This window comes from Impatiens glandulifera, chromosome 1 (genome assembly GCF_907164915.1).
Source record: "Impatiens glandulifera chromosome 1, dImpGla2.1, whole genome shotgun sequence".
NCBI lineage: Eukaryota > Viridiplantae > Streptophyta > Magnoliopsida > Ericales > Balsaminaceae > Impatiens > Impatiens glandulifera.
Window position 1 is genome coordinate 86,953,706 of NC_061862.1, and position 72,089 is coordinate 87,025,794.

Genomic DNA, 72,089 nt, shown 5'->3' on the forward strand with positions numbered 1-72,089 from the left:
ATTGTATCGGATACAAATAAATGTATTTTTTTAGAAACACATGAGTAATGTACACTAAATAAAGTTTATTTATATAAATTAATTTTGTGTAGGTTAAAGAAAAATAATAATAAAAAGCATCCGAATTATTTCTCAACCAAATGAGATAGGGAAATGACCCTCATGGAGGGATCATTTTCCGTAGGCCGAAAAGCAGGCTTCTGCACCAAGCTCGGGATTCCTATAAAAGGATAGAAGACCATTGTGAAGAAAAGATGAGAATAACTTCAAAATCAAAATCAAAATCCAACATTGTAAGGCATGGTCAAAACTTCAGATTTTCCTTAAATTTCAAAATAAGTTGTGAAGCTTGATTTCAATCCAACTAAAAGCTTCATAAACTTCTTAAAAATGATTTATAATCTTAGGTATGTTTTCAATTGTTTTGTAATACGAATTATATATATAGTTTGAAATTTACTTATTGAGTTATTGTGTTCTCTTCAATTTGATGATTGAATTTTAATCTTCTTAGAATCGTTTGGAAGCTTTCTTTAATGACAAATTCATTTCATTCATGGTAATAAAGAAACGCCCAAATTTAATTTTGAAAAATAAAAAAATTGAAGTCGTTGCTCTTGAGCTCTTATCTTGTTAATATGTTTTGAAATGCGTTGGTGTTGAATTGAATCAACTATCAATCCGATTAACACATGTATGTAATATCTATTGGGTTTTTGGTTGAAGATTGATATTGGTTAGGTTATGGTGGCTTTTGTCGTTTGTACTAAGCTCCCTAAGGGATCAATTTGGCAAGAAACCAAATTGAATTTAGCCCGTTATACACTATTCATATTTTTTTCGGTGATAATTTTGTCTTCTCCGATTAGTCTCCGATGACCCCGCTACACGATGAATGGTGACTTTGGGGAAGGTTAGAAAAACTCTACGTGACAAGGAGAAGCTTCCTACATATTCATAACCGTGATTGGAAACTCAAAACAGAAAAAAAAACTATATTTTTTTGTCTGCTGGACTGTTGGAAGCGTCGAGCATTGGCATGGTTTTCGACCGAGAAAACTAGGCATGCGTTCGAGAAGAAAACCAGCCAAATGACCGTGGCCTATAAAATGACCATGGCTCCTTTTTTTTTTTACCCAAGGCTAGGTTCACCGCACCCGTTTTTTTCTTGATCAAGCCCGCGCCCTTTGACTTCCCTGATCCAAGCCTAGATCTAGCAACCCGCGAGCAAATTGGCCCAGCCTAATTACCCTAGGCTCAGTTTGCTTGCAACCTTTTAAATTATTTGGTTTTTTTTGTTTGTTTATATTTGAGTGTTCTAAATATTTTTAAAAAATTCAAAAAATATAGAACACTTTAAAAATAATTTTTAAAATAAAATCATAAAAGATATTTGATTAAAGACTAGTTTAAATTTTCTAAATTTAAAATATTTAATTTATATTTATTTACGATATTCTACATCTACTACTGTAGATATTAACTACTGTAGATATTAACTCACTTTTATCATTTGAAATATCAATTATATAACCTACATGCATGTTTTATGAACAAATTGATATTAATACGTAGCATAGATACATGTTTATGATTTTAATTTTTTTTATAAAACAAAACACAAAACTAAAATTTTTAAAGTATTTAAAATTTTAAAATAGAAACAGTCTATTTCCGAATGAATACAAATGTCTTAATATTAAAGCCATTTTCTAAATGTCATCCAAATCAAACCAAATAAAAAATTTCTTGTGTTCCAAAACTTTTTTTTTCTTGGGTGACTATAAAAAGAAAAAATAGCATTTTAAAATGTCAGATTTTTTTTTCTTGAAACATATTTATCTACTATAATCTATCATTTTGGTTCTTATTTTTTTTAGATTAAAGTAATAATGAAGATATTTTGAATATGAAGATTTAAAATTTAAAACTTCTAAAAATGATTTTTAAAAAATACATAAATAAAAAGGAAAGTTTGATTACACGGACAATACAATTATAATATTTTTTATTAAAAAAAATTATTATTATTATATATTAATATATATATATTTTTTTTCAAAATTAGTATCAATTAATTTCTATATATAATTTAAAATTTACTCAAATAACAAATAAATATGATATTAGCACACAAGACTACTGTCAATTTATTTATTTATTAATTTGTTTTGCACAACATTTTCCACAGAAATAAAATATAATTTATTACCATTCTTATTTAAATTAATTTCAAATTAACTTCTTATTATTTTACCAATAATTTAATTAAAATATAACTTGAATATATGTAAAAAAATATTTTTTTAAATTAATTTCAAATTAACTTCTTATTATTTTATCAATAATTTAATTAAAATATAACTTAAATATATATAAAAATATATTTTTTTAATTATCTATATTTTAAAAGTAAACTGAACACTTAATTTAATTAATGAATAGAATGAGCGCGCGTCTCTTGATATTATAATGAAATGATAGAAAGTTATTTAAATAATTATTAATATAAAAATAAATTTTGTAATTTTATATACGAAAAAACATATTTTTAATAGGTATAAATTTGAAAAAAAAATTATGTTTTTTTATACCAAATTTAAAATTAGTAATATATAATATATTACTCATTATATATTATAATATTATATTATTATATTATTATCCTTATATATTATTTTTAAAGAAAATGAAATAATTTTAAATTAATTATGTAATTACTTAAATAATATAAGTAATTTATATAAAATAAAATTAATATAATTTTTTTTTATTCTATAATATTTTTAAATAATTGAAAATTATCTTAAATTTATTATTTTTATTAAATAATTATTTAATTTTTATTTATAATAATTATTTATTTGATGAAGATATATTTATGATAATGATAATTATTATTTTTATAACTTATTTAAATTTTTTATTATTTTTTTTATCGTATATTAGAAATATTTGATATATCATATATTATATATTATTAATATTTTATTGTTATAAAATTTAATTATTTGTAATTAACTTTTAATTTACATAATTTATAAATAATATATATATATATATATATATATATATATATATATATATATATATATATATATATTAGGAAAGATAATAAAAGTTATTTTAGTTTAATATTTAAATTAATTATATAATTATTTATATACAATTATTTATAAAAATTAGTAATATCAATATTTTATATTTAAATAAAAAGATAAATAAAATTAAATATTAAAATTTTTATATTTATTTTTATATATAAAAGTTATGTATTGAAAATTTATATTAAATAATATTATATTATATTATATTATATTAATTATAATTATTAATTAATATATAAATAATAATTATAAAAATATATTATTATTTATTAATAATAATTTTGTTAATAATAATTTATTTTTATTTTTTAATTTATATATATTTATTTTATAAACCGTTAATAAATTTATTAAAAAATAAATTATATTTAAAATAATAAAAAATAAAGGAAAAAATTAAATTTAATAATATAACTAATTTAATTATAAAATATTTTTTTGATATTTTTCTAAATCATTAATTAATTTATTAAGTTTATAAATTTTTTTATATTAATTATTAAGATTTTTTTATTAATTTATATTAATTATTAAGATTATAATGTCTTAATTTCAAATAATTTAATTTTAATAATATTCGTTTTATTATATTTTGGAATTTAATAAATAAAAACAAGTTTTTAATAATATTTGATGATTAAATATTGTACAAAATAATATTAAAATAATTGAATTATTTAGTTTAATATTTATAATTTAAATTAATTAAAAAATATAATTCTTTTATTTTTTTAATTTATAATGATGTTGTTTAATAAAAAAATATTATGTAATTTAAAAAATATTAAATTAAAAATTAAATAAAAACAAATTAAAATTGAAAGCTTAAAATAAAAAATAAAAGAGTGAAAATATTAATTAACCCAAAAAAATATTTGTTTATCTTTGTCTTATTTTTTTTATATTAGGTTATAGTACTAAACCTAATTTTATTTCTTAATTTTAATAATTATTATTTATTATATTTTGGAATTTAATGAAAATAAAAATAAAATTTAAATCATTTTAAATATTAAGTATTTTTTTTAGATTAATATCAAAATAATCAAATTATTTAGTTTAATATATATAATATAAAATAATTTTAAAAAAGAATTCTTTATAATGTTATTGTTTAATACAAAAGTTTATGTATATATTTAAAAAAATTATATTTATTTAGTTGTGTTAATATCCCACCACAATATCAATTAATCTAAAATATATTGTAGATCTTTTTTTCTAAAAAAAAATTAATAATATATATATATATAACAAATTGAAACATATTTATATCTAAATTATGAAATAAAAATAAAATATATCTAAATTATGAAATAAAAATAAAATGTACCTCTAAAATATAATAAAATATATAAATTTTGAGTAAAAGTTGTATAAAACCAAAATCAAACCACTTAGGGTTATGTGAAATTATAGTATAAATTAATGATTTAAATAAAAGACTTTAAAAATATTTTAAAAAATTCAAAATTCAAATTTCAACTTAAAACCTTAAACTTTTAAAGTTGAGAAAAGTAGATTATATAAATAATAATTAAATTTTATTATTTTTAATTATAAATTATTTATTTGAATAATAATTTATTTTTATTTTTTATTAAATATTTATTTTATAAAAAAATAAGTTAATAAATTTATATATTTAAAATGATAAAAAAGAAAAGAAAATTAAATATTTATTTCTTAATAATATATAACTAATTTAATTATAAAATTTTGATTTTATATTTTTTTAAATCATTAATTAATTTAATAAATTTAAAATATTCGTTATAATTTCTTAATTTCAAATAAATTAATTTTAATAATTATTATTTATTATATTTTGGAATTTAATAAATGAAAATAAAAATAAATATTAAGTATTATTTTAAATTAATATTAAAATAATATAATTATTTAGTTTAATATGTATAAAATAAAAATAAAAAAGAATTTATGATATATTTATATTTTTTATATAGTTGATATTGATTTTTTTAATTTCAATTTTTTTGGGTTATTTTTGATATACATGAGAGTGAATGAATATTTGAGTCGGGTAGTAAGTTGATTCCATCCATAAATCACCCATAAACTTGAAACGATTATATTTAAAAAATAAATTAAAAAGATTGGAAGGGTTACTAGAGCCATATGCATAGGAAGTCACCCAATTCCAATTGAGCCGCAAATCTTACATGTGAGTTCTCTAATCTAGTTATTATAATTATTAAATTATTATTTACATTTTCAATCTTCTGTTTGCATCTGTTTGTGCAGTATCTGTTTTTGCAATATCTGTTTTTGCAAGTTTATTGCATTTGTATCAACAAAAGTGACACTAAAACTAACAACCTAAAATTGAATTAAGCCAAATTAACTCAAAATGAGCATTTTTTCTCTCATATCTTCCCAAGGTTAATAATGTAGATACGTATAATAGAACAAATGTTATTAACTGATAATAGAATAAATGTTTCTATATTCAACTTTTGAAACATTCCAATAACATAGTTACGAATAAAGGAATCTACATTAACAAAAAAGAAAAATATAAGTTATTGTGTAAAGAGATGATTCAAGGGAGTTATTGTCATTATGGATTGTGCATTTACCATTTTATTTAATCATATAGTTAATCCATACTTAAATTTCTTAAAAAAAAGTACAAATATTGGTATTAAGGTGATTATTACTGAAATAAGTTCAAAATTGTTAGAATATTTTGTTTACTATAAGATAATGAAATTCAGTTTATGGTATTGCAATTCAACAAGTTATATTAATATTTAAATAATAATAATATTTAGATGTAAATTAAAAAAAATGCCATAAATTAATATTACAATGTTATACTTAACAATATTAAAGAAAGATGTTGAATATTTTTTTAAATCATAAACTCACTGTATAAATAGTTCAGTTAATTTATTAAAGTAAGAATAAATTGAATAATTTTTATTTATTTTTTGAGAAAAAATAAATTAATTTGTATCATAAGAAATTTTTTTATTTCATTTCTCATTATTTGAGGTAAAGTAACAATATAAGTATAATTTATAATTGAGGGGTAAAAAAACAACTTAATAATAAAAGATTAATTCATAAATATAAAATTTATAATTAATTAATAATACCAAAATTAGTAAAACTTCTATCCTTATAATAACTTTATTTGAAATAAGAATGAAAAATAGTAAAACACTTAGAGGTGTTCATCAATTCGATTTCAGGTTATTTAAGTTACTCAATTCGGGTTCTTTGACGTTTTATTTTTTAAAATAAATTTTAAAACCAACCGAATATTAAAATTAAAATTCGGTGAATTCGAATTTAATCGGATATTCGATTAAGACAAAATATTGAACACACCTACACAATTGTACTATTTATTATAATAATAGCAATGACATTTTTTTTACCTTCACTATCAACAAATTTTAGATATTAGAGTCTTAAAGATAGGAAAAGGTATTTGAATATATAATAAAAATAAATAATTAAAAATAAATTCGATTTTCGGTTTAATTTTCGAGTTAAAACCTCAACTCGAAAATTCAAAGTATTTGAATTGATTTAAAATTCGATTCAAAAATGAAATTTAAATTAGGTCGGATATTCAGTTAAGACAAAATATTGAACACCAAACTTTATAAAAAAAAAAAAAAAAAAAAAAAAAAAAAAAAAAAAAAAAAAAAAAAACTCCTAAATTTTAATCAAAATATAGGTTATATTTGAGTAAATTTTGGTTTTACATTGTATTAAATATTTTAATAATATTATATTAATTACTTCTAATTTTACTTATACAATTTACTAATAATTTTATCCTTAATAATTACAAAAGTTTGAATATGCTTAATTAAGATTAAGTTTTGTTTTTATATTTAAAAATATATTATTTTATTCTAATTATATATATTTAAGGAAACTAAGTATGATAGATTAAAATGTTAAGAGACGAGTGATAAGATCAAATGTTTTCGATTTGATTTCTATTTAAAATGTTTTAAACTGAAGTTTATTTTGATTATAAAGATTGAGTTAATTTTTTAATTTAAAATAAAGTAGGTGAAAGATAAACTAAAAGATTTTGTGTGTTTTTAGTTGTTTTATTTTACAAATATTTATGATCGAAATAATTTTATAAAATTTATTTTTTATTTATGTCTTCTTTTCTTTATTTTACAATTACATACATGTTATCTTATTTAATTTTTCATTTATAAAATTGGTCTGCCCATGAACCTTGCTTCAACTAAAATTAGTCAAAATTAGTTTATTAGTTATATTGACCTTTATAAAAATGTAATAAAAAAATTATTCATATCGGATAACTATTTTTGTTTAAACAATATATATAGAGAGAGAGTTACAGTAAAAGAGAGGACATGTATTTTATTAGTAACATATAAATAAAAGTAATACAAAATTAAATTAAAAAATGTAATAATATATATATATATATATATATATATTAGTAACATATAATTAAAAGTAATACAAAATAAAAGTAAAAAATGTAATAATAATAATTATAATATATATATATATATATATTTAAAAAAATTCAAACATATTTATATCTATATTCTAAAATGAAAAATAAAATTTCCATCCTTATGCCATCCAAAATACATATAAATGGTTTATGATTTCATCCAAATTTAAATCCAATCTTATACCTATATTTTCAATGAAACCTATAAAAATATTTTAAGTAAAATTTATTTATTTGAGTTTTTAATTTTTTAAATTAGTATATTATTTTTTAATAATAATATTTTTATTAAATAAAGTAAAAAATAATTTAATAATTGGGATGATAAATTGATTGATTGAAAAAATATAATAGAATATATAAATTTTGAGTTAAAGTTTTATAAAACTAAAATTAAACAAATATTATCAATGTTTCTTGATGTGGGTTTTTGTGAAATTGTAAATATAGTTTAATTGGATTATTTGTAATAACTTATTTTAAAATTATAATTAAGGTAATTTTTTAATTAATGATGGAAAAAAGTTGTAAAAATGATTTCAAATAATTCTATGCTAATATATTATTAACACTTTTTATTGTTGGTTTAAATAATAATTATTTTTTAATTTTTATTATAATTATTTTTTAAAATATTTTATTATAATTATTTTTTTAAAATAAAATAATTATATTTAATCTATATTATTTATTTAATAAAAATGATTTAATTAAGGTGATACGTTATTAATAATTATTAATGGTTTTGATGTATTAATTTTTTACAATAAAATTAATTTATATTATTTAGTAAACTATAATATCCTATATTTAAGATTTTATAATTAATTATTTATAGTTTTAATATTTCTTATTAATACTTTATTTATCTAAAACATTACATGTGACATTTTACTATTAATATTTTTAAAAGTACATAATAATTTTAATTTAATACATAATTTTAATTTAAAATAATTACTATTTTATATTTTATATCACATAATTTTATTTTATTAAAACAAATTATACATTTTTCATTACTTTTGATTATTGCACTATTGTCCATGCATAAATCATGATAAATAATAAAAATAATTTAGATGAAGTATCAATGCAAAAAAATGCATGAATAATTAATAATAAAAAAAATCCATAAATATCAATACTTTATAAAATATAAAATAGAATATCTATACTAACATAAAACACTAACTAATTAAAGTGAATGGCATATATATTGTGTTATGTACAATGTCATCTCACCTTAAAACACACACTCACACACACACACACACACACATATATATATATATATATATATATATATATATATATATATATATATATAACAAAAAGACATAAGAAGTTTACTAGTCTAGATAAAATATGTAAAATATTGTATAAATTTTAAATAAAAATTTAAAAAATTATGAGAGTGTTGTCTACTCCTAACATACTTTTTAAGATTAAAAATGTTATATGCTATGTACTTATATAAAAATTAAAAATAGAAAAACAATTAAAGATATTTATATAAATAGTAGAATAGTTTTGTTTAGAGAAAATGTTTATATTTATAATTTTCTCAATTTGAAAATTACAGTAATATAGAAGGCACTAACAATATATGTATTTTAGTAATAAACATATAATTAAAAGTAATACAAAATAAAAGTAATTTTTTTTAATAATATATATATATATATATATATTTAACTAAATTCAAACATATTTAATCTAAATTCTGAAATAAAAAATAAAATGTACCTCTATCTATATTCCATCCAAATACATACATAAATTATATCTAATTTCACCCGAATTTTAATCCAACGTAAAGGGTTCCATTGAGACTCACAAATTAATTAAGCAAAAATATTTATTTGAATTTGTTAAATTATTTTTTATTATTTAAAATTTCATAAATTAAATATATTTAGGTATTTTAATTGATAAATTAAAGATTGGATAATTGATAAATTGATTGAATGCTGACAAAAAAATATATAGTAGAATATATAAATTTTGAGTAAAAGTTTTATAATTTTTATTTAGGAATGGGTTTTGAATATATATATATTTTTTAATTTACTTAAATATTATATATTTTTTAAAGATTTTATATGAATATTAATTTAGATAAATTAATTTTATACAATTTTTTAGTTATATATATAATAAAAAATTAATAACATTTTCTTATTAAACTCTAAGTTTCAATAAATAATTTTAATAATTACTTTTTCAAAATATTATAAATTATAATTAATGTAATTTATTTAAATTAATGATTGAAATATAAGTCTGTAAAACTATTTCAAATAATTCTAATTAGACAAGCCAGTTAAATTCAAGGAGTCCTCATTAGATGTATAATTCCAAAAAAGGCTCACGTGGATAAAGGTTGCAAAAATGGCCTTTTTACCCTGTAAAATGTCTGTAATACCCTCGCACGTTTGTTTTATCGCTTAATTACGAGAAATGTATTTCTCGTATTTGGTATTTCTTGCATTTGGTATTTATCGCATTTGCTATTTCTCACATTTGGTATATCTGAGTATATATTGAGATTCAAACATTTGTAAAATATATGAAAACGGCTAGGGTTTCAAATCGATCTACAATAAACTACGAAAGAACAATCTCCAATGGAGGACGCGATCGCGATGCATTCATCTATGGATATCAGATTAACACACATACATGACGACGACTCAAGACAAGAACGCCTTATCATCGGAGGTTCCACTTGCCCCGTTACCGTCGAACGCAATGTTCGCTCCGACCTCGACACCACACTTCCAAAGCCTTGTATGTATTCTCTAGCTAGATCTTGTTCTTTCAAATTATTAGATCTTTGAGATTGAGTCTTTTTTCATCAAATATGTAGACTTGGTTAGAGGGTCGACTGCTCCTGATATGGACCATCCACAAGGAACAATAGGGCACCGTCAATATGGCATGAGTGTCCTCCAGCAACATGCTTCCTTCTTTGATCAAGATGACAATGGAATAGTCATCTTTCGACGCCAGGGCTTGCGTTGTCTAACAATGACAATAGGCTCAATTACGAGAAATGTATTTTATTTATTTGAAAATCGGAGTCGCCAAGAGATTTTATGAAAATCAATAAAATGATACGTGTACACATGTATTTATACTAGAGTTTCTGGAAAATGGTGGTTCGTTGTCTGTTAATGCTCAGGAAAGGGCTTTCGAGTTATGTCCTCTACACCCGCCTAAAGACGGTTTTCAATTTCTTTTAAAATAAACAAAGTTTGATTTTCATAAATCTAATTATAACATTCCTTATCTTTAATTAGTAGTCCAAAGGTCCTAAATGAGGATAGGCTTTAAATAATTGTACAAAATTATTTAAAAGGGTGTCATGTTGCATTGATGTTTAGATTTGACAAAACATGGAAATATTAGAGGAGAATGCTAGAATTTTTAAAAATAAATTTCAAACGGGTCCTTATCCAAAACATTGGTTTAAGAAATATCACGAAAATATGAAAAATATCATTTTTTGACCTTTCGGGATTATTTGAAAATGGGTTCGGAACCAAATAGGCCTTAGGACCGGAGTTCTAGGGTCTGGGTTCGGTTTGGCCGATCTAGGCTCGGTCAAGACTAGTGTGGTTTGAACCATGGCTCGGTCGCATGGGTCAAGGGACCAGAAAGCTCGATCTTGGGCTTGGGAGACTTGGTCACAAACTCGGGTGGCTTAGTTGAAGACTGGGGAGGCTCGATCTCATGTCAAGTCTATAGTCTAGGTACTCGGTCCTAAGGCTAGGTAGTTCGGTCATAGGTCTAGGGTAAGGGTTAAGTTTTTCGGTCTTAGGCTAAGTGAAGCTCGATCCTAATCATCGGTCCTAGGTCTAGGGTTAGGGTTAGGTTTGTCGGTCCTAGGCTAGGTGAGGCTCGTCCTAATCATCGGTCCTATGTTTAGGGTTGATGTTAGGTTTGTCGGTACAAGGCTAGGTGAGGCTTGGTCCTAATCATCGGTCATAGACTAAAAACTCTCAGTTCTAGGTTAAAGTAAGGATCGGTCCTAGGTTAGAAATATCGGTCATCGGCTAAGGGGAGGACTCGGTCCTAAGTAAAAAACTCGGATGGGCTCCACGGTCATAGACTAAAAGCATTGGTTGTGGGGCTCGATCCTTTCTCAAGAACACCAGTCGCGGTCCTCGGTCCTAGTTGAAGGTCACCGGTCCTACTCCACGGTCTTGGCGAAAAATCGTCGGTCCTACTCCACGGTCCTGGTAGAATGTCACCGGTCTTGACCCACGGTCCTGACAGAAAATCGTCGGTCATGCTCCACGGTCCTGGCAGAATGTCACTGGTCCTGACCCCGGTCCTGAAAGAAAATCGTCGGTCCTGCTCGACGATCCTGGTAGAATATCTTTGGTCCTGGCCCATGGTCCTAGGTCCGTTTTCTCGATTCAAGGCTAAAACCTTAGGATCGAATGTTCTTATTTTGGTCTAAAATTTTAGAAGTCCATAACTTTTGATTGAGATCTTGAAATCATGACCCGTAAGTTATAGTAAATTCATATGATCATGAAGAACAAAAGCTCTAACATAAATCACGATCTTGAAGCCCTTACAATGATCAATTTTAAAACACTATTTCTAGTTTAAATTTTGGTATCTTTTTAATTAGGCCGTTTTAAGGTCTGATTTTTATTCCTTTTGCTTTGAAATGATGAATTTAGTTGATTTAAAACAAAATAAGAACATCATAACATCATTAAAACAGTTGTTGAAGATTGAATCAAAATCTAATTTTTTTCATAAACTAAATTTGATCAAACATTATTAAAGTGATGAAACATTTGCTTGGAATTCATCTCAACATGTTAAAAATGTATATAACAACTAATTGGATCAAAAATACGAATTAAAAGCAAGAACACATAATTTCAAAAAATCTAATTTTCAAGCTTTATTTTTAAAATTTCAGTTTGATCAAACATGATCAAAACGTGATTACATTTGCTTAGAAATTATTCAAACATGTTAACAAATATGTATAACAACTATCTTGATCAAAAAATCCAGATTTAACCAATAACATAAAGATTGTAAAAAAATTGTTTTCAAGCTTTAATTTTTAAATTTTTTATTCGGTTGATTTGATCGATTCTCTTTCATAAGAAAGTTCATACGTGATATATATAATGATTCTCAACAAATAAATCACACAATCAAGCATAAGAACACGATCAAACAATAAAATTTAAAATAAAAATTCAAAATTTTCAATCGCAAATCGTGATACAAATGATATGGATGCATACCAACAGTGTGAGAACACTCCTAGGTGTATTAGCATCTATTCAAGAACCTGGATTTTGAATCCTGGATTGTCGGAACAGATTTTGACAAAAACTAGTTCGCTGAAATCTTCAAAGCTTGGATTTAGGGATGGAATTCGGTGATTGATAATTTATTGTTTGATGATTTGGTCTACAGACCATGGGAGAGTATTTATAGGATAGATAGGTTAGTTAAGAAGGGTTAATTTAAGAAAATTTTACCCTCCAGCGAACTTATCCTTAATCTTATCTCCGGCAGCTAACAGCCTTATATAGAGCAGGATAATGCTTCTAGAAGGAGGAGTATCGTAGGCGCTGACGAGAGGAGCATGTGGCCAAAAAATTAAGGGATTTGATCGCTTGTGGAGGAAGCTAGAACTTCTAGAATATCAGACGCCGGTGAGGTCGCGATTCTGGCGAGCGCAATGTTCTAGCGAAGAAGACGAAACGACGTCATTTCGGTTAACAGCGTCTTGCGTTCCATTGGCGATTAGCGATTTGACTAACGAGGTTAGTCAATTCCGTTAGTTGATCCGATGTGGGCGCGCTGCGTGGGAGCGTCTAAACTATTTGATGAGATATGAGCGTTCGTCTGATGTTCTAGAATCTTGTTGCAAAGATTAAAAATAATTTCTGCTACATAAGATTATTATATTTTACTTTTATTTTTATTTAAAAGGTTATTAAAATTAATTTTTAATTCCTTTTAAATCCATTTCATCACTAAAAATTTCACAAAAAAAATATTTTTGTAATTATAATAACAATTATGATTATAAGTTTTTTATGGTATTTTTGAAAATTTTAAGGTATTTTGTTTAATTTCTTTAAGTCATAAATTAAACATAATTCATGATTAAATCACAATTAAATATTTTTAACCTCTTCCTTGGTCTAATTTTGGTAAAATAAATACATTATTTTATTCTCAAATTATTTTTATAATTTTGAATAATTTCCTTAATTAGGGTTTAATTATTATTATAATTAACCCTTAATTAGGTTTTAATTCTTTTTTAAGTTGTTTTGAATATAAAAATTGAAAATATTATTAAAAATAATAATATTATTTAAAAATAGGTAAGTCAAATTTTTATTATTATTTATAATGTGGCATTTTATTATTATTTTTTTAAAAGTGAATAATAGTTTTTTATATTTGTTTTTTTGTTTTGTTAAAAATTAATTAATTAGTTTTTAATTTAATCTATAATTTTTATTTAAAATAATTAGTATTTAATATTTTGTATATTATAAAATTTTATTTTATTACAACAAATTATAAGTTTTTCATTACGTTTATTATTTTTAGTTGCGACAATTAGACATATATTTTAAGTAGGGGTGACAATTTAGGTAAGTTTTAGGTTTGCGGGTTCGGATTGACAGGTTAACGGGTTGAGCGATTCTAACATAAACTTGACCTATTTAATAATTCAGGTCAAAAATCTCTAACATGAACCTGACCTATTTATTTGTGTTTGACTTGAACTTAACATGTTTGACCTATTTGACCTGATTTACCTAACTCAACTCGAACCAAACCCAATGTAATTAATTCAAATCTTTTTATTTCAAATTAAAATGAGATCAATACAAAATAAAAATAAAGTTAAATCACAAATTCACTTATAAAAAAATTTACAAAAGAAAATGAGTGAATGAATAAGAAAAGAATAGCACAAAACTCAACAAAAAAAACTTGTAAACGAATTATCGGGTTTACTTTGGGTCATGTCAGGTCAACCCAATTTGACATGTTTTTTTAACCAAATTAAATAGGTCGACCTGATTTTAACCCTAACAAAAAATTACATAACCCTAAGCTGATTTTTTCATGACCAAATTAAATGTTGCATATTGTATACTTATATAAATATTCTTGTTTAGTTTATAATTTTCTCAATGTAAACATTACATCAATACAAAATAGGGGTGTTGAATAATTATCTGAATTTGAATTTTATTTTCTCTATTTTCAATTTGTTTTTTTTTTTTTTTTGTGCGATTTTCAACTCTAAAACCAAATCCAAACTTAATTCATTTGTTATCCTATATTAAATTAAATCAGTTGTTCTTGATAACTTATTGAAAAGAGATACATTTTGAATTCCACTTTTGGTTTAATTAGAATTTGTTTAAAAACAAAATTCAAAACTGTTAGAGGGCACTAATAATATATGTATTTGAATAGTAAATATATAATTAGAAGTAATACAAAATAAAAGTAAGTTATTTAAAAATTTAATTAGTTAAAAATATTATAATTTATAATTTTTATAATTATAAAAATATTTTTTGTTAATAAATTAAATAATTTAATTATCATAATATTTTATTTTATTTTTGAAAAGTGTAATTTTTATTAAAAAAACAAAAAAATGCATTCAAAAATTTAGTGTTGAATTTGAAATATAAAGCTTTATTAGTCGTTGGTTAAAATATAGTACTTATTTTTGTTCGAAACATATTTATATCATTTTTAATTTTATTTTTAACCGTTTGAAGTTTATGAGCAGATCAACCCACAATCCGACCCAAATATCTATTTATTCTCACACATATATCAAAATTATTCATAGCTTTCAATCCGACAACCCATACATTTTGAAATTAAGCATCAATTTATATATATATATATTTAGTTAAAAGTTGAACTTATATTTTTAAAATGTTTTACGTTAATCAAATTTTGTGTTGAATTTAAAATATAAAGTCTTATTAGCATAGTTTGTTAAAGGGTAATATTTGTTTTTTTGTTAGATTGCAAGTTCGAAGCATACGTATAGCATTTTTAATTTTATTTTTAAGTTCGAAGCATACGTATAGCATTTTTAATTTTATTTTTAACTGTTTTAAGTTTATGGACGGGTCAACCCATAATTTGACTCATGTATCTATTTACTCTCACATATATATCAAAATTAACCACAACTCTCGACCCGACAATCCGGACACTTAGAAATTAAGCATCATTATATATATATAAGATCAAAAAATTATTATCCCGTACAAACCCTTTTTTTCGGATTGAGGCGAACATGTGTAAAATAAATCTTTTGAGACGCTCGTATCCATAATTTTTACCTTCGAAAACTCTTCTATTTCTTTTTTTCAGATTGTTCACCACATGATGATGAATTTGTTCCAGTCGTCCGCGATTTTGTTGATAGAAGTCAACAACTTTGATGGTGTGTCGCATTAAAATTGAATGAGGTATTGCAAAAGAGCCCACATGCTCTTGACAATGTCACAATGAAGAAGAATGTGATCAATTAATTCTTCAAACATATGTTGCATTTGCTAGCGAGATGAAATCATTTCTTTTTCAATTTGTTAGATGTTAAGACTTCTCCATTAATAACTTTCCAAATAAAAACAAGATTTTTGATTGAAAATTTTATTTCCACATCTCTTTCCAAAGAAACCGTGATCGAAGTTTTTTTTTGGAAAAACGCATGATAAATGTAGTTAAACTGGACAAAGAAAACTTGTCGACAATCTCTAAGTCAATCGAAATGTTGGTAAGAGCATCTACGAGGAGATCTCGTATCCCTCATCTTCGATGAAAAGTCGTCTATTTAAATAAATTCTCCAAACAATTTAATTAGATTTGAGATGAAACAGTTAATCACTTTAACTTACATTTTACTAGATATCTAAAAATGATTCCGATAAAAATCTAACAATTTTCCACTGAGGTGAATTTTTTTTCTTTAAGGAGAACTAGCATAATACCCACAACAATGACCCACGTTTCAATACAAAACTATTTCAGATGGAATCAAACACGTAACTTTTTTATCTCTTAAGTTAACTCTTACACTATACTATTAGTCTTGATGAGTTAAATTATTATAAAAATTAAAAAAAAAATATGATAACTGAAATTTTAATAAATAAAATCCAACACCAATCAAGTTTTAGTTTTTTTTAATTACTCTTCATTTTGGTTGATCCAATTATAGTTTATATGCAATGTTTACGAAAAAATATTAATTTGCAACCTATTTTTTAACTAAATTATTCAGCCTGTGTAAGTCAATAAAACTTTTACCTTAAAAGAAGAAATCTTATATAAATGTATAACTTAAAATAAATAAAAAATGAAATTAAATTAAAAGTCTCAACTTGATAGTATTCATTCATATATAATACATTAATTTGGTTCAGTTTTAATTCCAGATTTTAAAAGTAATCAAAATCTTCTTCTTGCTTTGAAGAAGAAGAAGAGTCATTAATTTTCTCACCACCACCTCCACCACTTTCCGGCAAGTTCTTCTCTCCATGAGTAGCGTCCCGATTAGCATAAACCGTAAAATCAACCGGCTCCGGCACGATCGGCGGCACAGCGCTCCTCACAAGCGCCCAAGTCACCCCTTCAAAAAAAGGATGTTGCTTAATCTCCGTCGCTCCTCTTCTATACGCGATTCTTTTCTGCGGTTCCTTAACCAACAGACCTTTAATCAAATCTCTCGCATTCGCACTCACCTGCGGCGAATCAGGAAACTTCAACGGCTGTCCGACAACATTCACAAGCGTCGCCCGGTTACCCGCACCTTTAAAAGGAGTCGTCCCAAGCAAAAGCTCGTAAAGGAAAATTCCAAACGTCCACCAATCAACTGCGCTGCCATGACCTTCTCCTCGAACTATTTCCGGCGCTAGATACTCGTGGGTACCGACGAATGACATTGATCTTACGTTTGTAGGCTCGGCCATTAGTTCGGGAAGAGAACCGCCTACGAAGAGACCAAAATCGGATTTTGATTTGCGATTCTTCTTGGAAGTTAGGATTCGTGGGAAAAACGTTGAGGTTGGTTGGATACAACCTTGTACGGCGGTTTCTTCTTCTAGAATCCCGGCTCCGGAGCCGTTGTTGGATTTGACTAAGGTTGGGCTGACAGAGCATTGGAGGGAGAGATCGAAATCGGAGAGCATGATGTGACCTTCGTCTCTAACGAGTACGTTTTCTGGTTTTAGATCTCTGTAGACAACGCCTAACATGTGTAGATATTCGAGTGCCAATAGTATCTCTGATGCGTAAAACCTGGCAGCTTCTTCTGAAAAGTATTTATTGGGTTGTTTTTGACGAAGGGTATGAAGATTACCGCCACTGCAAAACTCCATGACCAAGCAATAGAATTTTTCAGTTTCGAAGTAAGTGTATAAAGTAGGAAGAAATGGATGATCAAGAAGACCTAGAATCTCCCTTTCGGTTTGAGCTCTAAGAAGTTTATTTCTACTAACAAGAGATGCTCTATCCATCACTTTCATAGCAAAAAAGGTGTTGGTCCCTCTCAATTCGACAAGATAAACACTACCAATATCTCCATATCCTAGACGTTTCAGAAGCCTGAAATGGCTAAGACCAATCGCCGCAACAGATTCTCTACAAACCATGTTAATGGCATCCCATCTAATATCCCCACCCGTGTGAGGTTTCAAGTGTCCTCCTCCTCCTCCTCCGCCGCCGCTTGTGCTTGTGCTTTCCATGCTGTCACTTCGGCTTCCATTACTTGCTCTGTTTCTCTTATGATCTTCTTCTTTCCAATTTGATCTTGGGCTACAATTATTCTTCATTCTCCTTCCTTCCTGGTGGTCATACATACACCACGATACACAAATAAACATGGGATGTGATTTTCAGAATCGGGAATGATTGAAATCACATAGACATTTGTGAATGGCAAGAAGGGTATTATTTGAGGGGAGAAATTCACGGGAAAGAGGAGAGAGAATATCAGCAGAAGAAGAAGAAGAAGGATTAGAAAACTCCATGGCCATATAATATGTGTGCTTAAAAGAATCATATACATTATCAATGGCAGAATCATTGGAGAGAGAAAGAGAGAGAACGACGTGCAAGTTGGAAAGAGAAGGTAAGAAAGAAAGAAAGAAAGAAACGGTCAGCGTCGTTTCATGCCCGTTCTCCCATTTCCGAGAGACGTGAGGATCACCGTTTTCCTCTGTTTGTTACACGAACGGTACGACCGACCGACCAATAATACTGGCTCCTTTTTCTATTTTCTAGCGACCAAGAAACATAAATTGGTCCCTCTAATTAAGATATGGTTCATTTTGGAATTATACTTTACAAATATCAATTTAAGACCCTGAGGTTTGTAAACTCTTACATTTATTTAGTTAGTTGGGAAGAGTGAGTTATGAAATGATTTAGTTGAAAACTCCGGTTAGATTCTTTCTATAATTCCATTGTATTCACCTTAATATTTAGGGTTCTATTTCCTTCCTTTAATTCTTCGTTACTCATCTCAATATAATTCTTTTAATGTTCAAGATTTATACCTAATTCTAGTATTTGAACTCGTTCTTGGCAAAATGGTGTGCAGTATGAGGTATATAGTTGAAGAAGACTTGGATGTGATTCAATTTCCTTGACCGCTACATAGAAACAGTTTACAAATGATATCGACAAGAGTTAAAGGAGATTATTGTGTATTGAAACTGGAGAATTGGATCATTCTTGTCGATGGATCGTACTTGCTTGAGAAATTGAACTCGAGTGAAGAAAGATCGAAGTTCATTAAAAGGCAGAAAAGTTAGTCGCACTATGTGTGGAGTTGTTGGCATAGTCGGAGAAAAAAAAGAAATGAAGACGACTTTCGCAGAAGGAATTGTCTGATTTAAAATATCCGATATTAACATTGTTCTGTTCTAGTGTTCTAAATGGCGGTAGGCGGTGCGGTAAGTGACTGTCTACTGCCTCGGGTGCCTAGACGGTGCCTAACCAGTTGAATATAAATATAATAAAAATGTTCTATAAATATCATTATACCAAAAAACCAAATTAATATTCTCTATCATAGTAACATTTAACAAAAATAAGTATGTAAGCATAATTAATCTTCTAAATCATCTATGTATGCACCATCAGCTACCTTCATAATTCTCTCATTGTCAGACTCAAAATCAACATTTTCTTCATGTTCCTCATTTGATGTATCTAAACAAGTATACTGCACATAAATTCAAATAATGTAATAGGCTAATATACTGAAGAAGAGGTAGACGAGCTGAAGAAGATGTAGATGATCAAGCAAGGTGAGGTGAATGAGCTGAGAAACGGAAAAGAAGAAAGAGAAATGAATTGGAACGTAAAGAGTGTCTAAAAATTTAAATAAATAGTGGGAAATAAAGAGTCTTTTTATTAAATTTATATATATATTAATATTTGTAATTAATTAATTAAAAATAATAATAATTAAATAATCTGACCGCCTCATGTATAGACGAAGCGGTGTTGGACCACCTAGGCGGCCACCATTTAGTTATGGGGCGACTTTGAACTTCCGATCGTGGAATTGTGGCAACAAAATTAAAATTGTAGAGATAAGCCGACCAGAAGTGATACAAACCGAATAAGCTCCATTACAACGGTGATAGTATATGAAAACAATTTGGATAATTTATATGGTTCGAATAGCCACCAGATGCTTAAGAGTTTTAGATGAACCTTCGTCTATTGTCGTCACGAACGAACGAATTGAATGAGAGGGTAATGATACAAGGTAAAAGGGTATTAGGGGTAAATATAGTGACGAGAATAAAGTGACACTTGTAATGCAGTAGTATATAAATATAAAAGTCTGTTGTGAAGAGTGGGTTATGAAATGATTTTAGTTAAATTCTCTTGTTATAATTTTTCTCTTTTCTTTATTGAATTCTCCCTATCAATTAGGGTTCTATTTCCCTTCATCAATTCTTCACCCATCATCACAACATAATTCTTTATCATTTTATGTTCAAAATTTATACTTAATTCTAGTTATAAGTACCCTCTTCATTTGGCTTACAATTTTTTTCTCATTTAACATTCTTACATTTATTACCCTCTATCTCAAATAAATCTTATGACATTTTTTTTAAAGCAAACATGTTAGACACCAATAGTTTTAAAGTTTTTAAAATGTGATATACCTAGTTGAACCCAAACTATATAAGAGATAAATTTATAGCTACTTCTAATACTAACCCGGTCTTACTAATAACACTATTAATATTATTATTTTAGTTAAAATTGTGTAGATCTCCAAACATATACAATTGAGGAATAAATTCGACACCTCTTTCATAACATATGTATCAATGAATTCTTTGTCTAATGTTAATTTCTGGACCAGATATTTTATGGAATAAATTAATTTTTCCCTAACTTAAATAATTATCTAATAAATCTTGTAAAGGTTCATTAGAGGGAAGAAGGATCTGAAAGTCTAATAATATCCTGGATAAATCTAGTTAGCTAATAAATTAAAGATTTAAACAATTAAATAAACTAGGATAAATTAAACAAAAGCATAATCTTTGACTTACAATACTGCATATGATGGATTGGATGATGAACATGTTTGCATGTCTTCTTCCTCCATTGATGATCTTCTTCTTCTATTAATTAATAATTTCTCCAAACCAGAGCTAAGTACTGCTCTTCACGTATTTTTCTTCTCTTCCATCATCAAAAAACACTTGATATAAAAACCTGCAACAATAGACACAAACAATTAACAAAAGTTTACACCATGAAGTCAACCTCTTTGCCTAAGCTATGGAACAATATCTCTCCAGCATTATCACTACCAGTTATCGTCTTCATGTTTACTAGTCAAGTCTTATTCATCGACATTGCCACTGCTGCTAAGCTTTTGCCTCTGCCTTCCTCCCCACCTCCTCGGTTTCAGTCCCCTCCTCCGCCTCCTCGTCCTCAGTCCCCTCCTCCGCCTCCTCGGCCTCAGCCACCTGTGGTCCTGTCTCCGACATACTATCAAAAGTCTTGTCCGGGAGTTGAAGGAATTGTGCAGAGAACAGTAAGATCGTGGGTTAAAAGAGACCCCACCATAGCTGCAAGCATAATCAGATTGCATTTTCATGACTGTGTTGTTCGAGTAAGTACATTCATTATTATTATTATTATAAGAAATATAAAGTTCTTCACTTCTTCAATGAAATAGTTCTAAACAAAAAAAACCTGCTTCAGGGTTGTGATGCTTCAATTTTGCTAGACCACGACGGTAGCGAGAAGAGAGCACGAGCAAGCAGAACACTAAGAGGATTCTCTCTAATCGAAGAAATCAAATCAAACATAGAAAAGGTTTGCCCTAAAAAAGTATCATGCGCCGACATACTAACAATAGCCGCCAGGGACGCAACTGTCTTAGCCGGAGGTCCATTCTGGGAAATTCCCTTCGGAAGAAAAGACGGACGCATCTCATACGCCGAAGAAGCCGATTCAATAGTTCCCGAAGGCCGTGAGAATATAACATCACTAATAAACCTATTCGAAAAATCTCTAGGTCTTACCGTACTGGATTTAGTCGTCCTCTCCGGAGCTCACACAATCGGAAGAAGCACTTGTCCGTCGATTCTGCCTAGGGTTACGGCAACGAAGGCGCCTTATACTCAATTTGTGAATTCATTAAAGTATAAATGCTCACCTAAGAACAATAGCGAGATCTTCGTGAACTTTGACGCTACTACTCCGAAGATTTTCGATGAGGTTTACTATAAGAATCTGGGGAAGAATATGGGATTGCTGTTGACGGATCAATTGCTGTATTCGGACTCAAGAACTTCGCCTATAGTGAAAGCGTTTGCGACTCAACCGTTTCTGTTTACGGGTCAATTTGCTGGGTCCATGGTTAGACTTGGAAATGTTGTTGGTAAAGCGCCATATGAGATAAGGAATCAATGCACTTCAATTAACAAATGATTTATGATTCAAATATTTATTATTACTACTACTGTTGTTGAATTCAATGTTTTCTTGTTTTTGTATAATTGAGCTGTTTTGGAATATATTTGTTTATTAAAAAATATTATATGTTATGTTTGTAAAAAAAATAATCCCTATTTATTTGTTACTCAAAAAATAATTCCTCGTAGTCGAATTACATTTTGTAGCCCTAATTCAATCCTACGGAGATAATTGTAACCAATCAAGTGACCCAACAACTTCTAATCAAAGCCTGCTTCCATGGCTTTTGTAACGACGTCTTCTCTTCCTTGATACAATCGTGAGACAAAGATCGTGCTCCTCCTTTAGTATAAAAAGTCCTTGAAAGAGTGTATCAGTCTAGTCTAGTCTGATCATGGCCGAAAGAACGAAAAAATACTGAACTCGGACTGGCTCATATAATTAATTACTGGCACTATTTAGTCTTAAGTTTCAACTTTCGCCAACAAAGAAGTCGTCATTCACGATTCACAATTTCCTATGCATGTAAAATAAAAATCAAATTACTCAAAATCATTGTCTTGAAAAACTTAAAAAATAAAAAATAAAAAAAAGATTTAGACAAATATTTTAATAAAATAGTGATACAAATCCTTGGTAATAAAAGTATAATCTTCACATTTTTTTTAAACATAATTGACTTTATTTAACTTAGGAAAGTATGTAGAATAAATATTTCTAAGTAAATTTATATTTTTGTCTGACTTGTTAGGTGATGATTTTTTTAAATAAACTTTAATTTATTTCAAAAATGTTAATGGGTGTTCATTTTGAGGAGATGAATACTCAAATATATAATATAATTAATGAAAAAATTGATGAAATGTTTTAGATTGTGATTGAATTTTTATAATAAACCTAACTGTACGAGCTTTCAATTTAATTTTAAAAACATTATCTTTCACACTTTCTTAGACTCTTTAAATAACAATTTTTAATAAATAATTGTAGCCTATTTTGAACAGGCCCATACACCTTAATGTATTTGAAAATTAAAAATACTTTTGTATTTAATCCTACTAAAAAACCATAAATAACTTTTTTAAATACACATCCATATACATTTAGCATGAAATGTGTATAGATAAGATACACCATAAACAACCTCACATTCAAATACCTCTTGTAGGAATATAGATGATCCAATTAACATTTATCATAATTTTTTTGACAGTTTGTATTCAAATACCTCATGAATACAACTCCTCCCCCCCACCCGAAACCAAACACCTTCGAGTTAAAGATCAATTCAATAGACACGACATTCTTAGGCATAGTTAAGAGATCTCAAGACAACCTATAGGCTATATATATAATATATATGTGTGTCAAATGTGATGATGATTTGCTTCTAATTAATTGTTACAAAGAAAGACACAAAAACTGAAAACCAATATGCCTAAGCTGCTAAAAAAGCAGGTAGAAATAAATATTTTGTTACACAACAATGGCCAATATTATAATAAAGCCCAGACAAGCCAGTATTTTCACATATAGGTTAATTTGGTGGATAAAAAATTGTCATTGTCTCTAAGAAGGACATCGTCTCTTCTCAATCATCAAGGTCTTGAACCCAAGCTAAATCTGCAAGAAACAGGTGCTCATGGCAATAAGTTTTTCCTACATTACATGATATAATCCACAATTAAATCTTTTGAATATAACCCCCCCTTTATCCCATCATCAATCACTACTTCATTCAAAGCATCCCATAAATTACTAAAATACCCATTAAAAATTAAATAAAAAGAGTCATTAACCCAAATAATCCACTTTCTCATCAATTAAGTCTTTCAAATAACCCTACATCAAACAAGTTCCTAATCTTTTTGGGTGAAAATATGATTCAGAAGTTTCCAATAATCAATGCACACGCAATGAGAGTGACAGAGAGAGAGAAAGAGAGAGACCTTGAAGAACTGATTCAACTGCAGAGTTTGGTATTAGCAGCCCCACAATCCGCTGACTGTTAGTCGTAGTCTCCAAGCGCACAACACGGATTCGTTTGTGGCTTTGTCGAGCCTAAAAACAATATTTGGTTGCAAATGATGAATAATAATGTTAAAACTATGTAATCAAAAATTCTGAGAAACAGAAAGAAAAAAACAATAATATGAACTTACAGAACAAGCAAAATTCATTTAGTTCTGGAGTTGAAAATTTACATAAAGTATTTGTAAATTGTAAGAACACAATTGACAAAAAGGTCAAAGGTCATATTAGGCAAGTGTTGACTATCAAGAAAAGGAAAACACTGGTTAAGTCTGAGAAATTGGCCATCATTTTTTAAGACTTAATTCAGAGTTTGTTCAAATAGAAAGGCTAAATTGCATTAGTCTTAAGGTTGAAGGGTGTGACAATCGCATTTGCTTAAATATTAAGGGATCAAATTGGACTACTTTCCCCATTTTTCCTTTTTGGTTCAAATGAAAATTTGCAGTAGACAAGAAAATCAACAGAGAAAAATGACTTTACCTGCTTTGCAATGGCCTTCTCTATAGTTCCCCAAACAGGAAGAATAAGACCACCCAAAACATTTACTTCCTGGAGCCTTTTTCCAACTGTGCAAAAATTCCCAACCTTACAGTTGGGTCCATGCATGCACTGCAGCCAAGGGAATACATACAACAAGCTTAATGTGACAGACTTGAAACAAACAGAAGAGAAGAAAAGCAACTTACAGAAAAGGCACAAGATAATAGTCTAACCAAAATGCTATAATATGATAATTTGATTTATTTTAGACCGCTGTTTTCTTCTTCTTATATTTTTAGACCAGAGTTTTTCTAGTTGGAGAAGGAGGCCAGCAACTACATCACTTTAAAAAAAATATTATTATACAATACAAGCAACATATTTAGTTTTTACTTACTATTTTTTTTCTTTTGATAGAAATATTCTCATTCTATTCTCAATGACAATTTTAATTAAGACTAATCATTTTATTTAGTGACATTATTCCAACTTAATACTATCTGTGATTTTGAGAGGGAACATGTTTAACTTTATTATCTACAAAATGTTTAAAACACATTGAGAATGTGCATAAAATTGATTCTGAGAAATCTTCAACACATCATCAAATAAGAACTCTATTATGAAAAGGGTACAAATTGCATTTATAAGAAATAAAGAATAAAATGAAATTATTTGAAAAGATGGATCAGTAATCAGGATATTTAAGAAATAAATAATGGAGACATCAAAATACAATAATGTATATGAGTGATCCGCAGGGAATAAATTCGAACTTGAGATAATACCAAAACTATTGCAAGGATATTCTAGGGCAACTACAACTAACCTGGTATCGATTACAACTCATTGAAAACTTTATATATGGTGCATATATAAAGACGTAATAGATGGATAGATAGGGATATAATTTAGTATTAGTATAAAATATCAAGAGATTTTCATATATGATTAAGCTATTATATATAAAGTAAGACAAGTAATAAACAATGCAAAGAAATTATTTAATTCTATTACTTTCACAGTAATTTATTCCATGCATCAAAATGCTTATGAACATTCTATATTTATTATCTTATTGGCATCTAACGTCTCTGTTTTTCTGTAATTTTGTTTTTCCTTCCCCAACCACCAAATCCCTCTTCTTTTTGTAATGTTTGAACGCTCATTGCGTTCCTTCTTTTGATGAAAAGTTTACATTTTTCAAAAACAATATATTTTAGTCTAGAAAATGATATAATAGGTTGAAATTGCAGATTAATTGAGATTAAAGAAACATGAGAAGTTGAATATACTTTTTGGCATTGCTATAGGGTTAACCATACTACAATTTGGAGCTTATCAAAAATAAAAGTAAAAAAAATATGAAAACCATGAAAGTGAGGTTTACAGTAATTAAAATAGTTTTATTTTTAAAGGTCAACTTTTATTGAAAAAAACACAAGAAGCAGTTTGAACATTACTCCAGTAAATTAAAATAGTTCTAACTTCTAAGCAAAATAAAAAACAAGTTTGAGTCACATCACCGAATTAAAGTCAAATTTGAGCAATTCCCACGATTACCTGCTTAGATGAGATCTCATACTCATCTTCCCACCCATTACAAGCTTTCTCCAATGATGAAATTTTCCTGTACTTGTTTTTAAGCTCAGCCAGAGGCATTTCCCTGTAGATCCAAAAATTTAAACAATTGTCTAGGTAGATTGGTAAAATCAGTAAACTAGAAAAATAATTTCAACAATACCTTACTGCCTCCCCAACAGTTGGACGTAATATCTTATAAAAACCAACATTGGACCTGTGATAAAATAAGAATAATATGATAAACTACAAATAGGAACAATCAACAGCAATAATAGTACATTTATTGTGTTTAATGAAGTTATATCTGATAATATGCTGACATTATGCTCATCAAGGGTTAAGTATGAATAGTTTTTGTGGTTCAATGAAAATAGGAAATTTGTACAACTAAACACAAACAACATCCACAGCTGAACAATGTATCATGAAGTCTTTGCAGCAAAAGTCACCCATCAGTGTTTACTACTTGAGTGAACCTATTAAATATGTCACATTTTTGTATTAAATCAAGCAGATTCACACAGTTGAACACAACTTCCAAATGTGCCTATTACGACTTCAGCAAACCTCTGCCTACAATTTCAATAACTATTATGTAATGTTATTTTCCAAAACAAATATTATTAATTTAAAGGTTCATACTTTCAAAAACAATTTTGCACAAGGAAAACATCCACAGCTGAACAATGTATCATGAAGTCTTTGCAGCAAAAGTCACCCATCAGTGTTTACTACTTGAGTGAACCTATTAAATATGTCACATTTTTGTATTAAATCAAGCAGATTCACACAGTTGAACACAACTTCCAAATGTGCCTATTACGACTTCAGCAAACCTCTGCCTACAATTTCAATAACTATTATGTAATGTTATTTTCCAAAACAAATATTATTAATTTAAAGGTTCATACTTTCAAAAACAATTTTGCACAAGGAAATGGTTACTTCCTTATTTATATGTAAGATAAATGAAAACAATTAAAGATGGCATTCATGCATATATATATATATCAAAGAAACAACCAATATCCAAAGAAATCCCTGCACTCAGAAAAAAGAAATAAAATGTAGTCCCTAACATAAGATTAAAATCTAAAGCTGCACAAATTCCCAATTGTTCCTTTTCCAATTCTTTTTAAGCGGCATCAGTAAAAGCACATGTCAATCAATCATTTTTTGTAGTCAACTCCAAAAGGATAACAACCCCCAAAAGAACACAGCACACAAAAATAAGATAGAATGCATTCACAGTCGCAAGAAACTCTTCTTAGATTTGATTATTAATTTCCTATCTAACAGTAACCAACAAAACACTGAAGGCTATAATGCAAAATGAAAATCAATGAAATTCCGTTGTATTGGCAAGATACCATAGCATTGAGCATTGATCATTCACTGACATGATTAGCACTGACCAACAAAAACACATAAGATATGGAAAAAAAAATCACCTTGAGGGTGAAAACCAATAGTAAAGAAATTTAATTCTAGAAACAGTTCATACCCTTCAAATGCTAAGAGAAAGTGTCGCCTTCCAAGCCATTCCCTCCTAGACTCGTAAAAACCATCATCGACAGAGCCAAGTCCATCTTTTTGCTTCTCCTCAAGCATGGAGGACGCGAACTACATATAAACTATAATTTAGCATGCTTGACACTTGACAGGTGTAGTAAGGAAGTGAAAAATGAGTCATTTCTTTGGAGAAACAAATACTGAATAAAGAAGAAACTAGGACTTGAATAGTACATAGTTCATAGAAAAAACATCATGAGACAATGTACCTCCCATGTGATCCCGCGGTCTAATGTGAAAGTGAACAGTATAGTCGACGCGCCAGACATATCATCAACATGAACAGTCTGCAAATAGATCCCAGGTTAAGCATATTGCATGTAAGGGTGTAAAAGGCCCTAAATGACGCCTGACCTTTGGATTTCCTCGCAATTCAATGAGACTAGCTTTCAAATCTACAATGCCAGAGTCAAATTGTCCTTCTTTGCGTGCATTCTGAATAAGAAGATCAAGAATGCTGACAAATAACTCGAACAGCCTGTAGTCGGGAATGAATTTCATTAGAATGCTGCATAAGAATAAGCATATCAAATTAGTAACATCTCTGACCTGTTTTGGATATCTGGTGGCAATCCCAGTATCCTATTTAGGAAACGTCCAACATCATGCATATCTGAATCAACTATACGACCAGAAATCTTTCCAGAATCCTTGCCATTACCTTACAGAAGTAACAATATGAACCAAAGTTAAGACTAAGTAGCATTTGATATTCATAATCAATGGAATAGAAATTACTGATAAAAAGTTCCAAAAAATGTGCAGAATTATGTGACGTAAATCTTAGTACTAAAAGATGGCATATTGTCTATGTTTTGGCAAATATAATTGGAGAGACTATCTAGAATCTGTTCATGTACTACAAAAAAATATATAATGTAGGCTGAATTAAGTTTCATAATAATATTAAGAAACTAAAGCTGAACATAACATAAATTATGACCTAATCGATTAAGGTATGAGCCTTGGATCCCACATAGAAAGGTGAGATTTTGCGGGTTTAGTAACACTTAGGCTCTCCAACTTCAACAACTAGCTTTTCAGGTATGAGAATCAATAGATCTAAATTGATTGTAAATCGATTATGGATTGATCAACATCATAATTAATTACATTAATTGTAAGATATTAGAGATACACAACTCATAAATAGAAGTTCTACCATATGCATATGTTCTCAATGATGAAGCAATTGAGATACATAAAACTTTAAATTCATGTACTCCTAAAAATAGAAACATAATGTTAATAGAGTTAAAGCATACAACTAAATTGCATTTTGAGAAAAATGATTGAATCTGCTGTGTGTAATAGGGGTAGTAATGTGATGTGCATATTAGGATATTGGTAGCTCTGTTTTATTTTCCTTGAAATTCCTTCTTGTAAATTGTGACCGCATTTTGTGTTCACGCCTTTTTTGCACTAAGAGTGGAGACTTTTTTTTTAAAGGTCAACATTTCACTAAGGGACCTTTTGGAAAGAAAAAAATAAGTTAGTAGTTATGTGTTAGTCTTTTTTTTTGGGAAAATATTTATGTGTTGTCTTATTTAGAGCATTGGAAGTTATATTTCAGATATGTTGAAGAAATGAAATGCAAAGAAATAAATAAATGACATAGTGGTATAGGATAAATCATATTAACATAATGAATCAATTTAAAGATTAAAAAAGATTTTATAAAACACCTTGCTAACCGAAACGAGTCATTTACTTACCAACTACTGTATCTCTAACTATTCCAACTGAAACAAGAGCTGCCTTGCCCTTGGTGATAAAATCTTCAATTGTCTCTGGCTTTTCGGATGAACATCCAGGAGGTAGAACAGGCAATGAATCCTGAAAATACATCTAGCTTCAGTAAAGTGAACACTTCCCATCATTAAAATACGCTCCAATACTAGATCACTGATCAAGTAAGTAATATCATTATATAATCGCAACAAACAATGAAAATACAAGTATATTTACCTGCTCCATAATTCCTCTGTACATCACCATAAGAGCCCTCTTACCATAAGTGCTGTCATAATTGAAAGCACTTAATGTTGGTCCAGCCCTACATTGCACATCACAGGATTAAAGCCATTAAGGTAATAAACCGGGCTACGCCAATTTATCTAGAAAATATTCGCAAAATAAACAAGCTGACAGGTATACCTACGATCTCCCTGAGTTAAAGCACCAAGGGTCTCCAATCTCTTAGCTACAATTGACGCAAATCGACGTTCACCTCCAAGATTAGTAAAGAGAAGTCTGCAAAATATAGAACTAGTTGAGAAACTACAAAATTTATCTGTCACTTGCTTGTGAAAAAGGTCTTACAAAAGAAGTGGTCAGCATAAGAAATCTGCAAAGTTAACATCTAGTCAACAAGGAATAAATTAGCCAATTTTTTTCTCAATTGTTCACAGATAATTGGAGAAAACTTGGAAGTATTCCAACAATCAGCAACCATTTTTAAAAAAATATATTATTTCCACAATCACATTAGTTTCCCAAAATCAAAGGATCACACACGGCAGTTCCAAAAGTAATAGCACTAGTAAGAATTGGGAAGAACAAGCACCAAATAATGCTAGCTCAAGAGAAAATTGGTATTTTTTCCCTTGAACTCTTGTTGAATTTTCCCCTCAAACTTTCCTCCCTCCAACTTATAAAAAGTTTTGATTCCCACTATCAGATGGAAAGGGTAACCCTGTTAGAATGTTGCCAGCACTACTTGAAAAAGTGTCTCTAATGACAGTACATAACACACTCTCTATTGTACGTGCATCTGTGACCAAAACTATTTTTTCTGCTATAGCATTAAGGGTGGAGTTTTAACTCGACATTGATGATGCAACACAAAATGTTATAATATTACCACATGATTACCTCCCGTTACCATGAACATCCACTCAAGCAGCCCAAAATTTAAAATGGGTTTAATATCTTTTCCGTTAGATAGGGGAATCTAAAATCTTCACTAGTTCGAGGAGGAAAAGAAAAAATCATGGAAAATAGTGAATTTTCCTTCTTTTTTAAAAAAATATCAACTTTTCATTGAAATGAGAAAGAGGGGAACACGATAAATTTTTCCTATCTTTATTATATAGCACAGGGTCAAGAGGTCAGCTATACTTAGGGTTTAATTTTACCAACCAAAGAAAATGTCCAGAAACCAAAACTAGGATGCCAATTAAGAGAATTAAGATTAACCTATACTCAGGTGCAGAAGCCTGATTTGACCGATGAGTTCTGCCAAATTGTTGTATTGCTCGATCAGCACTCCAAGGGAGTTCAAGGGTTATATGAACTCTTCTTCTCTGCCATAATTTGCAAGTAAAGAGTTAAGTACATCGGTAATAAAAGAGTCACTATAAAAAGGATTAGTTACTTTGAAGACATTTCAAAGAAATCTCTATATGACGCATTAAATCTTACAAGGTCCATATAAAGCACATCTAAACTCTTCTCTTTTATTTCTTGAGAAAATGAGCATTTTAAACCCTGAATTTCTATATTATTCTGAACTCTAATAGGATATTTGGTCCCTTGCAAACTGTAAATTCCTGGAACATCGCCATCTTAACTTAACTCAATGCAATCTTCATCTACCTTTAGTAACAACATCTATCTTAATTGTAAATATTATGATTATTTCTCTGACATGGACCTAGGAAAACACACAAACCAATCCTTAATTTCCAATGCGATGCTTCTCCCCTTATCGCTGACTTTTGGGTCAAATGGATTGATTGGAGTTTTGGCAACAACATCGTGGATGACTGAAAACCAATCCCTCTCCTTATGTGGTGAACTATCTAGAAATAAATAAATAAAAGTGTTGGACGAGAAAAGATATGGATTTGAACGACTCAAAGGATTCATGTTACCGGCGTTCGCTTCAATCCGGAGGAGGATGAAAATTCTTCGATCTTATTGGCATTTAAACTTGTTTCTTTACTACGTTTATTGTTTTAGCCTTTCTCCCCCTTTTTGTAGGGTTTGAACGCAACTTGTGTTCTTTATAATGAAAAGTCGAACTTTTTCAGAGAAAAAAGAAAAAAACATTCTCTTCCTTTTGTCTTACTTTACCTCAATACAAGTTTTGTCTTATTTTCGTAGATAGATCGAAAAGTTCAAAGCTAATTTGTATTTATATTTTTATATTACAACTAAAATATCAAAAATCTAATTTGATAGACTAAAATTTTATCACTCGACATATTTTTTAAGATAAAAGGGGTTCGTCATATATACATGAACTTTTCTAAAAGGTGCAAATATATACATGAACTCTTAAAAGAGCATATATACTCCATCCGTTTAAGTTCCATTATTTTGAAAAACAGAAAATGAGCTAGAACCCTTCCTCTCTCTCACTAAAGAGACTAAAACCAAAGGCAGAAAGAACAGGCTGGGGCTGAAAAGAGGAAGAACACAAGAGGAACAAGTAGACGGAAGACCTGGGCTCATCTGGAAAAAAGAAAAAGAAAAAAAGGAGGCTAACAATATTTGATTAGATTTCATCATAATGTTTTTTATCTTATGTTAGAGGTATGTTCTCGTATAGATTGTCTCTATTATGTAAGTTGACACATTCTTGATAATATAGATACTTTTTACAATGTTGAACAGATTATCACCTTATTCAATGCTCTCCTGTCTGCCTGCAAAGATACACCAGCAGAACCGGCTTCAGAAATGATAGCAACAAGCTTCTTATCATCCATGAAAAGCTGCTTCTCATGCATATTTACCATTTCCATTGTAACATCCTTTCTAAACCATTGAAAACAAACTGATTCAGACATGTTAGCACACAATCTAGTGTCATCATCTTAGGTAAAGATAAGAAAAACTTACGTATTACGTGCCTGATATGTGACACCTTTTCCACCAGAAACCCTAACAAGCATGCCTCTCCTTCCAGTCACTTCTGCAACCTTATTAGGGCCTCCAAGCTGCATATATGTCAAAAAGTTTAAAGCAAAGGATAGAAATAAGTAACATGATCCATTCAGGACAAGTTCTTACAGGATTAAAGAAAAGAAGGAAATAAAATCATGCACTATCAGATCCTTTGCAGGTACCTGATCAATTATGTCATCCAAAGGATTATTTGGAAGATCCAAAGACCGGACAATCTCAAGAATTTTTGACTTGCGCTGTACAGCTCCATCATACCTGTTGGAATTCTTAAGGCATAAAGTTTTCCAAACTTTCAAGTTTCAAACTGTATTGATGTGACTAATGTAAAAGCATGCAAATAACAAGTATATCCACAAAAATTGGCAATCCATCTATGGGGAATATGATGCTAAAATGAATTTAGTAAAACCTAAAATGATAATCAATATGTTTACACACTTATACCCACAACCATATATGTTATATATTAGAACAGTACAATGCCATCAACCACAATACTTTCCCTTTCTTTAAGAACCAGATAGTATGGATAGAAGTGAAGGAGAAAACGAAACTGGAAATGGAGCAACAACATTTTTTTGGATTAACTATGACGCAAAGGGAGAAGCACTATGGGAACGCCCTAGCTACTATGGGATGGATGAAGCATTGTGTTGATTTCACGATCAAGCAATACATTTTGCTTTTGGTGACAATCTTCTCAAACCTACGATCTCTCATAACATCCAAAGATTCCCTTAACATCTCGATGAAAGATTTCGGCATTACCGCTTCTCCATTTACCCGGTGCTTGGAGTGTCTGTGGCATTGATATGTTCCTCAGAAGGTTGGGGAAGAACCACCTCCACAGAAGGGGCAACTTCCAAATCAGACAACAAACCAACGGGTCTAGCATAAGAAAAGGGGGCGGCTGGACCTCCAGCTGTGTCACAACCTCCAGTTGAGCAGAGGTATTCGCAGAAGGTATGACTCTAGGAATCCATCTTCATTCTGAGGCATGGGACCGTTGAATATGTGCATCGTTGTCCAGATCTACCTCAACCGTCCCCACCCCATCAAGAGGATCATTGTGGTCCAAACCCAAAGAATGTTCCACATGAACAAAACCGAAAGGGGTTCCAAAGGAGCTGGAGCAAAGATGGGTTCCAAATTTGACTGATTGGGGTGCACAAAAGACATCATGGGTCTATCACCAGGCATTCCCTGTTTCCTCTCTCATCTCACCGGAAAATATTTTACATACATATTTTCCTTTTCATCCTAAATGAAATTAAGGAAAGAGAGAAAATCTAACAACTGGCAATGTTGCAGAAAGAAGTTTGCAGGTATATTTTTCCTTTAGGTGTTTATGGGTATATTTGTCTCTTTTCAGAAAGTTCCATGTATAATTAGAGATATAATCAAAGGCATTGATATTTCCTAAAAAATCATTTTGAGCCGTGAGAAAGAGAGATTCAGGAAAGAACAAATTAAAGAAGGGTCATATATGTAACCTCTTCTGTAGTTCAGCTACATATGCCTCTCTTGCTTGGAGATAATCATCTGTTTTTTCCTTGCATGAAGAGCAGCACCAGTCCCCAGGTACTTCATCAACAACAGGTGGATCTAAACATGAAGGATGCATAACATGTCTGCAATACGAACACTGAAGCAACTTCTTTCTTTCCTACATTAGAATACACAAGGATATGATAGATGTACAGAAGTCCAAAAGTAGTCAAAACTAGTCAGGTTTAAACAAATAAAAAGCACAAGAATTACCCCTTCTGATTTGCAAAGATGACAAATCTGAAACTCATCATCAGATTCAGTGGATTCATTTCCAGAATCAGCTGCACAATCAAAAATTAGTTTTCCCAAATACGTTGAGATATCCAGTGAATTCAATCACAGTAAGACACATAGAAGATGCACCGCAAAATGATAAATAAAAAATATGGACAGATAAACAAGATCTGACATTGAATGTTTCGACAGAATAAACCATAAAAAACTTGACACCAGCATAATGATTATATAGAAAAAAGATGGCATCATTCAAATCAATAATACTTACCATAAGAGTCTTCTTCACTTTCACCGTCACTAGCAGCCTTCCATTTGGCAGCTTTCCTCACTCTGCCTTTGAATGAAACATCTGGTGTGGCTAAGTGCCTCTTTCGTTGGAGCTCCTCCGCACTTTCCTCTCCTGTGATAGAAAGTAATCTCAAGTTATCAGATGGAAAAGTCTTAAGATAAAAATGAATGTGTACCTGGAAGTGTTTCAGGCTTTTCAGGCTTCTCAGGAAGAGGGTAGTTTTCCTCCACAAACTTCAGCAATAGCTCCCTAGGCCCAGAAACAAAATCATCAAGTTCAGAACCCTGTTGAAGAATGCACGTTGTAGGCCCATTAGCAAGAACACACAAAATAGTTCAAGCTTGAAGTGCACCAAGAAAAATATAATTGAAGTTTTTTAGATAAAAGATTTGTAGTTCTTGTGAAATCTGTAGGAGCTATCTTATCCCTCTCAAATGTTCTTTTCCACATTTTACTTTATTTTTATCCCTCTCAAATGTTCTTTTCCACATTTTACTTTATTTTATCCCTCTCAAATGTTCTTTTCCACATTTTACTTTATTGGTCTTTTATAGCTACAAATGTTTGGTTTCAAAGAAGCTTTACATGTTTAGAATAACAAAGAGAGCAAATGACAGATAAATTTTGAAGCATACTCAGGAGTCATTTATCATGAAGGTTACAAGAAACCACACCCAGAAAATTACTTACATATTTTGTCACAACTTCCTCTGTCCGTGCCTCTCCTGTACTCTGAAGGCCAATAACCACACATTTGTTCTCCATCAACGCTTGTTTGGAAAGTCTTACAACAGCAGGCACCTTAGCAGACATGCACATATGTCCGAAGAATCGCTACATGACCATAAACAATAAAGTAGCCAAATAAAAACTCAATAAGCATAGAATTAAGAATGAGACACTCATATGCATTTTATAGCATCAATTGCTTTGAAACTCCAAAACCTGATGGTTTGCCCAGTATAATCTCCACAGCTGACTGGAGTTAGGCTTGTCATTTGCAAGCAAAGTGTTAGCAGCAAGCAATTCTACTCGTAACTCCGCCCAAAATTCAGCAGCTTTTTTATACATTTCCTGAGAATAATACTCATTATTTCTTGATACTGGAGATGGTAAAATGAATAATCTATGGGTCAACACAACAAAAAGGAGAAAAAGAAAGCACATCATAAATATGTTATGGTCCATGCAATGATTTAAGCATTACATGCTAATTAAATAAGCACTTACATCTAAATGTAAGTACTAGTCTTTAATAAACATTCTAGATGATACAATCTACTAATAGCTTCCTCTCGGATTTAGACCGAAATAGTAAATAGTTGGTGGGGACCCACTATTGCAGGGGAGGGTAGAAACTTGCCCCTAAAGCCGGGACCAGTAGTCAATGATGACAAAGGACTCATTTACCGACTGACTGGGAATCTGTCAAGTGTTAATCGAGGGTGTACGGGAAGAACACAGACTAGCATGCAGAAGATTATATCCTTAAGTCATTAGACACTATAAATAAATAGTAACCTAGGGTGGCAGGACACATCCCCTTTTCTGAGTCTCATCCGCTTCTTTATTGTAAACTCTAATTTCTATTACCAATATCATTAAATGTGGGAAGAGAAGGATGGGATAAAGAAAGAGAGAGTGAGCGAGAGACGCAATTGTAATGTAGTGCAGTTAGAAGTGCATTGTTTTTTTTATTTTGTTGCTGAGGGGGGAGGACGCGGGTTGGATTATTGTGATCCAAGTGTGGCAAACTCAAAAAAATTAAAACGGCATGTGAGACAATTTAATTGGGCATATAATGACCAACTAGTCCAAGTTATATATAACACAGTTTTTTTAAAGAAATTATAAGGTAAAAAACGAGCATCCGTGCAAAGTTCATGTGCAAGAATAGCTACATCAGAGAAATGATGCTTCTCCATAATGTACAACACCACAACTCAATTTATTGGAAATAGCTACATGAATTATATATTCCCATTAGACTAGCCATAAAACACGATTTATTGTTGATGTTTTTCTAAGGTGAAATGTTAATACAAATTAAGAGGAAAGGACACATTCTAGAGGTCTCGTCCAAATAAAAAGTTACTAAGTGTGTAATTTATAGATTCCATCAAGGAAGAAGAATCCCAGCAAAGTTGAGATGCCATACAGATTTTTTTTCTAGTAAATGATAAAGAACATAAAGTTATTTGCTTAGCTAAATCAATTAATAACTTTCCCAGGTCCAGGAGAGCTTCTTACCATCATTCTAGCCTCTAATGGAACTTCCACAACTTCAAACTCTGCTCCTTTGTAACTAAGCATTCGACAAACATACATTCCCCTGAGGCAGAACTAATCTTTAAAACAAGTATGATCAATCATAATATAACTCTCATCATGTGGAATGTCTAATTTCACCTAGCTTTCATGTCCATAGCAACAAGTTCTAGAGCTCCAACCCCACCTTTTTCCATAGCACCTGCAAACAGAATCCTAACAAAATTCATTAAATCTACAAGGTTTAGATGAAGAATGCATAGAACAAAGGTTCACACACTGCAAGATGCTCAATTAAACATAAGAAGCAAAGTAATATTTGCCCACTTTATGGAAGAGGAAAATTATTCTGCCTCCTAACAAAAAATGTCTACACAAAGAGGCAAAAGACACTTTCATATGCAACTTGGTGGATTCATAAATAGTAAAAAAAGAGAAGCAAAGTGCATGGTACAGATAGATAATCTTAAGGAGAGGATTTATACAAGAAATCAGGAAACAATATGCACCAACTTAAAATATGTAATCAATATTTCATGCCGGTCTATTCCAAATTGGCTTTAATTTGAGATCATGGATTAATTTATACACATAAACTTTGACCTAAGTGAGTTCTCTAGTTTGAAGGTGTAAGTGTTGATTTAAGTGATTATAGAACAATAAGTGTGACCATAAATTTGTCTCTATTATAAATCAATAATATCTATACAAACCAGCTCCAGGGAATAATGATCGCACCTAAAAACTCCCGGAAATTGGGGAAGGATGTTCCAGTTCCCCAAAGACCAAGCCGAATCATGTAAGCCATGTTGCGAGGTTCAGAAGCACCCGTTGCAGAACAATAAACTACACGAGCCTCAGAAAGTTTAGCCTGTCGTACCAAATTTTGGAAATCATGAGATGTATGCATCTGCTAGGTAATATGTTGCCAAAAAAAGATGCTAGCCCATATAAAGGGTTTAGGAGAGAAAGGATAAAGCGTTTTTACTGCACACTTTTGGTGCTCTAAAGAAATGAGGAATTTGTACATTATAGGATTTAAAGATGATAAGATTTAATATTTTGGAAGTTCTTGTTTTTGTTTTTCCTTGCAACGAGTGAAGGCACATCGTGCTCACGTTTCTTTTTATGAAATAAAAGACCTTTTATAAAAAAAAAAATTAAGTAATCCATAAGAAACTAGATTTTCGTGTACTAAAACAACAACAAAAAATGCAGACAACCACGACTAGACAAAACGTGTCACTCCTATCATGCCTATTACAAAATAAGGAACAACCCGAGCACTCCAATACTTACAATATGGTAGGGTTCATGATAGGGCCACAATGTCTATGCTAATTCAATAATAGATGGAAGCAAGAATTATTATTAAACTTTGGGATCCACTAATGAATGCAGAAACTAACCTGAATCTCAAGCACAGCTTCACCTGTTCTTGTTGGTTGCGACCCTGTTTCAGGAACCAAATTTTTGGCTTTGTGACACTGCATTTGAAAATTTACCCTCTTAATATGAAAGGCAGGATGAACAAACAGGTCAATCCAATCCATAATGCTTTACAGAATGGATTAAAACCCGAAATTTAAACAATGGTAATTGTTGAATTCTATTTACAAATCATGGGGCCAGTAGTTAAATACAAATGGCAATGTTAATCATATTATTGTCACATTTACTTGAACTAGCATTCTCTAACTAACTCTAATATCAAAGATAAGTTTTACAGCAAGCAATTGAAGTATAAAACTGATGTGTACCTACAATTCTTTTAATTTATCAAACTGTTGTAATAATTCATTTTATTATAAATGTAATTTTTAAGAAAATAAAACTGAGATTAAACTGGCAAGGGAAATCTAAAGAGAATGTGGATAACTTCTCTATGAACCATATTATAACGTGCCCAAAAAATTGAAGGACCAGGGTAGTTAAACATGTCACTAGGTGTTATTGAAGATAAATCTATTCCTTTACAAAGATTGTCCCGGTATATTTAATCCTTCTTAGCTCCTTAACCCATATTCTTTCTAGTAGCCATGATTTATTTAATTATCTTCTATCCAATCAAATGTTCAATCTGGTTCATTTCTTCTATAATCCAAACAATTAGTCCATAATGGAACAATACCATTATCATACATGGATCAACCTATTTTTTGCTCCCCCCCTAAAATCATAAGCTACCAAGAAACCATTTGTCAATTCCGCCAACAGCAATATAGTTGAGAAAGATAAATTATCAAATATTTGATCATGTCTGTTTCTTGAAAGGAAACCTCAAATACCTCGTCAAAAATGATAAGACCGTCGTATTCTGGTCCATACCACTGCACAAGCTGTTGCAAGCGAGATCGACCTTTTTCTGAAGAGGCTATAAGGCTGCTATACGTCAAGAAAACAACTCCCTCTTTAATTCCAACAGACTTTGAATCAAGCTTAGAATAGGGGAGCTTGTTTAAAGCATGCACTGCAAAGAAGAAGAGCAGAGACATATGCAAAGCAACATTAAGAACCAATATGCAAATGGTAAACAATGAAAATATGTTATTTGGATCTTTTTTATTGATATGACCACTCATATTTCATACTATAATATTTACTTGAGAGATTTTGGTAGTCCTTAGTGACTGAAATGATTGATGTTTACAGCATTTTATTGGGTAACTATTGGACACACATGTACATTCTAAAACAAAATTAAGCATGCTCTCAATGCTAGTAAGTATTACCATATTTTTGTCACTATACATAAAAGAATGAGGCACCAAGTCCATATTTGATGGTGCAACTTCAACAATGTGGATGTCAAATAACCGAGTGAGACATGCTAGGAATTGGTCTATTTAAGACTGGACAATTTGGAATGTTAAGAATAGAGATTCTGTAAGTGGAGCAGGTATATAGGCCTAGACAATTAGTGAAATGTGTAACATATAATGCAGTGAGACTATCTATGAAACTAAAATGTCACTAGGCAAGTAGTACTCTACAATGGTTGGAACAGAAATGCACCCAACATACCTCATAAGAAAGTAATGCAAGCTAACATAAGCTATATGATCAAGATGAGTTAGACAGCATCGGGATAATTCTAGTCTCATTAAATTGAACTCTAGGTTACCCAAGTACGGGGCTGTGGTGTACAATTTTCAAGGTTGCAATAGTTGTTGGATGATTTGGTGATTAGGACTGTGCTAAGTTATCACCTATTAGAAACAATTCAAATAATTAGAGATTTAGAGGTGAAGTTGGATTCAAATAATTCAAACACAATTCCACTGCCCAAATTGTTAAATGATTGTGATCACTGAGGTATGGTAGCTGCCCAAATTGTTAAATGATTGTGATCACCGAGGTATGGTAGCCCTAGACTTAGTGTGATTTTTATCATGAAGCTAAGTTCATGAACAACTAATATCGTCCGGAGAGGGTGTCACATGTTTCTTCTACGATGAGATGGCATGCTTGGTGGGTCATTAATCGATTATCATTAAAATTGATAGATGGTTGAAAGACTGAAGGTATTGGCGCTAAAGGAGGGTATTACTGTATTAGACTGGTTCTAGGATAGTCGTTATCAGGCCAAATATCTTGATAGCTATATATATTCAAATATTTAGGTACTCGAATTTCAGCTCATTTCAATTCAAGCTCATTCATTATGTTAAAGATAGAGTTGTTTATAAATTACTTAAGCACGAGCTCAAACTTGATTAGGTTTAATTAACAACTTTCTTATAACAACATAGCATACTTCATAATAATACTTAATTTGAAAAATATCAAATTTTTTGTCAGGAAAAGGAAGGCAAGTTGCATTCAATCATCATGAATGAGAATAATATTTAAGAAAGGAAGATTACTCTTGATAAGAATTGGTTCAAAATTATCATCTAGACGACAATAGACCGTTGTCATGTTTGGCCAATTAATTAACCTAGATAAGTGAGATAAATAACCATACTCGACAAAGAGATAACTACTCCATGTTTTTAGGGTGTAAGTGTTGTCTTAATGGGACTCATGTAAATTATATTTAAAGGGAACTAACCTTGGAAAAAATATAATACATTATCATTCCAAATTCTGCAAAAATTCAATGTAGCTAGATGGTTGAATTGTTTAGGCTCTAGGATAGTCGTATCAGGCCAAATATCTTGATAGCTATATATTCAAATATTTAGGTACTCGAATTTCAGCTCAATTCAATTCAAGCTCATTCATTATGTTAAAGATAGAGTTGTTTATAACTTACTTAAGCACGAGCTCAAACTTGATTAGATTTAATTAACAACTTTCCTATAACAACATAGCATACTTCATAATAATACTTAATTTGAAAAATATCAAATTTTTTGTTAGGAAAAGGAAGGCAAGTTGCATTCAATCATCATGAATGAGAATAATATTTAAGAAAGGAAGATTACTCTTGATAAGAATTGGTTCAAAATTATCATCTAGACGACAATAGACCGTTGTCATGTTTGGCCAATTAATTAACCTAGATAAGTGAGATAAATAACCATACTCGACAAAGAGATAACTACTCCATGTTTTTAGGGTGTAAGTGTTGTCTTAATGGGACTCATGTAAATTATATTTAAAGGGAACTAACCTTGGAAAAAAGATAATACATTATCATTCCAAATTCTGCAAAAATTCAATGTAGCTAGATGGTTGAATTGTTTAGGCTCTAGGATAGTCGTATCAGGCCAAATATCTTGATAGCTATATATATTCAAATATTTAGGTACTCGAATTTCAGCTCAATTCAATTCAAGCTCATTCATTATGTTAAAGATAGAGTTGTTTATAACTTACTTAAGCACGAGCTCAAACTTGATTAGGTTTAATTAACAACTTTCTTATAACAACATAGCATACTTCATAATAATACTTAATTTGAAAAATATCAAATTTTTTGTTAGGAAAAGGAAGGCAAGTTGCATTCAATCATCATGAATGAGAATAATATTTAAGAAAGGAAGATTACTCTTGATTAGAATTGGTTCAAAATTATCATCTAGACGACAATAGACCGTTGTCATGTTTGGCCAATTATTTAACCTAGATAAGTGAGATAAATAACCATACTCGACAAAGAGATAACTACTCCATGTTTTTAGGGTGTAAGTGTTGTCTTAATGGGACTCATGTAATTTATATTTAAAGGGAACTAACCTTGGAAAAAAGATAATACATTATCATTCCAAATTCTGCAAAAATTCAATGTAGCTAGATGGTTGAATTGTTTAGGCTCTAGGATAGTCGTATCAGGCCAAATATCTTGATAGCTATATATTCAAATATTTAGGTACTCAAATTTCAGCTCAATTCAATTCAAGCTCATTCATTATGTTAAAGATAGAGTTGTTTATAACTTACTTAAGCACGAGCTCAAACTTGATTAGGTTTAATTAACAACTTTCTTATAACAACATAGCATACTTCATAATAATACTTAATTTGAAAAATATCAAACTTTTTGTTAGGAAAAGGAAGGCAAGTTGCATTCAATCATCATGAATGAGAATAATATTTAAGAAAGGAATATTACTCTTGATAAGAATTGGTTCAAAATTATCATCTAGTGGATCTATGGAACAAAAGGAACATGAGATTCATTTGACGACAATAGACCGTTGTCATGTTTGGCCAATTAATTAACCTAGATAAGTGAGATAAATAACCATACTCGACAAAGAGATAACTACTCCATGTTTTTAGGGTGTAAGTGTTGTCTAAATGGGATTCATGTAAATTATATTTAAAGGGAACTAACCTTGGAAAAAAGATAATACATTATGATTCCAAATTCTGCAAAAGTTCAATGTAGCTAGATGGTTGAATTGTTTAATGAAGGTTTAAGTCACGTAGTCAAAACTTTGTATAGAAACTATTTGTATTATTAGAAGTCGCATTAGCAATAGTTTTGTTAATGCAAACTATATCATTTAAAAGTATATATAACTATTAGTAGGTTGGTAGATAGATTCTGTGTAATTCTTATAATAGTTTTATCATTTTCTTGTTAGCACTTTAGATTAGCATATAAATATTTTTTTACTCTATCTTCGAATATGACGATATGTAACCATATTAGTTATATTATCTCACCCTTCCCGATTTTCTCACAACATTCTTCAGAATTCTCTCTTCGCATATTTCCTCTATAAAAGGGTTGCTATCACTATCAGATTAGGATGTCATAAAAAGGCGCGAAAGCAAGAAAACATAAACTGAAAGAAACCAAAAAAAGTCAAACTTCAATGTTATCCAAATTTATGATATAACTAAACAACTATCTCAATCACATCAAAAAAGGACATAACTCTACCTTCAATGCATGTTGCACCAATGTCGTCCAAATCTCTTCTAGCGTCAAACTTCAAATCAGAGCCAACAGAAATCCACCTGCGTAGACCATTAGAAGACCAGAAAAGGATTATCAATTCTGTTTACATCCTCGAATTATTCCAGGAGAAGAATTTAGTGCAGCTAAATTACGCACATAACAAGTTTTTAAACTTAGAAAGAACTTCAAGTTCTAGCATATGAGCCTGGGGTGAATTAAAATAACCAGAAAAGGAAACTAAAGAATGAAAGAAGTGTGTACAATGCTTTTCTCCTTCCATGATGCCAATTTTCCCATATTAATCCTGCAACAGTGCGCCCTTTTCCAACACCAGCACCATCGCCAATAAAAAATCCAGCCCTAGAACCACTTTGAAGATGTTGAAGATGTCTCTGTCATAATAAAAAAATATTTAAGTTGTTTACAAGCATATCAATAAACCAGGAAGTTAGTTTCAAGGGAAACCTGAGAAGCATAAACCAATGTCTCTATCTGCAAGCAAGATAATACTTTGGATTTCAGTATATCATCAGTGATTTTGAGAACATATGTGGGTTCAGGGGGCTGCACTGCAGATAATGAAGCTGTTTCCACAATAGGATCTGGATGAGGAGGGCCAATTGATAATTTGGGAGGACGCTGTATTGCTAGTTTTCATTAGTGCAAAGAGAAAACTCAAGGAATAATTACATGTAGATCCTACTTGGCAACACATTTTCGGAAAGGAATAAAAAGGAATAAAAAGTCTCACATAATCTGTAAATGTTTCCCCAGCCATACCACCTTCATCTTCTTCTCTTTCCACCTCAATGGCAACCTAAAAAATTCCCAAGTAAATTTAACCAAAGTTTTTAAAACTTCAGTTTGCAGTAACAAGCGTTCACAAAATTCAATTCAGAAAAAATATACAATTCATTTTACTATAGAATATCCGAGGATTTCACATATGAATATGACAATATCTAACGTGATAAATAAAATTCCTTATGAAGATCATTGAATAAAATAAAAGATGACCTTTCATTCAAAAAACAGATCTCAATTATAGATAACTTTAGAAGAATGTAGATAAAACAGTGGTGTATACCATCACCGCATAATAAGAGTCCACTCTTTTGATCTCGCCAAAAAATTGTTGGCTGGTATCCGAAAGATATACATGTTGGTTGGACATTAAATCACTTAGCAGATATGTTCATCTATGTTGTCATTATTGTTTACTTACTAGCTAAATCTACTATTTAAATAAATTAGAGTCAATATTAAAGATCCAATTTAAAGCTCAACAGACTCCAAATATTCCCCACTATACCAATTTATGAAAGAGTTTTAAGGAAGAGAATTAATTGTGAAAATATTTTAGACCAAAATACTCACTCACTCAAAGAAGCTGTTTTTAATGATGTTGGCTGGTATTAGAAATGCTAAACGAGGGAATTAAGTAGATAAGTGTTGTATTGAAATAACTGAAGGGATCTTGTAAAGGGATTTGGACTAAAAAATTGTAACATTCTACCTAGAATTCCCAATTCTTAAATGGGGAAGTCAAGAGTGAACTTACTATCTAGAATTTGTGATTTAACAAGTAGTTAGGGTTTGATTTCTTAAGAAGCAGAATCTGATCATAATAATATATGTCATGATAAGAAATGGGGGAGATGATTAGAAAAAGAAACCTCGTTGACTTCCTCGGGAGGTGGTCGAAGAAGAGGATGAGGAGGAGGTGGAGACAAGAATTGCTTGAACTTGGAGATATCGACGGCTAGGTCGACTCCGCACTGAGGGCACGAAAAGCGAGAGAGACCATGAGGAACATTGAGTATGGCCTTGCAGTGAGCACAAGGGAGTTGAATTTTGGTCGGATCGATGCCGTGGGCTGGAACGGTTCGGTGAGGAGGAGGTGTACGCATAAGCTCGGGGGGAAGCATCTGAGGCAATTGGCAGGTAGGGCAAACGAATTCCGTCAATCCAGGTCCTACGGTTAAAATCGTGCGGCAACCAGCGCAGCGCACTTGACATCCTCCTCCTACGGTTCCGGGTGGGGGTGGGGGTGGAGGAGTCTGGGTCGGCTGTGACGGAAGTGGTGGCGGGCCCAAGAGAGGAGGCGGCACCGAAGGCTGCCCCATTCTTCCGTTTGGCGACAAGCGTGCGTCTGTCTGTCTGTCTCTCTGTCTGCTCTTGAGAGTGCGGAAAATACAAAGAGAAAATGAGATACAGGGTTTGATTTTAGCGGTAAATTAAGCAAATTTATCACTGATGCAAATCTTCTTTCTTTCAGATGACGCTCTCTCTCTCTCTCTAGAATTGGATTAGCCAAATAAGCACGACTTATTTCAGATAAATGATAAATGTTGTTTGATTAAAATAAACTTATAATATATAATGATATTTTTTTAAATAAAACATTTAAAATTTATAATTATATAATTGATTATAGAATGATGAGATAAGTAAATATGAGTTTCAAATATCATATATCAAACAAAGTCCAGCTAGGCAAATGTCAAAACTATGTTTGTTTAAATAGAAATGCTTCGGGGAGTGAATTACTTGAATCAATCTAATTCATGAAAAAATATCAAATTTTGTATATCTTCTCTCACATTACCTTAATTATTTTTAGTTAGTGATATAATGACACATTGTTCCATCCTCCTTCCTTCTCCTAAATTTTCTCAACTGTCACTTTTCTTATTTATATTTATCAAACAAAATTCATCATTCGGATCATAAATATATATGTCCATAGCTTAATTCAACCAAAATCCTAATTGAATTAAAGTTATGGCAAATTAGCTTGAAGCTTTAAAATATAATAATAGTTATAAAAAAAATTATTGGTTGTAGTTGAATTTTTAAACAAAATTAAATTTTGATGCCAGTTTAAACAAATGAAAACACATTTATTAAATAAAGATTTTAATAAAAAAAATGGAAGTAATTTAATCAATGTCTTGCACATTGTACAACCTTAGGGTTAGGTTTGGTTTTTAATTACTTTTATTGTCTCTAATTGATGACATTTCCATCAAATTGATATCAATAATGTTTTTTTCTTTATATCAATCTTTATGAGAAATTTATATAAGGATGTACATTCTAATTTAAAAAATGTAATTTGTAAACTTAATAAAAATTTATGTAATTTAAAATAATTATCCAACATAATATTATCATTGTTTTCATATTAAATCTGAATTAACTATCATTGCTTCGCTAATATATGTTGATGATTTTTTTTTATTGCCATAAATGATTTGGTTAAATTTTTTTGGTAAAGAATTTTTTATTCTAAATTTACCATATAAGAACTTAAGAAATAAAGTTTTTTCTCTATCTTGAAATTTTAAAATGGTTTTTATGTTAACCAAATAAAATACATTCTCAATTTCAATATTATTGGTATATTAATCTTATGGTTTGTAAACCAACTAAAATATTCATGATCAAATTCATTAATTTTTGAATGATAATGAAAATATAATTGTAGATATAGAAGGAAGACTTCACTATCTTAATTATACTAGACTTTGTTGTAAAACAATTGTCTCAATGTTTTAAACTAATTAATTGTCATTGAAAACTTTAGATTAGATGTTTGAAAGGTTCAATATTTTAGGACTGTTTTTCCATTTAATAATTCATTAAACATGCATTCTCTTTTTAAATGTTGTATCATGATCCATGAGCTTTTCAAATGGGCACGGTTATCACAATGTTATGATCATCTTCAACCAAGTCCCATACATTAACCCAAAACACATCTTCCCTCCATACGACAAGCATTAGTATTTAGAAAATCCAAAACGAGTTTTTCACCATTTTCTCTCTATTCGTACTCATTTTCTATCTACGTGCGTTTGCACTATTCATCATTCTCCAAGCTCTTCTAATTCAACCCTCAAACTTAATTTAGGTATATTTTATATATTAAACTTATTTATATAATTTATTATTTTAATTTATTAATTTATTTTATTTATATAGTTTAATTAATTTATATAATATTTTTTATATATCATAAATTTATAATAATGTTCAAAATTGATAATAATGTTAAAAATAATTATAATAATATTAAAAAAAATTATAATAATGTAAAAAAATACTTTAATATATATCTATATCTATATAATTATATAATAATTATAAATATAATTATAAAATACATTAAAATAATACACAAAATATAAAGTACTTCATAAACTTATTAATTTACGATCAAATTTAAAATAATGGGGTGATATTAAAATATTGTTGGGTAATTTATAACATTGTAAAATATATGGGAATATTGAAAAGTTATAAAAAATAATGTAAAGAAAAAGAATATAAGAAGAGAAATGATTGGAATAGAATTTGGAAGAGAGGATGTGACATGACCTGAAAAATAACAAATTTTTTCTTTCTTCTCTCTTCTCGTCTTTTATCATTTTTACCGTGATGTGGTGATACATCATTTCTCTCACATTCCATCTTCCAAATTCTCTGTTTAAGAATGAATTTTTTAGTTTGAGAAGAAATATTATTTAATGTGACATTTACACTAAAATAAATTTTAAAATGATTTTTTTAGTTAGGGATAGTCTAATTCAAATCCAACCTTAACTTATTCTGTTAACCAATATTAGTTGACAGGTTTGTTTTTTAAGTTAAATCTAACTTATGTAAATTTTTACTAACTTTTAATTTGAAGAAAGAAAAAAAAAAGTCAAAAATATAAATGAAAAGAAAAACAACACCACTCTCACTTTTTTAAAGAGGGGAGTACTAATTTTTAATTTGAGAGGTTAAACTTGAACACTAAATATTCCCGCCATAACTCATTTAATTAACTCATCACAAATCATGCAATATTTTGTAAGAATATCGACATTTTAGTTAGTTGTGAAAATCTTTCTCTATATAGAATAAAACAAAATCATATTCATTTTAGAAGCAATAACACACATATCCTCAATTTTTGTATCTAAATTCATATATATATCCATTAGAGAAACACCAACAAATTTATGAAAATGTGTCAAAATAAATTCAATTTTTCAAATGAATTCATTTGTTTCACCCACTATAATAAATCAATTCATCAGGGTGAGGTTTTTAATCCACTTCTTTCCACTGAGAGGCTGAAAACATTATAAGATTAGACCATCCAAGAGAACTTATTAGAAACCTTAGTATTTGTTTGTACAGAAAATTCATCTAAACAAACTTGAATTAAGATCATAAGTCATAACACATATGATAAAACCATCAATATAATAACTGTAAATAAAAACTACTTGCCTTCTTTCTAAGTTTCTTTACTATGTTCCTTTGAAACTGGTTGAATCTCCCCCACATAAGGGTTCCTTGACAAAGTCTGTCTCTCAGGACAGCCACGTAGCATCATTCTCTTTATTTACTTTTCTCATTATCTAGTTTACAATTGATAACAACAATATAAATTAGTGTATAAATGTCACATGTGCACATATGTCTAATGCAGACCAAAAAAAAAAGACATGTATACACTGGTGAAAAAAGATTAAAAACGAGAGTAAAAACTCTCGGTTTTGACCCTATAACTTTCGGTATAGACACATTACCGAAAGTTTTGGTAACTCTCGTCATCCCTCGGTATTGACTCTTTCGTTAAAAACAATTGGGCGTTTACCGAGAGATATCGTAGAGTTTTCGGTTTAGATACTCTAGAGTAAAACCGAAAGTTAATTGAAAAACTTTTGGTTTTTCCATAGAGAGAAAAACCGAAAGTTTTACAAATAACTTACGGTTTTACTCCTTAGGGAAAACCCGAAGGTTTTCCAATTAACTGTCGGGTTTCATGAAATGGAAAACCGAGAGTTAATTAGAAAACTTTCGATTTTTCCCGTAGAAGTAAAACCGAGAGTTTTATATATAGCTCTGCAAGTACATGTACATTTATGCTTTTTGATTGGGGGATTGTTTTCAAATATTGGCATTTCATGTAGTTTATGAAAAAACAGGTTATTTGAGGTTAGGGTAATTAACGGTTTAAAAAAAAATAGAAGGTATTTATTTTGGTGATGGTTTGGATAATCATGTAATCCATGATGAATATATTATTGATGAGATATTATGTTATTCCAAATAACCCACATGAAACAAGAAATTAATTTACAGGTCCTGAAAGGAAAAAAAAGATGAGAAGTTGTTTCTAAGCAAAGGAATTGTCATAAAACAACCTAATCTCTAATATTTTCAAATTTTCTTTCCTAAAGGAAGAACATGTTTGCTTATTTTAGTTGGCTTGACAATCACCTATCTATTGCATCTTTTTCATTTTAGAAAAGTTTGGCTATGTGCATCTTTCATGCAATACAATTTATCTTGCATAATAATGAGATTCCTATATGATTCTAAGTTGAACTTAATTCAGCAATCCAACAAACTAATTACTCCATCTTTGTGCAGTAATCCAAATTTCTTTCTAACAATGCTCCAGTTTATGAAATGATCATTAACCATTAACTGGTACTGTTCTTAATTGAGCTCATATTGTAAAACTATGACTCATGACAGAACATGTGATTGAAATGATAGAGAAAAGAGTACAGTTATCTAAGGATTCCTGTCTAATAATAAAACACACTTCAAAATATTATTACTATCAATGTATACTTGAAATCTCATACACTAGATCCACATTTCTTAGATCAGTAAGAAATAGTTCATAAGGATCTCTACCATTATTACTAGGCAACATACAACTAGTTCATGAAACAAACTCAAAATCTATAATTAATACTGTTTTTTGAGTTTTCGATCCTTTGTAATTGCTGCAATTAACCATTTTAGGTTAGTGTGCATGTTGTTTTTAGATTTGTAATGATTCAAGATAAGGTTTTAGTTATAATTTTTATTTTGATTAAAGGTAAGATAGAATTTATTTGTTCAAAATTAAACCTACTAAATTAAATAATTAAAATATAAATTAATTTAAATAAAATATATTACAACAAAAATAAAGTCAGATTTATTACAAAAACTTATTAAAATAAAATATTTTTTATTTATTATTTTTTTTCTAAATAAAATACATATTTATATATGTATTTTATTTTAATAAGTTTACCGTACATTTTAATTTTAAAGTACTATATTTATTTTTAATATTTATTTAATTTATTTTTGTTTAATATATTTTATTATATTGTATAATATTGAAATTAATTATTATTTTATTTTAATTATTTATTTAAATATGTTTAATTTTAATTATATATATTATTTATAAAATTAAATAACGAAACTGTAAATTTAGAAAGAGAGTGAATATTAGTTTTAAAATTAGGTGGTTTGAGAAAAATGGTAGAACACAAATAAATAAATATATATATATATAATATAATATGATGCTTAAATAAACTTTTCTTCGTTTATCGGGTTGATAGATGTGGTTAATTTGGATACACATGTGAGAGTAAATAAATATTTGAGTTAGATCGCAGGTTAACCCCACTCATAAACTTGTCGGGTCGAGAAATGTGATTAATTTGAATATATATATATATATATAAGAGTTTTTGGAATTAATAATTATATAAATTAAATATTCATACATAAAATTATAAAAATAAATCAACAATATTAAGTGATCTAGTGGTTAAAGTGTATATGATACATTATAAAGACCAATGTTCAAATTTTATTCGACACAACTTTTAAACTATTACAAAAATTCTTATAAAAAACAATATTGATTAAATATTTGAATAATAATATTGGTTGCGAAAGTGAGGTTAAAAATGATGAGATTTTTGGGTGCAAAGGCTCACGAGATGAGAGATCAATTGAGATTGGTGTTTAGTTTGTCGAAAAATAAGAGGATAACGATAAAATTGATGGTTGATTTGTTGAAGATAAGAGAACGGTAGAAAATTAGATATTGTTGGTTTAAAATATATGAATTAGATATTTGATTGAGATTAGTGGTTGGTTTTCCGAATGATAAAAGATGTGTGAAATTATGATTGAGATTGATGGTTGGTTTGGTGAAGGATAAAAGACATATGAAAGTGTGATTAGGATTGATGGTTGATTTGTTGAGGTATAAGAGGCACGCGAAAGTGTGATTGAGATTGATGATTAGTTTATCGAGGGATAAGAGACATGTGAAAATATGATTGTGATTTATGGTTGGATTATTGAAAATAAGAGATCGGTAATATTGTGATGATTAGTGGTTGGTTTGTTGAAGAATAAGAGGCCGGTAACAAATAAGATATTTGCAGTTAAAAAATATGAATTAAATACTTGATTGACCAAAGTGTGAAGTCACGAGGTTAAGGTCGATTGATATTGGTGATTGTTTGACGAGTGATAAGAGACGTGTGAAAGTGTGATTGAGATGTGTTTTGTTGAGGTATAAAAGATGTGTGAAAGTGTGATTGAAATGTGATGTGCTGAGGGATAATAGGTTGGTAACAAAGGATCATGAAGTCACGAGATTAAAAATCGATTGAGATTTATGATTGGTTTGTCGATGGATAAAAGATGAGTGAAAGTGTGATTGAAATTGGTGGTTAGTTTGCCAATGAATAAGAGGTGTGTGAAAGTGTTATTGAGATTGGTGATTAGTTTGTCGAGGGATAAGAGACCAGTAACATTGATTTGCTGAGGGATAAGAGATGTGTGAAAGTGTGATTAAAATTTGGTTTGTCGAGGGATAAGAGGTCAGTAACAAAGAATCGTGATGTCAAGAGATTAAAGGTCGATTGAGATTTGTGGTAGATTTGCTAATGTATAAGAGGCGTGTGAAAGTGTGATTGAGATTGATGCTTGTATTACCGAGGGATAAGAGGCCAGTAACATTGGGATTGACGATTGGTTTGTCGAGAGATAAGCCACGAGTGAGAGTATGATTGTGATTGATGGTTGGATTGTTGAGAAATAAGAGGTCGGTAACATTGTGATGATTGGTGTTTGGTTTGTTGAGGAATAAGAGGCCGATAACAAATGAGATATTTGTGGTTAAAAAATATGAATTAAATATTTGAAATTGACCAAAGTGTGAGATCACGAGGTTAAGTTGATTAAAATTGGTGATTGTTTATCGAGGGATAAGAGATATGTGAAAGTGTGTTTGTGATGTGTTCTGTTGAGGGATAAATGATAAATTTAGGACTTTATTTGAAGAGTTTTGTCATATTTAAGACTATTAATTTTTTGCCATAGAAAGAACGCTAGTTGCACAATTTTATTAAATTTAGAATTATAAACTAATACCCTTAATTTATCCGCTAACAATGTTAATATTTTATGTGATTTTGTTTTTAATGTAAATTATTTTCCAGTTCATCAATTCTATTTATTTATTTTTACTTTGAAATAGGACTGTAAATAAGTCAAGTTACTCGTGAGCCGTTCGGTCAAAACTCGGCTTGAGCTTGACTTTGACCGAGCTCGAGCCGGCTCGTTTAAAATTCGAGTCGAGTTCGAGCTCATATAATGCTTGGTCGATGGCTTGTCGAGCCTAAGTATATAATATATAATTTTTGTATTATTTAATATTAAAACTCAAATAATATATTTCTTCCCCTCTCTTTCTCTTCAAAGCCCATATGAAGGCCCACAATCCATAAGTAAAACCCTAATTTCTAACATATTTACGATTCTTCATCTAACCTAATCTCCTTCATCTCTTTTATTCTCATCTAACCTAATCTTCTTCATCTAATCCTCTTCTTTCATTATTCCTTCATTTTCTCTTCCATCTTCACCATTTCTTTCCCTAACTCTTCACCGTTTTTTCACTCTTAATCTTTTCTTCATTCATTCTTCATCATTTCTTTAGCTCTTAATCTCTTATTCTTTAGTCTTCACATATTTTTCACTCTTCATCTATTCATTTTCTTATTTTTTTTCACATCAATCTCATTCAGAAGAGGTTAGATAATTAAATTTATTTTCACTTTTATGATAACTATTGTTTTTTCTTTTTATTTAACTTTGATTTTTTTTACAGCAAAAGAAAAAACTATTTTATTGGTGAACTCAGATAAGTTATAAGTAAGTCTTGCTCATCTATTTTTTTCATGTATTAAAAGAAATTTATGTTTATATATCCTTTTTTCATGTATTAGGATAAACTTATTTGTTATAAAAAAGACTGGCTATAAAAAAAATAAAGGAAATAATTTATTTTTTTAATAAATTATATATAATAAAAGTATATTATATATAATATTGAAAGAGATAAAAAAACAAGGGTTAATATATTATATATAATAAAATCAATATTAAGATATAATAATTAGTTTAGTATAAAAAAAATAAAAATAGTTAATATTTTATTTATAATAAAAGTATATTATACTTTATATTGAAAAGAGATAAAAAAAAAAGTTAATATATTATATATAATAAAAATAAATATTATGGATATAATAATTAGTATATTATAATATATAATTATTTACGGATAAAAATAGTTAATATATTATATATAAAAAATGTTTATTATATATAATATTGAAAAAGATAAAAAAAAATGTTAATATATTTTATATAATAAAAGTATAATATATATAATATTTAAAGAGAAAAGAAAAGTTAATATATTTATTATATATAATATGGAGAAAAAAAAAAGATATATATTATATATAATATGTTTAGAGAAAAAAAATTATAAGATTAATAATATATATTATAATATATATAATTTATTTTTTTTTTGTTATAAGTTAGATTCTTTCTATAATGTTTGAATCTTATACTTGCACTCAAATAATTCAAATATATATAATGATATCTAATAGTATAAAGACTAAAATAAGTTTTCATTATTAAATTTTTATATTACATACGGTATTTTATCACTTATTTACTTAATTTTTCACTTTTTTTTAGAAAGAGAAGACGTATCAAGAAATTTTGTTGTCGGTATCAACCTCTAAAAGTAAGTTAAATTTTAGTTATTTGTTTTAAAATTTAATTTTTATATTAATTATTTTTAAGATTAAACATTTCATATTATTGAATGCAGGTAGTTGTATGTGTGCTATGATTGAAGAACATGAATTAAAAGGATTAATATATTAAATGTTCAAACAATTTTTATAATTTTGTACTTTAATTTTTGAATTTTATGTTTTAGAATTTTGATTAGTAATGGTGATTTAATGTTTTGGATTATTATGTTTTAGAATTTTGAATAGTTATGATTGTTTCATATTTTAATTTTGAAATATCATGTTTTAAATTATTAATATGTATGAAAGTTTGATATTTTAATTTTATAAATAAATTTGGTTCGAGTTAGAGCTCGAATCGAGTTCGAATCGAATTCGAGCTCGAGTTTGAGCTTGAAAATTAAATTTTTGTTCAAGCTTTTGAGTCGAGCCGAGCTTGTAGGTAATATAGTTGAGTCGAACTCGAGCTCAAATTTATAAGCTCGTTCGAGTTCGAGTCGAGCTAATAAATACTTAATCGAGTCGAGCTCGAGCTTCAGCAAGCTAGAGCTCGGCTCGGCTCGGCTCATTTGCAGCCCTACTTTGAAAGTCGCTCCTCTCTCTCATCCCCTTTCTCCATTGATCTCTCCATCTATTCTATTTCATTTTCATATAAAATTTGGTTGATGTGTTATATCTGATCAGACTTTCTTCTTCGACTCACCATAATATGTATCAACATCGTCTGGGAGATGATTATAATTTCGCATCTGAAGCATAACTGCACTCTCATATTCTCTTTGTCGAAAGAGAGTAGCATTTGGTGAACCGGTGAACTACACTTGCTTCTAGATAGATGTGTGCGATAGTTAGTAATTGCAAAAATTCGGAAATTCTCTCTATATGCATGGTTATAATTGATTTTGAGCATTATCTTTCCCTTGTTCTGCTAGTCGTGATTTTTCCTTCACATCCATAATTTCTTTGTTCAAATCTAGGTTCTTTTCAGATAATTTGACTTAAACATGTTTTTTTCCTGATTCATATGATGATTCAACTTAGCATACAAAACAGATCACCAACTAGTAATCCTTGAATTTAGAAACACATTATTCATAATAAAGTAAAACGATCTATAAAACAGAATTAATATTTTATTATTTTCTATGAATTTATTGAAACATTCAAGACAATCAAACCAAAATTATGCATAAATCAATTGATAATCAGTAGAACAATCAATATCACTGAAAATGGTCATAAATCTTGATTTCTTCCCTGCAATTTGATACCAAGATTAAGATAGAAAACAGATCAATCTCAAAAACAAAACCAGTAAATAGAAGAATGATATATCCCAAATGAGAATTATCTAACAAGTCAATTTGATTACAGAATCGAATTCATTCCAAAACCTACAAACATGAAAACAAAATTAAGTGCTAGTGAATTTAGTAACATTAACGAGAGAGATCGACAACGAAGATGAACAGCCGTTTCCGGAGTTTGTGACCCATGGACGAATCTTCAACTTCGTCAAAAATTCATGGAAAGAATGATATGAAAGAAACGAATAAAAAGTTTAATGTTGATGACATGTAAAAAGGAAAATATATTAAAATATAATTAATAAAATCTAATTACAAATATTAAAATATTAACAACGTTAATGGAGAGTCCTAAATATAAGAAAATGTTGCAACAATAGTTTTGTAAACGACACAAAAATTAAGAGAGGTCTAAATTTGAAAAACTCTTCAAGTATAGTCCTAAATTTATCATTTATTCCATTTTGTTGAGGGATAAGAGACGTGTGAAAGTGTGATTGCAATGTGGTTTATTAAGGGATAAGTGTCTAGTAACAAATGATCGTGAGGTCCCGAGATTAGAGGTCGATTGAAATTGGTAGTTGGTTTGTCGATGGATAAGAGACAGGTGAAAGTGTGATTGAAATTAGTGGTTAGTTTATCGATGAATAAGAGACTTGTGAAAGTGTTATTAAAAATTGATGGTTAGTTTGCCGTGGGATAAGAGACATGTAAAAGTGTGATTGAAATTTGGTTTGTCGAAGGATAAAAGATCGGTAACAAAGGATCACAATGTCAAGAGATTAGAGGTCAAATGATATTGGTGGTTGGTTTGCCGATGGATAAGAGGCATGAAAAGTGTGATTGAGATTGATGGTTGGATTACCAAGGGATAAGAGGCCAGTAATATTGGGATTGGTGATTGGTTTGCCGAGTGATAAAAGACATGTGAAAGTGTCATTGAGATTTGGTTTGTCGAGGGATAAGAGGTCTATAATAAAGGATCGTGAGGTTAAGAGATTAGAGGTCGATTGAGATTGGTGATTGGTTTATCGAGGGATAAGAGGTCGGTAATAAAGGATCGTGAGGTTAAGAGATTAAAGGTCGATTGAGATTGGTGATTGGTTTGTCGAGGGATAAGAGGCATGTGAAAGTGTGATTGAGATTGATGGTTAAATTACCGAGGGATAAGAGGTCAGTAACATTGGGATTGGTGGTTGGTTTGCCGAGGAATAAAGAGACCAATAAAAAATGATCGTAAGGTCACAAGATTAAAGGTTAATTGTGATTAGTGGTTAGTTTACCGATGGATCAAAAGATTGTGAGTGTGAAAGTGTGAGGTCACGAGATGAGAGATCGATTATGATTGATAGTTAATTACTAAGAGATAAGAGGTCACCGATAAGATTGAGATTAGTGGTTGGTTTGCTAAGGGATAAGAGACCGGTAACAAAGCATCGTAAGGTCACAAGATTAGAGGTCAATTGTGATTAGTGGTTAGTTTAGTGAGGGATCAAAGGATTGTGAGTGTGAAAGTGTGATGTCGCGAGATGAGAGATCGATTATGATTGGTAGTTAATTTACTAAGAGATAAGAGGCCACCGATAAGATTGAGATTAGTGGTTGGTTTGCTAAGGGATAAGAGACCGGTAACAAAGCATTGTAAGGTCACAAGATTAGAGGTCAATTGTGATTAATGGTTAGTTTAGTGAGGGATCAAAGGATTGTGAGTGTGAAAGTGTGATGTCACGAGATGAGAGATCGATTATGATTGGTAGTTAATTTACTAAGAGATAAGAGGTCTCCAGTAAGATTGAGATTGGTGGTTGATTTGCTGAGGAATAAAGAGACCAATAAAAAATGATCGTAAGGTCACAAGATTAGAGGTTAATTATCATTAGTGGTTAGTTTACCTAGAGATCAAAGGATTGTGAGTGTGAAAGTGTGAGGTCACGAGATGAGAGATCGATTATGATTGGTAGTTAATTTACTAAGAGATAAGAGGTCTCCAGTAAGATTGAGATTGGTGGTTGATTTGCCGAGGAATAAAGAGACCAATAAAAAATTATCGTAAGGTCACAAGATTAGAGGTTAATTATCATTAGTGGTTAGTTTACCGAGAGATCAAAGGATTGTGAGTGTGAAAGTGTGAGCTCACGAGATGAAAGATCGATTATGAATGGTAGTTAATTTACTAAGAAATAAAAGGTCGTCGATAAGATTGAGATTGGTGGTTGGTTTGCCGAGGAATAAAGAGACCAATAAAGAATGATCGTAAGGTCAAGAGATTAGAGGTCGATTAAGATTGATGGTTAAAAATATATTTGAATGAGATGTTGATTGACCGAAGTATGAGGTCACGAGATTAGAGGTCGACTGTGATTAGTGGTTGGTTTGTCGAGAGATAAAAAGACGTCTAAAAGTGTGAGGTCACGAGATGGAGATGTCAATTGAGATTTTGGTGATTGGTTTGACGAGAGATAATATACGTGTGAAAGTGTGTGAGGTCACGATATGAGTAATGTGAGTTGTCCATTGGAAAACATAATATTGGTGGTTAAATGTGTGAATTGTTGAGTTGTGGAACTTACATTTATAATAAATTTTACATAAGTTAATTAGAGTTCATTGGGTTTGAGTTTAGGTATGACCAATAGTTATTTATGTTTTATTACATGAATATTTACTCTATAAATATATTATTGTTAAAGATTTTACATATGAAGACATAATTTAGAGAGATAAGAAGTGTGAGGCAAAAACTTTATATTTCTTTTTTTTTTCATTGTAAAATCAGGTGGCTGTTAGAAGTGGACGTAACTCTTTTGAGTAACCATTATAAATATGTGTTTTCTTGTGTTATTATTTTCTCGCGTTTTCATAGTTCGTTTCAAACATGTCATATTTGAGAGATCAAAATCCTAACATTAATGAGATAGTTTGTTGACCAAAGTAAGAAAATGAGGTCACGAGATGAGATGTCGATTAAATTGGTGGTTGGTTTGACAAAGTGAAGATAAATAGTTCACGGTACTTGTATGAGATGGTTGATGTACAAAATATTTAAAGAGAGACCACAAGATTAGTAATGAGAGGTTAATTGGACAACAAAATATTTTGCTAATTAAATATATGAATGAGATTAATGTTGGTTTACCGAACATGTGAGGGTAAAAAGGTTTGTAATATGATGAGATTGTTGGTTTGCCAAAAGTGAGGGTAAAATGTGTGAGTAATGTTGAGATTGTTTGGTGCAGAAGTGAGGTCACGATATTGATAATATAAAGGTCTATTAAGTAAGAAAAAATATTGTTGGTTGACCGAGAAATGAGGGTAAGAGGTCGAAGAGGAAAATGTCGATGAGTTGATGAGAAAAAAAGTTAAATTAATGTATTTTTATCAAATTTGTTATCCTTTATTTATTGATTTTTTGATGAATAACGAAAATAACGATAAATGAGAGGAGAAAGACGATCACTAGGTTGTTCTGAACATTGAAACCTCGAATATTCAGATAGATGTTGATGACGAAAAGGATGATGATGACGACGAGGAGAAAGAAGTGAGTATTGTCCATTTCAACTTTATATATATGAATTTTATTTATTATTACAACGCAAATGTATTATGTTAGATTAGTTATTCAAGCATAAAGGCTCCTCAAATGTTTGTAATTAGGTCAATTAAGTTTTGTCATTAAATCATTACATCAAATTTTTTAACGAATAAACCTAACAACCTAATAAACTGAAAACCGATGGTTTGTGTTTTTTAAACGGTCTCAACAGATTGGTAGTGAATTTCAGTATACAAGTCGATATATATCTATGTATATATATTTATATACAGCAAGCAGGCCAAAGGTACCTGGCCTTGTCTGGACTTTAGAGTTGGATTATTTGTCCAGTTATAAGTGTCTTTATGGGTTGGTTTTATTCCAGCTAATCACGTGTCAAAATATATGTCTGGTTTTATTTTTATTTTTATTTATTTTTATTATTTTTATTTTTATTTTTTTTGGTTTTCCTAGTTTTCTTGGAGATTGGCTTTATAGTAAAAATTTAATTCTAATTATTATTTGAATAAATATAATTTTTATCTTTAAAACGGAGCTATAATGATAGTTTAAGTGACAAGAATAAGTATAATTTTATTATTACTAAGAAGAAATAAAAAGATTTGTTTGACAATTTAATCGCGTCGTAAATATTTTGTAATATATATATATATATATAATAAATATTTTCGAATTATGAAAATAAGAATAAATTAAAAATTACATAATCACGATAATTTGAATTCAATTAAAATTAAAATTGTATTTTTAATTCTTAATTTTAAATAGTTTAACAAATACATTGTTAGAATTAAATAATAATTTTAATTCCAACACCGTTAATAATTTAATCGAATGAATCGAAATAGTTAAATCTGAAACACTTAAATATAAATTGAAAGTGAGGTGTTTCCTCCTAATCAAACAAGGCCTTAAAGTATATATATAAATGAAAGTAAAAATGAGAAATGGTAAGCTTTCCATCATTATGGATCCATCGAACCATGCACCTATGAAAGCAACACATCATCTTAATTGGATGCCTACCTTATTTCTCTCTTTTATTCTTTTAAAAAATGATTTTTAATTTACTTTTAAATATTTCTCATAAAGAAATTAACTTCATTTGTGACATAATTTTTGAAACTATACAGCAAATCATTTCTTAAAACACTTTAAATTTAAATTGAAATAAAAATCATGGCTTTGAGATCATTTAGTTTTATAAATTAAAAATAAAAAAAATAAAGTGATCCCAACAGTCATAGCGCCTCCTTCAAATTAATACGTTTTGAAAATACAAACTACTCTTACCCATTGAAAGACTTATTTAATAATAATTAAAAATAACAATGAATGTAAAATTATATGTTATATTGTTTATATATGTATAAGTAAAACCATAAGTGTTTTATTTTTTACTACAATGGTCTCATATTTTTTTAATAATGAAATAATAATTATAATAGGCTGAATTGTGTTTTCTTAAAACCCTAAACTACATTTTAACCATAAATATAATTAATCACTCATATATCAATACTACTATAATTAATAAATTTTAAGTTGTTTGGGTTATTTTGAAACACAAGTATCTGGGTTGAATTTAAAATTATTTTATAAAATTCAGACAGAATATTTAATTGTTTTTTTTTTACAGAAACATAATTAATTAACATATTTTCTACTTGGGAAGATAAAGAATAACAATCAGAGTCGGTTGATGAGTTACGTCCGTTCGTTCCTCCGTCACCGCCGTTGGTCAGTCGCCGTCCAACGTCCAACCAACTCCTTCTCTTTCTCTACACTCTCCAATCATTTTCTCTCAATCTTATATTATCTTTTATTTAATTAAATGTTGAATCAATCAAACAAGACTTACTAACAATAATAGTGTACTCATTTTCACCCTCTCTTAGATTTATAAAGTTTCATGTAAATACATTTTTTTTTTTTTTGAAATGTTGTATTCTTTAAATCAAAAAACATAGGCCTTGAGAGAAGAGATAAGTAGCACTAAAGACAAAGGTAATAAATAAATAAATAAAATAAAGCATTTTTTAAGTGGAAATGAACAAAAAGAAAAGCTCCCCCTCTCTCATTAAAAGCAAAAGTAGTATATAGTAGTGATCACATGTTCTTAGTCCTTGTTTGTAATTATACATTTTGTATCACTCTAAATTTTAACTCTAGATTTTATTTGTTAAAATTTAAAGAGAAGAGAAGAAAGTGAATATGAAAATAAAAAAAAATAGCTGCCGTTGTGCACTTTTCTCCCTTCCAATAAAGCCCATCATTAAAATAAATAAATGAACCAAGACTTGATTGATTCCTTCCATCCATCTTCAAATCCATAGATATATTCTTGTCAGTTACCCTCAATTTTATGACTAAAGAAAAATATTACTTTTTTTTTTATATATATATAATTAAAATAAATGTTTTAAATTTTAAAATTAAAATTCATCTCGTTCTCTCTCCTCCCAACATATACGTGCGTATATTATTATCATCATCATCATTTATTCATGAGAGTGCAGAAGTGAGTAATTGAAATAGAGAGAGAGAGAATGTCTACGGCGAGAGGAGGAGGAGGAAGAAGTCAGAGATGGAGCGTGCAACCGCTTACTCCATTAATGGAAGGACCAGATCTGGAAGAGATACTACAAGAGGAAGGAATAGGAAGAAAGGAGATCTCTAATTGGGATGCCATTCGCGAATGGTTTCGTCTCCAAACTACCAATTCTAATTCTAATTCAAATTCAAAAGGAACATTCTCAATCATGTCCAACATTCTCTACGGCGACAATCACGCCAATGTTAATCCAGCCAAGATGCAAGACTTAAGACTTCTCCTCGGTGTCCTAGGATGTCCTTTAGCTCCAATTCCTCTTTCAACCGACCAACTCCACACTCCACTCATCATCACCAAGAACAGCATTCCCTTCGTCAGTATTCTTTCTTACATCTCTTATCTTTATCATCCAATTACTATATGTACCTAGTCTAATAATTCAATTAAACTAACCAACTTCAGGAGACTTCGACGGCCAATTATATAATACAGCAGTACTTAGCCGCGTCTGGATGCTTCAAGCAGAAAGATGGCAAGGAGACTGTGAAGAATATGTACGCGACAGGAGTCCTCAACATGATATGCTGCGAGACCGAGGTTTCAACCGGAGGTGGAGGAGGAGTTGAAGGAGGAGTGAGGAGTTTCGGGACTAAGAGCGGTGAGAGCGGATGTTTCGTGGTTTGGCAAATGTCTCCAGGGATGTGGTCTCTTGAACTCTCTGTTGGATCCGCCTATAAAGTGGTTGCCGGTAGCGACGGTAAGATCGTTTGGCGTCACACTCCATGGCTTGGTACTCATGCCGCCAAGGGCCCCCACCGCCCTCTCCGTCGCCTAATCCAGGTCCGTTGTTGTTAATTATTGTGTGGTCACAACTCTTCTTCTTCCTTCTTCCTCCGTCCGATAAAGGAAAAAAAAAAAAGCAAAGCTGTCTCCTACTTTACCACCCATCTCTGACTGCAAAGTAGAATTATTGCTACTACCTTATTTTTCAAATTATAATATTTTAAATGTTTCATGTACAACATCATATTTCCTCCTTTATGACGTTACATCTTTTGTCTTAATTACTAGACAAATACATGTAAAGGTAAGAAACAAAACACATCCCCACCACCCCCAATTTGGAAATGTCCGTTTCCAACCCACTATTACTTTTTCAAATAATCTTAACTAATTACAATATCTATGTTGCATGAAGCAGGGTTTGGATCCTAAGAGCACAGCTAGACTATTCGAGGAAGCATTATTAATGGGAGAAAGAAGAATCGGGGAGGAAGATTGCTTCGTCCTCAAGGTATCGGCTGATCGAGCAGCCGTAACAGAGAGGAACGACGGGCCAGCCGAAGTCCTACGACACGTCTTGTACGGTTACTTCAGCCAGAAGAGTGGTCTCCTGATCTACCTCGAGGACTCTCACTTGACGCGTGTCATGCACACGATTAACGATAACAAAACCGACGGCGATGATTCAGCGGTGTATTGGGAGACTACGATAGGGAGTAGTATAGGGGATTACAGGGACGTGGATGGATTGATGATTGCACATAGGGGGAGGACGGTTGCTACGGTTTTCAGGTTCGGGGATGATTTGACGATGCAGTATAGTAGAACTCGAATGGAGGAGTTGTGGAGGATTCATGATGTTGTTTTCAATGTCCCGGGTCTTTCGGCGGATTCCTTCATTCCTCCTGCCGATATTTTCCATTCGCTTGGTTAATAATTTTTAGGGTTTGGCTAATTGGTATAATTTTTCCTAATTGCTCACTCAATGAAGAGAGGCATGACATGAAAGGAGAGTCAAGTCATGTATGCTAGTGCACTCATATTTTTACTAAGATTATTAATGTGTACAAATGTATTTCTGTGTTATGATGGTGGCTGATCATGGATGGGTAAATTTTAAGAAATTAAATGGAATAATGCTGGTTTGTAATTTGTATGGAGGTAAAGGGGGATTTTGTAATTTGTCTATATAACCAACATGACGAGGATTGTGATTTTGGAAAATGTCATTGATGGGCTACTATTTAAGATTAAGGTTTATTCATCACTTCAGTGAATGTGCTAAATCTTAGCACGCCGAAGCCAACTCGGGTCTTTCAAATTTGATTGTCCCTTTAACCCCAAGATTGTGGAGAGTTAAGATCAATGTCTAGTAGGGCGGTTGTGTCTTTGTCTTTTATATATGTGAAGGCTTTATAACACACGACCTTGTGGCCATGGTCCAGTGTGAAGATTCTTGACCTTAAAGACACGAATTCTTATGCTCTACCATTGAGACATGAGTCTTCCCTCCATTGTAATAATTTAGTATTCCAAGTTATTTATGAAATACTCTGGCTTCAAAATTCTCAAAATAAGGAAAAAAATAAATAAAAGAAAAGGTACAAACAGGAATCAAAGTATTCATCCAACAACTTAATTAGGATCTTGAACTTAATTCTTTCAAAATAGTGAAAAAAAGGAAAAGAGAAATGCAATTAAAAGACTGACCAGTTATTTTCAACCTCCTGATTCTGCTGCTCTATTATTTTGTCAATTACTCAAATTTCCAAGACATATATATTTCATCTGCATACAATGTTCAAAATATTATACTTAGCTTCCAACCTAAATATAATTTTTAGCAACATAAGAATGAATACCAAAGACTGAAACAATGGCCAAACACAAAGATAACTGTCAATGAACTCGCACTAAAGATAACTGTCAATGAACTCGCACTAAAGATAACTCAATGAACTAACACTAAAGATAACTCAATGAACTAACACTAAAGATAACGGGTAATTTTAATGAAGCATGTGTATATAATTATCCTAACATATAAACCTGGAGAGAGTTGTATTTCGTGTTGTGTATGAGACTCGTATATTTAGAAAGGGGCATGCTAGAGTAAAGCAAATTAATCCAGATGTGTCTATAGCCTAACTCACTTTACTGTGTTAGAAATTCTATGTTTTAATCTCACAAAATGCTTCATATTCACAAAGATAAAGATTGTTGTGTATGGCTAATAGATATTGAAATAAGTACACACGTATATAGGTTTTATTTTTTGCCAAACATGGTTTATTCTTTGGAGGAGGCTAGCACGGATCTCAACCGTCATAGCTCCCACTTAAATCAGGACATTCATAGTAGGAATCGAGCACAAAACTTTTTCTACTTGAGCTACCTGATGGATTCATATTTATAGGTTGTAACCCTAGTGTTATCAATAATAATGGTCCATCTCAAGACCGTAGGTACACATTATCTAACCTCGTTTAATCTTTTGTCCCACATGACTTCCCACTTCAGTCAAGGTTCTTTCAATGTGAATCGAACATGAGACCTCAATCTACCTCAACCTCTTAGACTCTTAGTTCACAGTGAGTTTTACCTTTTGTTCTTTTATCTTTCTTTAATTGACTACTCTTGTTTGATTACAAAGTTGTTTCTCAAACATTTTGTTATGCAGAAATAAGAGTTATGTAGATGTGTGTACCTCTAGATATTCATCTATTCCATATTTGGAACCTTCTCGTCCAAGACCAGATTGTTTGACGCCTCCAAATGGGGCAACCTGCATACAAAAAAAGGGGGAAAAAATAAGCTAAAGCCAACGTTTCTCATCCTGACAATCTCATCTTTAGATTAATGTATGTTGTATGTACCTCGGTTGAAATTATCCCCTCGTTAATTCCAACAAGTCCATATTCAAGAGCTTCAGAGACACGCCATGAACGTTGCATGCTTGAAGTGAATATATAAGCAGCTAATCCTGCAAATGCAAATATCAAAATTCTTAACCTGAAAAGACCTCCTCATCTATGACATATCTTTGCATCTTGGAAAAAATTCCATGTGAATTGTGTGATAAATCTTTTTCATGTAGAAATGACCTCATACAAGTTAATAATTTGATTGTTAAAGGTGAAAAATAAATTTGACTCATTTTGTTTTGTGGTATGTTTAATTTTATAAGAAAAATATAAGTCTCAAGTTATTTGATATAATGATCAATTCATTCACTAATTGATAACCCAATCTCCAAATTAAGCTCACCTAATTTTTCACTTACAAAGACAAATTCTCTCGGCAACCCAATTATATGAATCAACATCATTATAAGCATTAACTTTTAAAATCATTTTGGTCATAAACAATTTCATGCCACTAACCCAAATAAAATGCTAGCGCTATGAAAGATAGAATTTTTCGTCCAAAAAGGGAGAGGATGAACAAATACAATGATGATATGTAACAGTTAAGTTAAGGACAAACACTGTCAAATATTAAGCACGAGAAAATATTTTCTCAATACCAACCTGCATCGGTATCATTTGCAATGTGGATAGCTTCCTCCTCTGTTTTAAACCGCAAAAGAGGTGCAACAGGTGCAAACACTTCATCCCTAATAATTTGAATGGCACAACCAATAAATAAACTCAATCAACAAGCAGCTTGATAAATGTATTCTCACAAAATGAATAGGCAATTTAAATCAAATTGATGGAGGGTGCTCAGCTCAGTTAAATATCTCTTAGATCTGGTCTTGTTCCCCTCGTCCCGTTTCTCCCATTTTTCACTCAACAACATTAGTCTTTCAATCCTCCCATACTACAAACTGATTTTATTTATTTAATAATCTTTTTTGCAAAAAGAAAAAAAATCTTATATTAATAAACAAACTGATTTTATGACTGGTGAACTTGATGTAAATAAAGAATATCAAATCAATGAACATTATATACTCTAATTGCTTTGTTTGACTATAATAATAGTGAATCTAAATTCATTGGTTCATTCATATATAAATTGTGGATAAAATTTACTGAAAGCTAAACTAACTGAATTTAGATAAAAAAAAAAAAAAGTGTTAATAGCAAGTAGTTGCAAATTCTAACCTCATGCCTACTTGGTTTTATTACTGAGTTACCTTGGGTGAGTTTTCTTCATAAATATTATTATGCAGCCTTAGGATTGGAATCTTGCCAATGGTATACACATATAAACTTTTACCCCCCAAAATCAACATGGCATCATAACAAGTTAACAACCACCCTATGTTTAAGCACATATATGAGAATGTCACAACCCTCTTGAACTTACCTTGAAATAAGCATTTCATTCTTGACATCAGTTACTACTGTTGGTTCATAGAAAGTCATTCCAAGGCTATGCCTCTTTCCCCCAACAAGTATTTTTGCTCCCTACAAAAAAAGAAAAGAAAAAATCAGTAATAAGTAACGAGGATAAAAGAAAACACTCTAATGATACACAAAATCAGATGGAACTACTTAGAATGATATGCATTAAACAAGTAAAAGAACATGAATTACACAAAACTCATGACATAGGTGGTCTTGACTCAACAAGAAAGTAAACTACATGTAAGATTATCCCTCCTACAATTTTCTTTTGCATGTAACTTTAATATCCTCTGTCCCTATGGATTCTCAAACTTTAAAAAAAGGAAGATTGGAGGAAAAAAATCTGAACAACCAATCAACAATTCTTTTTAGTTTGAAAGAATACTTATAGACATGTCTTATAATTCAACTCTTTATCAAGAGATAAGTTATCTAACCCTGTAACACAAGATAATAAATAAAATCAATTTTCCATCACTAGTTAAAAGGTTATATAAGTAGTGAAGTCTAAATTTCAAATAATGTTAGATAAATGTATGTCACAGATAACTAATCCATTTCTTACAAATGAACATCACTTAAAAGTATACACAAACAACCTTTGAGACTGCATCTTCCAGAAATGCTTCAACCTGTAAAGAAAATATAATAGGAATCAAACTATAAAACTAAAGCATACTAGAAATTGCAGTTTCACTAGAACCTTATCTTGTATGCAAGAAAAGGGAACGGACCTTGTGTACAGCAGCTTCATTGATTAGGGGGCCCTGAAAAACTTGGCTTGATTAAATGATAGTAATAAGAGTTGTTGCAGAAAAAATGCATGCCAATAAGGCTAGACGCTATACAAAACACACTCGTTTGTAGTGAAATTAACATATTGGAGAGAGGAGAGATTCTGTATATATTATAGCCGATTTTTCATGATAAGGATAAATTAGAATCCTTAAATCAGAAAATAATTTCAGCATCCATCTAATGTCTCACATATAACTGATCATATGCCAGAAATGAAATCAAAATCTCGCAATATTTAACACACAATGCGACCAAGTACCTGTACCACACCTTCATGAAACCCATTGCCAACTTGCATGCTCTGGACAGCTTTTGAGAATGCAGTCGCAAATTTCTCATATATACCTAAATAACATGCAGTCAATTAAACATCACAAACTTAAAACAACAGCATCAACCTTCAATTTTAATTGGAAAAAGGATCCAGCAGAACAATATTGAACAGAGAAAAAAAAATGGTATATAACCTATGAGAGAAATTGCAGTTTGTTTCCAATTGATTAGCAAAAAAAGAAACTGTAGAACTAAGGAGGCAACAACATACTTGATTGGTGCAAATACCTAATTCTCTGGAAATATTTTTCAACTATCAATTGCAAGATTATAACCAACAGAAATCATACTCCTTTAACAATCTCAAACTTTTCACATGATATTAATTTGATCAATTCAATCTAATTACTAGGTTACGTTAAGTAGTGTGTCTTAACTATAATTACGTAGTGTGGTAGTGCTATGATTGTTTGTTGAATAAGGAGGTCTAGGTTGTATGTGCAACTGTTATGGTTCTTAATGAAAGATAATGAAACAAGAATATCAGAAGAGGGAGATAGGAGAACATATCAAGAATGGAGATGACACTTCAGAAAACTGAGGAGAGAGAAATACTACAACTGTTATTCATCATATTATTCCTTCGTATTAAATCAACAACCTAACTAACATATTAACTACTAACAAATGCTAACTATCTTTAACTATCTAACTACATACACGTGACAACAACCCATTCAGTTTCTTGAACTAGTTATTTGATCCAATAACTTGTGAATTGCTTGCATGTTTTATGATGACATAAGAGGTGGATTAAGTTATCTTATTACTAGCAATAACTGAACTATAAAAATACAATAACTTATTTGAAATAAAGTTTCTTATAACTATCAACATCAATAATAAAAATAGGCATGTTTGTAAACCTTGAAAAACACCCTACATAATAATGTGCGAGGAAGTCCCTAGATTCCACTTATTTTGGAATAGAATTAGTATTAGTTAATCAACTGTGAAAGAGATGTTGATTGCTAACCAGCATCTCAAAGTCTTAAGTGGTTCTTTTTTTGATATTTCAACTCTCACCTGCTTCACTTGAAATGCAGAACAAGTTTTAGATATTTTACTCCTTTAAGTTCATACTTCTAATTGCTACAAATGGATATGCGAGTAAATGACATTTGTACCCCCTCCCTCCCCATAGTTCTCTGGACTAAACAAGACATATCCTGAGTACTATAATGGAAAACCTTTCTAATACTTTATGTACCTTCTTGCACTAGGATCCTGTTGGCACACACACATGTTTGACCACTGTTGCGGAACTTTGCTGCCATCTGCACAATAAACAAATAATAGCTCCCCATTTAAGCCAAAAGGAATAGAAATGATCTATATTGCAGTGAATGAACACTTTAAGACCAAATAGCCTAACTGAAAGAGCAAATGTCACCAAGATGGCCACAAGGCACAAGTCCATACCAAAGAAGGAAGCATGACTTATAAAATTCATCTAAGAAAAAATAAATGACTTGTTAGACCTTACTAAATTATTTTCAACTTTTTGCATCAATTATATAGGGATTTGAAAAGAGTAAATCAATCTAAAATATATCATGAATTTCCTTGAGACCACTTTTCTGAAGAGGTGACTAATGTTCAAAAAGTTGACAAGTAAATATTCAAACTACTCGAATAGAAAATATCCTTCAAAGAAAACTAGTTTTTATAATTCTAATCAGTATAAAGTTAAAGCAATAAACTTTAGAAAAAAAAAAACTAAAATACTGGTTGATCAAGATATATACCAAGTATAGTCAAATTCCTCCCGAAAAATTACACTCATCTTATACGCTCCAAGGAATATAAATAGAAACCCAAGTCAAAACGGTTGCTCGTCTTGTGAACAACGAAAAACAGTGAATTTTCGACTTATCCAAATTAGACCAAATCTTAGATAGTTACATTATTTTGAAGATCTAAGAAAAAAATAGACAATGATCCAAAAATCACCTCAATCAGACAACGGAGGTGAAAATTTTCGCCAAAACAAGTTTTAGTTCATTTTCAAATAAGTCATTTAACCAGAAGGATTTGGACCGTCGATCGTATTGACCAAATCATCCACCTACAAGGCTCCATCGTCACCGTTGGATCATGAGACAGGATCCAATGACGCAAGATAAGTGTTGACCCGATCACTTGCCTAATCGCATTGCCCGACGAACCGCCTTCTGAACCGAGCGTAGCTTCCGGACCAGACCGATTCACCTGTGCCAATAAATTCTTCCTGAACGGATGAAACCATTGGCGACATAATGTTTTTTTCTCAATGGCTCAAACACCTAATTCAAAACACTAGTTAGTACCACTCAGCTACCCTATAAATAGAGCCTTCAACAAGGAGCAATGTGCACCGAAAAACAAAGCAAAACAGCCCCGACCGAAGCATCCATTCTCCCTTCTGATGACTCTCTAAACGTTTCTTTGTGAAATACGAATAGAGCGAGCCAAAGAGGATCAAGCCTACGGGTCGTTGAATTGGTCCACACGATGGATGGTCCTGATAGTTCTGATTGAGTGACTTATTTGAAAATTAATGAAGACTTATCTTGTCAATTAAGTTTCACCCTGATGTCCACTTGAGGTGTTTTTTAGACCTTTGTCTCTGTTTTTCCGAGATCTTCAAAATAATAATATAAGAATTGCCCTAATTTGGATAAATCAAAATTTTGACTTCTTTAGATCGTGCATTCGTCTTTCGTGGTTCAAACGGTGACAGTCCGTTTTGACTTAGGTTTCAATATATATCTATGGGGTTAAAAAATGAGTGTCTACAGCATAAAAAACAAAAGTATATACAATGAAATAATTGCCAACATGATTTAGTAGTAAGAATCTTCCAAATAAGGTTGTTTTTTAAGAAGAGATATATCAAAAGCTTTTGGATCAAAGTCTTGGGTTAGAGATTGTAAATGTAGATGAAAACTCTACTTCAACAAATATCGAATTCTTGCAAAGAATGAAGAATTAAAGTGAGCTACTCTTATAAGGATTGTGTCTGTTGAGATCCAATTAACGGATTCATTGGAAATCAGGATTAGTTAGAGGATACTACTTTATTTGATTTTATTGTAATTTGATTTTATTTTATGAACATAGTCTTAGATGGAAGGTAGTTTGTATATATAGTGCCCAATGTACATACGTATTCATTCGATTAAAGTATACAAAACATCCTGTTAAGGTCTCTCACTCGCTACTTTAATAGGCTGAATCTACAATAATTATTAAAGCTAGCATGGCGTTCAGGAACCAGCACCAGAAGGAACAAGTAAAACCAACAAAACTAGTATCTTATAAAATATAACAAGCTTAATTTTTGAACGCCCCTCACACTCTTTCGTTTCTCTAATAAAAAGTTGACCTTTCTAAAAGAAATAAAATAAAATATAAATAACATACCGCTCCTTTTATTGCAACATCTATGTCTGCATCATCAAAGATTATGCAAGGTGCATTACCACCAAGTTCTAGTGACACCTAGAAAGAGAAGAAAAAAAATCAGTATAATCAGCTAACATATCAAAAGCGTCTACATGTGATGCAACCAATTAAGCATGTCTACCCT

The 72,089-nt window shown here is 30.2% G+C and overlaps 5 protein-coding genes across 5 annotated transcripts in view; 2 read left to right on the forward strand and 3 right to left on the reverse strand.

The window, feature by feature from the left end:
• Positions 1-17,084: 17,084 nt before the first annotated feature.
• LOC124935221 (serine/threonine-protein kinase AGC1-7-like) lies at positions 17,085-18,491 on the reverse strand. Its single transcript, XM_047475671.1, has one exon. It carries the CDS (start codon positions 18,474-18,476, stop codon positions 17,085-17,087), a length of 1,392 nt encoding a protein of 463 aa, XP_047331627.1. The 5' UTR covers positions 18,477-18,491.
• A 3,388-nt stretch (positions 18,492-21,879) lies between these two features.
• Positions 21,880-22,623, forward strand: LOC124935231 (peroxidase 7-like; the record flags this gene model as incomplete). The annotated part of the gene is made up of 1 exon (XM_047475678.1): positions 21,880-22,623. A coding segment is annotated over one exon (744 nt), but the record flags the coding sequence as incomplete, so codon positions are not given.
• Positions 22,624-23,934: 1,311 nt separating this feature from the next.
• Positions 23,935-46,195, reverse strand: LOC124919196 (protein FORGETTER 1). The gene is made up of 32 exons (XM_047459376.1): positions 45,572-46,195; positions 44,647-44,712; positions 44,361-44,534; positions 44,157-44,287; positions 43,878-43,954; positions 39,826-40,007; positions 38,947-39,024; positions 38,276-38,408; positions 37,679-37,739; positions 37,520-37,601; positions 36,215-36,343; positions 35,960-36,103; positions 35,445-35,553; positions 35,249-35,380; positions 34,954-35,024; positions 34,686-34,858; positions 33,354-33,447; positions 33,127-33,224; positions 32,907-33,042; positions 31,477-31,583; positions 30,436-30,531; positions 30,247-30,334; positions 29,994-30,114; positions 28,828-28,939; positions 28,633-28,756; positions 28,488-28,565; positions 28,211-28,329; positions 26,867-26,920; positions 26,686-26,788; positions 25,123-25,251; positions 24,558-24,669; positions 23,935-24,231 (listed from the first exon to the last, which is right to left on the reverse strand). Exons 1-32 carry the CDS (start codon positions 46,019-46,021, stop codon positions 24,200-24,202), a joined length of 3,795 nt encoding a protein of 1,264 aa, XP_047315332.1. The 5' UTR covers positions 46,022-46,195; the 3' UTR covers positions 23,935-24,199.
• Positions 46,196-62,188: 15,993 nt separating this feature from the next.
• On the forward strand, positions 62,189-64,121 carry LOC124922044. The gene is made up of 3 exons (XM_047462768.1): positions 62,189-62,622; positions 62,712-63,089; positions 63,451-64,121. Exons 1-3 carry the CDS (start codon positions 62,245-62,247, stop codon positions 63,964-63,966), a joined length of 1,272 nt encoding a protein of 423 aa, XP_047318724.1. The 5' UTR covers positions 62,189-62,244; the 3' UTR covers positions 63,967-64,121.
• A 476-nt stretch (positions 64,122-64,597) lies between these two features.
• LOC124919197 (succinate-semialdehyde dehydrogenase, mitochondrial) overlaps positions 64,598-72,089 on the reverse strand; it is a 13,733-nt gene continuing 6,241 nt past the window's right edge. Inside the window, exons 10-20 of the mRNA XM_047459377.1 lie at positions 72,087-72,089; positions 71,924-72,001; positions 69,729-69,795; positions 68,445-68,530; positions 68,122-68,154; positions 67,987-68,019; positions 67,347-67,447; positions 66,563-66,648; positions 65,909-66,015; positions 65,740-65,817; positions 64,598-64,820 (exon numbers count right to left, since the gene is read on the reverse strand). The exon at positions 72,087-72,089 is cut by the window's right edge and continues 75 nt beyond it. Of these exons, the coding sequence (XP_047315333.1) occupies positions 64,785-64,820; positions 65,740-65,817; positions 65,909-66,015; positions 66,563-66,648; positions 67,347-67,447; positions 67,987-68,019; positions 68,122-68,154; positions 68,445-68,530; positions 69,729-69,795; positions 71,924-72,001; positions 72,087-72,089 (708 nt within the window). The 3' untranslated portion in view covers positions 64,598-64,784. The remainder of the gene's footprint in view (positions 64,821-65,739; positions 65,818-65,908; positions 66,016-66,562; positions 66,649-67,346; positions 67,448-67,986; positions 68,020-68,121; positions 68,155-68,444; positions 68,531-69,728; positions 69,796-71,923; positions 72,002-72,086) is intronic.

Bases quoted from the DNA above. Each gene is read 5' to 3' on its own strand.
- LOC124935221 (XM_047475671.1), bottom strand. From the start codon at position 18,476: ATGAAGAATAATTGTAGCCCAAGATCAAATTGGAAAGAAGAAGATCAT.
- LOC124919196 (XM_047459376.1), bottom strand. From the start codon at position 46,021: ATGGGGCAGCCTTCGGTGCCGCCTCCTCTCTTGGGCCCGCCACCACTT. The intron at 40,008-43,877 runs GTAGAGTTATGT...TCTTCTTTGCAG, and splicing joins TGGTGCAACATGCATTGAAG to TGCATGCTTTAAACAAGCTC. The intron at 25,252-26,685 runs GTAATCGTGGGA...CCTTGGCTGCAG, and splicing joins ATGAGATCTCATCTAAGCAG to TGCATGCATGGACCCAACTG.
- LOC124922044 (XM_047462768.1), top strand. From the start codon at position 62,245: ATGTCTACGGCGAGAGGAGGAGGAGGAAGAAGTCAGAGATGGAGCGTG. The intron at 62,623-62,711 runs GTCAGTATTCTT...AACCAACTTCAG, and splicing joins CCAAGAACAGCATTCCCTTC to GAGACTTCGACGGCCAATTA. The intron at 63,090-63,450 runs GTCCGTTGTTGT...TGCATGAAGCAG, and splicing joins CTCTCCGTCGCCTAATCCAG to GGTTTGGATCCTAAGAGCAC.